The sequence below is a fragment of the Ixodes scapularis genome, unplaced genomic scaffold (assembly GCF_016920785.2).
Source record: "Ixodes scapularis isolate PalLabHiFi unplaced genomic scaffold, ASM1692078v2 PGA_scaffold4__175_contigs__length_147842914, whole genome shotgun sequence".
NCBI lineage: Eukaryota > Metazoa > Arthropoda > Arachnida > Ixodida > Ixodidae > Ixodes > Ixodes scapularis.
Window position 1 is genome coordinate 143117491 of NW_024609879.1, and position 72089 is coordinate 143189579.

Genomic DNA, 72089 nt, shown 5'->3' on the forward strand with positions numbered 1-72089 from the left:
TCTTAATCCCCCGAAATGCCTGTTTAATGTCTTCTGTGCAACTTTAAACGATAGATTTTTGAATACTACATTGCATATATCTGTGTACTTTAGAAATAAAGTCCGCTGGCATATTTTATTTTTGCCCAATTTTTTCTGATTGTTTACATTTTCCCCAATCGTCCGTCTATTCAGATTGACGTGGCAGATGCCGCCGACGTCTGAATTCTTCGAAACGAGTTCACGCTTTTTTTTAAATATTATCGCCGATGGAAAAAAAAGAAACGAGTGTAAAACAGAAAATAAATGTTTAATGTGGCGAACTTGTGCCTAAAACGCAAACAACAAACAAAGGCCCATATTTTCTGACCGCGACGAAAAAGTGACTTCCTGGAGCAGTACATTACTGTGTTACGCCGTTCGTTCACGAATATTCTGAACCAAAATAAAAGACAGCCGAGAATGATCTGAAACTTTTCGGAACATTACGTATTGAATAAAAAAAAACCTGTCAGAGCTTGGTATGAACCTCGTTCTTCTGGGTGGCGGCCGCGTGAGTAGGCGACTTCGCCACGCACACGGCAGTATTTACGTTATGGTAAAAATATATAAAACAAACAAACAAACATGGCAGATGGCTAGGCAATTGTGTTTTCATACGTTTAGCGTTCTAGCCTCACAAATATTTAGCGGTACTTTGAGTTTCCAGACGCCTGACGCCTACGTTCAGGGCGATCTTCATCAGGTAGTTTAACGCGTACCATGTGTACACTTGATAGTTGTTCCAAGAGTGAAGCAATACTAGCGCTAATCGGGCTAATAAATCTGCAGATCTTCCAGAGACTTCCTTGCTATCAAGCTTCTCTCCCTAAGTGCGCACAAGTGGTCGAGCTCCTCTTCGCCTACCTCACTCGTCCTCACCCACCCTTATTGTGACCTCCATTTAAACCAATCAGCGCCCAGCACATAACTCCTCCTCTGCCACCTGTGAACCAATCGGTGTCGAATGTCGTGACCACACTTTTATCTGGGCTTCACGAAACGCCGAACAGCTTGCCAAAGAAAGTTTCACGTTAAAAATAATATCAGCAGCTCAATTCACGCGTTTTAAAGACAACAAAAACTTTAGACTTTGTCGTAATTTCTTGAAAGATAGCTTCCGTTGAACGCATTAAAAATTCCTGTAGGAGTGCTGAGATAACGAAGCCTTCAAAAAGGTACTCATACCTGCACACATGTTCAAGTTGAAGCCATTATTGTAAACATGATCCTCACTTACAAACTGGAGAGGTTGGAAGCCTAAATAAATCCTATAGAAGTTAGGAAATCACAGCCACAAAACTAATGACTAGAGCCTTGAAACACGAATAGGGTACCATATGACGGCGGTCAGAGTAGCCTTTTTAAGAGGTCTGCACTCTACGGTGGTTTTTTTAATAGTATTATTTGCGAAAACAATATTTCAGCAAGAGAGGGTATAACCATTATTTCATATTTTGAAGAGCTTCCAAAGAAGGTTATGCAACCGTTTGTAACCTGAATCTTGTTACAATTCTGTCGGTTAAAGACTACCGTAACGATGATTTTGATGTCATTAGCTTAAAGTCGCCGCTCAGGTGAATGGACAAGGGGACACGCGCATGAATCTGTCTTGAGCGTGTGGCACAATAATTAAAAAATAAATAGTTCAAATAGGATATTTACCCTCCGCAACGCATACCAGTAGCACCGCGGCAAACAGATGAAAGATTCCAGTCACGATCATAATGCTTGCGGACAAAATACACTTAGCGTTCAACTCGTCAAGCTCTATTTATAGGCAACAAAGCTTTTCTAAAAAATAGGAATGTACCCACAGTTCGACGAAAGAACAAACCCCTTTGAATAATCGCGGATGCGACAGGTGCTTACGAAACACTGGCCATGTCTATGTTATAAAATAACATATAATAAAATGAAGCCTATTGGCTAATCAAGAGAAATCGACGCCACGTTGATTCCATTGTGATGCGCAGCTACAATGAATATGCTAGAGGTACTTACAAGAGCGTCTGCGCAAAATCAGCATGTGGAAATAGCGTAGTCAATGTGACGAGGGTATGGTTTGCTGTGGAAAATTGCTAAATTGATACACAATGTTAGAACAGCATGACGCAAACAAGTTAACTGCGCTGACGTCCGAGGCTGAAGAGCAGTACTTTCGCACATTGTTGGTGCGCAAATACTAAAGTCCTGTCTACAGCCTAAATAATTTTAACGTTAGAGGTGTAACTAAATAAATGCAGATTCCACGTTCGTGTTACTAACGAATCAACATAATTCCTGCTTTACGCTGCATAAGCTGATATCTGGTAACTGCCACTCATGTAAACCGCTGGATCTTTTCTAAAAAAAAGAGGATCAGTTTCTTATGTATTCCAAAGGAGAAACAAGATCGGCGGGGCTTTGGCTGACTCCTCGATTTCTTCGCTGTATGAGGCCATTGCGTGAAAGCAGGATTCTTAAAACTCTTTTCGTGCTCGGAAAACTCATGTGGGTAAACTATTTGTTTATACGCCTCGCAAGTGGGCTCATTTTCGTCTTCTGCGCATGAGAAAGGAAGTAGCGGTGACGTCAGAACGCCGAGCCCTGATTGGCTGATCGCGACCCCCTATCTGAGCGTCGTCTGCTCCTTTGCAACGTCGTCTGCTCGCAACGTCGTCTGCGTGTGTCTTACCTTTCCTGCGACTTTCGGAAGTGCAGGTCTTTACGAGCAAACTCGCGCCTTTCAGAGAGGGCAGACGAAATAACTCGAGCAGTACGTTGTTTTTGTCTAACTAGCAGACGCGCATCAAGGAGGGAAGTCAAAGGACTCACTGGCGAGATGTCCCGAGGCGCCGAGGTTTGTTTGCGAAGAACCGAGAGTAAGCGTGTTAGTGCCCGCAAGTTCCCTCCGAAATCCTTTTTCCCTCCTTTCGTGTGCGGCGAGACCCCTCATTCTTTAACGGCGTCGGCGGGTTAGCGCAGTTAACGCCTTCTGCTTTACGTCTGCTAGTCAAGGCGATGGCTGCTTTACCTTTCCTGCGTCTGTCGGAGATTCACCGCTTTTTCACCGGCGAGTCACCGCTGCCTCGGGAAACAAGGAGATAACAAGAGGAAGAAATTGACCTCTTAATCTAAAATTGAGGTCAGCGATCAAAGTATAATACGGGAAGGGTTCACAAGGGTCGCGCGGGCATATTCCATTCAGCACGCCAACCGGTCGTGGGCAGACGGTCGCCGAGTCGCGGAGTGCCTGCTAGGCCTAACTGCCGTACTCGCTTGGTCGTGTTCGGTGGAATCGTGGCCGCCGGAGCTTTTCCCGAGTGTTTGTGGATCCAGCGTTCTTGTTCGTCGTGGTCTGTTTTAAACACTTTTTACTTTTTTCTTGCTGCTTGAAGTCGAGACGCGTGAGAAGCGCGCGTAGAAAAATAAACGTCCGTGGGTCGTCGCGACCGCGACGCTGTCGGCCATGCTGATTTGATCGTAATAAGTGCGTAAGACAGCTTCGGAGCTGTCGTAGGATTTCGTCGTAACCTGCGCAAAACTTACGAAAATTTCGTTTCGTGAATACGAATTTGTTCTTAAGTTTTGTCTTACGCACATTTTTGGCGTAAGATTGTTTCGTGGATCTGGCCTCTGCACTTCCGAAAGTCGCAGGAAAGAGACGCAGACGACGTTGCGAGCAGACGACGTTGCAAAGGAGCAGACGACGCTCAGATAGGGGGGCGCGATCAGCCAATCAGGGCTCGGCGTTCTGACGTCCCCACTACCCCCTGCGCAAGAAGCAGACGAACTTGCCCTCCGCATTGAAATAAGTTGGTTACATGCTAACAACATTAAATGTATTACCAACTGGCTCACGACAATTTTATGCAGGGTGTTTCTAGGACGTCCAAAGGTCGTTAAAAAAAGCCGTGACATTCACACAAAGGTTGAAAGTGCGGGTGAGTTATACGACCAGGGGGCCAAAATGGAGGGGGCGAATCATCATATTAAACTACATAATTAAAGAAAGTTCGGTTTATCTTTTTTGAGGTGATGCTTCCTTTTTCGTGTTTTTGCTTTTGGGTGCTTTTCAGGCTGATTGTCTTCTTTTTGTTCTCAATTGTGCGTATATATTGCACCGTTGAGTTCAATAAAAATTTGGTTGCGAGTCAGCGCTCTGTCTGTGTCCTTCTTTACCCTGTCCGTTGTCTTCTGCGCTGTTTTAACCTTTTAAGTATGTCACACCAACTCGCCCAGGCTTCAACCTTAGCTTTGCTACGACGCGGTTTTTAGTGCCAAAGTAATTTTTTTTTAGGGGGGGGGGTCATCTTTTTTTTTTATGGCTTGCCACGTAATCTCTTAAGTGCTGGACTTGAGCCAAATATACGGTGAATGAACCGAAGAATCAGCGATAAGTCCTAAATCTGGAACTTGTTTGGACATTTTGGTCAAAAGTTACCACAAGAAAACCGAATGGCTAGACGTGAACCCTGATTCTGGAACATGACTGGTGATTTAGGGCAAAAGATGCCAGATGGCAGTCGAAGTAAGCGCAGCGAAGTCTAACTTTGGCACTCGTTTGGCGAAATAGGGTCAAGATACTAGGACTCTGGACAATGACGGTCGTATTTGGCTCTACTTTAGATTCTTTAGGCTTTTTGAAGGCCATACATTCACAGACAAAAACCAAACATTTGATCCAAAGAACTGAGCTACATGAGTTCATGTCGCTCATTGGTAGAGACGCGCGATAAAGAAAGGCGGTCCCGGAGCGCACCGAAATGATAGTTAGAAATCGCTATAAGCTTTTTCCGATCACTTTAGAAAATTTATGAGCACATAATCCACAGTATGCGCTATTGGCGCTTGCTTTTTTAAGGTTAGACAAGGAGGTGGACTGGTATATATCATGTCAGTTCATTTCATTTCATTTATTATTCCCTTAAAGCGCCCGTAGGGCTTTATATAAGGGGGGGGGGGGGCGCTCTGACAACAAATAAAAACAAAGAAAGGAAAAACACAAGGTTAAAGGTTGCTAAATACCGAGGAAAGTGTTCCAATCATGTTCCAATTGGCGTACGTCCTCACGGAAGAAATGGTGAATGCCTTTAAATAACTGAGACTGTATCGCCCCTACATTAAAAACATACACTAGATGATAGATTTTTTTTCGCCACCTACATTAAAAACTTCGTGAATATTCTTGGTGCTGTAATACATTTGATACATTTTTAGTTGGTGCTTCAGTGCACTTGACAATACTGTTAGAAACTTGTTCATGCTTTAATACGACAGAAATACATTTGTATGTTCGCGCGGTTTCAAATTGTCATTGTACTGTTTAAAATATGTACGTTTTAAGGCTGTCTCCATATTTTAGTTTCGACACCTCTTGAGCTGTTACTGTTTTTTTTTATATTTTATATGTACGTTCCAGAAATGATCTGTGTATATGTTCTATTCAAGTGAGCCAGAAGCGAGACCAACTGGTGGTACCTGGACGCTATTCAATAAACAATGATTTGACTTGTTAATTAAGCATTATCACTGTAAACCTGGCTACTGAAATTAACTAAGCACTCAGCACCAGTTTTAAACAGTGGTTTTTGGAACTGCGTCTGTCTTGGTTTTTTTAAAAACTGACCCAAAGCTCAAATTGGTCTAGCAACACAATTGTTCCCGATAAATACACACTTCCGACTTTTTTGGTGCCCGCCGATTACTTAATGGCGCACCAAGCGTGCTCGTCATGCTTCTGACCATATAAATCTAGGTTTTGCAAGTCATCATGATACTAATCGTTTCTTACGCGGGGAGTAGGTGACTGGTTAATACCAAGCAGGATGCTTCCGCTGGTCCAGAGCCTATAAAAAATAAAAAAAAAATATATGCGTTTAAGACACCACACACACACACTCACACACACACACACATATATATATATATATTTATAGAGGGTATTTTTGCAAAGATTTTTAAAGATCCTTCGAAATAAGGTGTTCGCTAATAATAAACCCTTTTAGGAAACGAACTTCCAGCCACGTGGGACGTGCGGGTATACAAGTATCAATCCAATTGGTAAAATATTTATCTTCAATATATTAATTAACTTTTAAAAAATTTAAAATAAGCGTATTGTCCCGATAAGACGCTTGCCGAGGGTAATAAAAAAACCTAAATCAGCTTATATGAGGACGTTTACAAGCCCGTACAAAGCCTGCTTAAAGTCGTTTTGAAATTGGACGGTATACGTTCCTTTTCAATAAACGTACGGTCCGAATTCTGAGCAGATGTTTATAGTAAATATTGGGACCATATGTTTTTTGAAGTGGAAGCTCCGGCTCAGTATACCATGCGCTGAAGTTTACCCTCGTGATGCGAAAATGCGAATGATACTCTAAAATCCGCGTCTCCACATCGCCAGTCTTGTGCTTGAAACGCGATTGGCAAATATCGCGCACTCCAGCGCTTCACACGTGCATTATGGTTTATAATTAAAATAAGAGCCCCGACTTGACACAACAGAAAAAACAATTTCATTAGACTTTTCGCCTCCCATGCGGGAGGCATCTAGAGTAGTTACAAAGCAAATGCAATTTTCAACCTCAAGTGAACGCAATTTATCAAGGATGTCCGTATAAGCTTCGTGGAGAGGGCCACGGTTTTTGCTGCACACGGATGTGTCCCTGCGAACAAACCACGATTCTAGGAGCTTTCGGGACCCCCGTCTGTCCTCCCTCGCCAAAGTCTTCGCGGTCGGAAAGTCAAAAGAATGCCCCATTGTCCACGTGAACAATGGGGCATTCTTTTTGTGTATGACGCAAAATCTTGCGAGCGAAGCCGCTGTACGTGCGCATTTCTGAATAGCTCGGTACACGTCCACGAATAGACTGTCCTTCGCTGTCGCCTCTACAACCTGCTCTGTAGACAAAGAAAGCCGCGACAAGGCTTTGAACATCAAGATGTCACCAGGTGGATTCAGCTCGTGTTCTGTTTGCGGTAATTGAAGCCGACTGAGAGTGTCCGCGTTCTGGTGACGATTCCCCAGTGTTGGAACTAACGCGTTGCTAGTAACGCGTTAGTTTTATGACTGACGTGCTAACTTACTCGTTTAAATCCCAAATGACTAACGAGTTAATGAATGCCGTTATTATCTTACGGTATCGCCTATCAAATTACGTTACCCGTTACTCCTTACTTTTGGTTAAAAAAGGCGGCATGATTGTTTGAAAAGAAAATAATTTTTATTCTTTACACTACGTAAAAGTGGCAAAGAAACCCCAACAGAGCTGTGTATAAGTGGCGTCATTTAAATCTACTTTCAAATACACTCTTAACGTTCCCACGACCAAGTCCAAAAGGCGCGAGATTATCGCTGCGCGGTACCCTAAGCGTACTTGGTGCAGCCTTTATAGAAGCGGCTGAGATCACTGTCGTCAAACCCTGAGCAGCTGCCTCGCTCGAAACATCCGTTCGGAAGGCAACAGTCTGCTGCGGCTTGAGGGATTTTGCATCAGCGTCCCTAGCTACTCCAGCTGGTCACACTCTTCTCTTCCAAACAAATAAATTATCGTTCTGTCAATAGCAAAAATGATACACCCTTTAGTTTGGAAGCGCCGACGTTCCCACGTTTTCAACCAAAGCATATGGCAAGAGCTTATCCCAGCATTGAACAGCCAAAGACGTCACCATTTCTTAGAATACCTGCTGCCGTGGTACAAAGGTGCGGTCTCTCGCTGGAGAACGACTCCCGTTCACAAGGGCGTGCCTAGCAATAAATCCTCTGGGAATCCTTTCTCCTATAGCGCCTCAAAGATTAGACGAAAGACTGCGTCACTACCACGGACGGCCCCTTCTGTGTATCCCCCCCTACGAAAATGTCAGATATGGCCCTGATATATTTTATATACGGCCATATATGATAATATAAGCAGTCAAATATGGCCTTATTCCGCCATATATGTGTCATATACGGTTATACTTCGCCATATAATTGGGCAAATACTGCCAGATGTGGCCATATAAGTGCATAAATACAGCCATATATCGCCATATACGCCTGCAAATATAGCTCCTGATAATGATATATGGGCCCGTTTCGGTGGTGCAAGCGATAACTCATATGTACTCGCTAAGACACTAGTTGACTGATCTATATTGCATGAGTCTCATGTAATTGGTTAAATATTGTTAACATCCTCAAAGCGAAGTTATTGCAGGTATTTGGACCAATTAATTAATTGCGCATTTTGAAGATTGAAAAAAAAATGAAATTTGGTTGTATGTTTGATGTGTGACAATATGACGAAGTGCGATCGGAGCGCGAGTTAATCAAATAATGGATTTTAGTCGCAGCTCTTAGGCACCCGTTTCCGAGTTAAGCGGTGTTGGCGTCGCCATCGGTGTAACCGTCCCGCTAAATTTAGCGAGAAATTAGATTGGTACGTATGTCACGTGACGTCAATTTTCCCGCTAAATCTAGCAGTGAAACTAATCCTGTTCGTGTTTCTTCGCTAAATTAAGCGGGCAAACACGAACGGTTAGCTTACTGAAGGTGCAAGACGCTACTTCGTCTTCCCGAATCCTTTTCCCTTCGAACGGCTGCGAAGCCGTTGCGCCCGGAGTACGTCCTACGCAGCATCTTTCAAAAACCTTTCGCAGAGTATCGCATCCGTTCGTTTGCGAGCGTCGGCGATTCATCGTGTGTTGAATGTCGGAAGATGTGCTCTCCGTGGTGTCTTCTATGTGTAACTCTTTCGTAAGAAAAATTTGAAATTTAAAAACACAAACTTAACAGTGTACACATAATTTTAAATTTATTGGTAAAAAATATATACATATTTATTTATCTATTTATTTGTGGACATCGTGCGCAAAAAACAGTCGCATTTATTTTTTTCATTTAAAATTATAATGTGGGTTATACGGCGTAAAACACAGTATCTTCAAACTTGCATCGTTTTGGGTCACTTTCGAGCTGGACAACTTCCTTGGAAGTTCAAAAGCTGGACTTCATAGAGCTGTATATTCAATCGGTATTGACAGCAGATCAGACGCTACGCGTGTTTTAGGCCAATCGTGTCTCCGGTTAGGGTCACGTGACTACAGTCTAGAAGCCGGTGATAAACCAGGATATCGCACCTGCCTGGCGCCCAAGGCCACACATGGCATTCACTGCACTGTCAATCTTGAGTACAAGTGACAAATCCGCTCGTTGTGGTCGTTGATGCCCCATAAGATAAGCCTTTTGTTCGTACACTCCCGTTTTGGCCTTTCCTTCTCTTCTTTTCTCTCTCTCCTTAAGCTGAAAACGTGGTAGAAGGTACGTGGTAGCGTGGTTTGATGAATGACGCATTAAGGGGTGTCCAAACAGGACACTACAAAACGTACGACTCCGACAAATCGTGAAAATTGAAGCGGACGCGCCCGCTTCGCGACCGCTTCAATTTTCACGATTTGTCGGAGTCGTGCGTTTTGTAGTGTCCTGTTTGGACACCCCTTTAGCCGTTGTCTACCTCGGAATGCGTTTAGCCGGGCCTAGTTTGGCGTGTGAATTCGCCCTGCGAGCCTGCTGCGGATGTCTGCTTCTGCAAGCGATTTCTTCAAAGAAGCCCAAGATTTTTTTGTGATGCGTTTAGTGTTAGGTTCTACAAATGACAGTTTGTGCGACATCGTGTTGAATCTTTTTTCTCGTTTTAGTGTTTAAGTGGGGGTTTTGCCGTGGCCGTGTCGACATCTTTCTCGGATTACACCTTTCAAGTCCCGTCTCGTCAACGTAAGTGCGCTGCAACCTACTTCGCGCAAATTGATCGTTTTCCTAAAGGTATTCTTCCAGATTACCTCTAGAATTAGGCCGTGTCTATCTCCTGGCAGCCGGGAGAATAATTGTGCACAATGTTTTGGCATTGGAGCGATTGCGCTAGAAGCAGAAAGTTTCGATATGCCGCCGACAATGTTTTGACGTGTCGCCAAAAAACAACAGCAACAAAGACTCTTAATTACGCGTGCTAAAATTTGACGAGCGGCTTTACGAGTCGCTTGTAGAAAGATTGTTACGATTTTGCAAAATATTGGTAAACAACGCTAGGTTACCGTCATAATCTAAACCCTGAGATATGATAAATCAAATAACGGACAACTCTCATTGACTCAGGCTTTATATTATGATGTTTCCTAACCGGCTTGGGCCTACATACTTTCGCTCCTTACAAAGGTTACCGTCTCCCGGACGGCACAAACTGATTCCCTGACGGCGGCGTCTCGGCGAGCTTGCGCACGGGGTCCGCCGCCGACCGATCGCCGTCTGGCCGGGCTCGCGGCGCGACAATCGCCGGTACTCGGCCGGGAGCCCCGAAGGTGCGCTCGAAGCGGGGAAACGGCGTTATGTAACGAAAGGCAAAGGGCATCTACACCACGAATGGGCGAAAGCCGATGCAGAGGCGTGCGCGAACGTAAAGAACGGTTGAAAAGTGCAGTTGCTCGCCGCTATATAATGCGTGCCGCAAACTTGGTCATCCGCGGACGTATCCCTCTCCTGCCGCTCGCACTTTCTCTAACTTGACGGACACTTTGTCTCGCGGTTCATGCCGACGAAACAATCGTCGGGATACCGGGTAATTGCTACAGCCGAGCGCGGCGCAGTCTACCAGTGCTCTCGCTGTGGAGGGTCGAAGAGTCAACCACCAGCAGGGTGGATACCGGTGTTCGACGTCATGCTGGGACGTATGCGCAAAGCATGGATACCGTTTTTTTTTTTTTTTTTTCAGATTTGTTTTAAAAGAAGCCGTGGAAGCTGCATTTATGCAATTTTTGCGAGTGAGTTATACGCCCAGGGGGACATTATGTAGTTTGCTAATCTTTGCGATAAGTCGGCTAATTAATTAAAATTCATTAATTAACATTTACTTAGTAAAAATAGACATATGGAATCAATTGCAAACTTGCTGAGCGTCGTCCAAAACCGCTAAACCGGTAATTTTTAGAAAGAATTTGAGCGCGTGTGAAGCGGAGTAGTGCGCTGAATTTACCACTCGTGGACCAGGTACAAGGCTGGGGCTAGATAAGAGACGGAAAAATTGAGCGGGCGCCATACCCAAAACACCCCCCATTCTGAAAATGACTGATTTGGTGATTTTGGACGACGCTCAGCAAGTTCCTAATTGGAACCTTATGTCTATTTTCCCTTATTGAAAAGTTAAGTAGTGAATTTCAAATAATTAGCCGACATATCGCAAAGATTAGCCATCCACATAATGTCCCCCTGGGTGTATAACTTACTCGCACAAACCCCTTAAACGTAGCTTTCATGACTTTTTTTAAAAAGAAATCTGCAAGAATAAACGAAAAAAGCACCCTGTATATGAAGGTTGCCTTATTTGATTGGGGAATATCTGCCCTGATATGGGAGGCAGATATACCCTTATTTGGCAGACCCAGATATGGATATATAAAAGATTAGGCAGGTCTGGCTAGATAAGGCTTATATAAACTGATGTGCTTGATATGGTCATGTATGCCCAATTTTTTATATAACCATATTTTTTATATACAAGTCCACATCTGCCATTTTCGTAAGGGGCAGTTCGTCAGACATAAATACCGTAGTGTTCCACAAGAAAGCATGACCCCAACTCTCTGGCATTCGAAGAACGAATTATCTGTTGCTGGACGCTGCGCCCGCCTTTTCCTTCTCGCAGTTCCTCGTTGTTTGTAAAGGCTACTGTACCAATCTTCTAGGAGGGACACATTCGTAGCAGTGATAACGATAACACGTCACTCTGGGACTTCCGCCCACAGCCCCAGACCAGAAGTGCGCCCGACGCGCCACCAGATACCCGATCCATGGCGAACAATGTAAATGCTGCCATCGAATATTGCTTGTAGTGTGACTGGTGCTTACCCTTGATCTTATTAGACCATTAGGGGGATGCATGCCACAGCACTACACAGGGGCGTACGCATCACAGCCAAATGCGCTGCTGTGGGGAACTATCAGTACCTTGCGAGTCAGGTGCTGCAAACTCACTCGACTTAACAAGAATCTATACTTTTGCTAAACTATCACCTGCTTCTGTACTGACGTCAAAAAGCTTTATGAAACCACTTTTGTATCTGCGGTGGGGTGTATCTATGCGACACTTGTGATCTGTACATTGGGGGTCTGGTGCTATCTTCGTGTCATCGTATACGAGCAACATTTGTGCCACTTTATGCAGTGTGTGCTTATCCGACATTCTGGCAGAGGCGTCGACTCGAACTGGCTCGCTACCGTTGCGAAGTTGTTTTTAGTTGGGTTATCTAATTGTCACTCTACATCTTGTGAAGGCGTGATATGTACAAAATGTACTGCAGATCTACTGACTTTGTAGACCAGTCTATTTCTTCGTGAGAGTAAGATCTGGTCACAAATCGGGATCACAGATACTACGATTACCCAATCCTGAAGGATAATATTGAAATGCACAAAATTCCTTTACATCGATGTTGCTTCACGAGCCATCATAGAAATCACTGAACACAACCAGTGCAATTGTCATGTCGAAGGTAAACTATATTGGCATTGTTAACAGAAACTCAGTGCACGTAGGAAAATCTGTTTGATTTAGCAATTAAGAACCGTTTTTAACGGGAAGCAGCTATTCGGGTTTTGTTAACCGAGAGGTTTGCACGGCTTTAATAATTTGCATCACTACCGTGCATTAAAACTATAGGAAAAGTCAATACAGGCCAACCAGTTTACGCTTGTCTAGACATTCATGCAATAGACTCGATTTCTCGTTGCTTCATTGAATGTATGTGTGCATCCGCCGATAATTCGTGAGCCTCAATTGTGCGGCTCACCAAAGAGAAGACCACCATGCTGTTCACATTCGCAGATGACATTTAGACCCATAAGCTTGTGAGTCAACTGTGAGCATTCCTCAAGTTTAAAATTTATTGCCTAGCCGTGGATATCCGTGTAGTATTTTGATTTGCACGAGATGGCGCTGCTTTACATCTCCTTTTTAAAGTAGCCATCTCGTGCATCCATGTAAAAGAATAAAAAGGACAGCACGCGACGGCATGAGCCGCCCGTGATCTGCGGCCTCATCGGCCAGTGTTCGCCCCGCTCGTGAATCCGTTGGTTGTCCTTTCTCCTCGCTCCGGCGACCGTCCAGTCCGCTCGGGGCATGTAGTTTCCCGGCTACGTCGAACGTGAGTCACCGGCGCTTGCGTCCAATGTAGCCAGGCTTTAGAGCACCGCCGCGTCGGCGCAGAATATAACAATCCGGCATTGACTCGTGACCACAGATTAATCTCGGACACACTGCGAAAGATGTTCAGGGTGCAAACATGTTCATATGCCTCATGTCATGTTTGACACGAGGCATACGAAGTGTGCTCAGCAATTTTTATGTGCGCCCAGTGCGGATTGTATCGCAACACATTCCGCAGCAAGCACGGCAAATCTCCAACCACGTCCCGACCCGTTTTCAATGGTTGTGTAACCGCCGGCACGAGGGCTCCGAAGATCTTGTAACTACGGTACCCGGCTGGCAGCCAGCCTATCGACTTCCGTTGCTGGCACATAACTGGATATGGTTAGGTTCCAGCCACATAACATATTCTGTGTAAGAAAGTGTCTGGTGACCCCGGCTTGCTGTCCCTCTTGAAAAAGGCCGATCACTTTCAGCTGGTGCAACGTGTTCCCCTGTAACAAGGCGCCACATTTCTCAAGGTGAAAATGCAAAGAATTACCAAATATGTAGATTGCTCACAATGTTTGTATTTTCTTCAAATTCTCGTCTAGAAATGGTAGCGCGGAACGAATACCACAAAGCAATCATGACATGGATAAATGCAGTGTGCCATACATTGTCTTATCTCCAACGTTCTCGTTTTTCTGCTGCACCTCTTCACCTTCACAAGACTGTCGACAGCCATTTTTGGCGACGACGCTGCTACTGTCCGCCCATGCAGAGGCAAAACATGTGATCAATGCAACGCATTCGCCAAGGCTAGGCCTACTAGCGATGTTAGAAAATGCCGTAACTTCCACACAGTTTCAGAACAACAATAACGTATCTTTAATTGTGCAACACGAACAGCATAAATGCATAAACATTCTAATAAGAGTCGGTGAGAACTTGTACCACACCACAACCCAGAATTCATAAAACGACAGAGTATATAATGCTGCCTCAATTTCAAATACTAAACAACAGGAAAGTGGAAGACAAATTGTGCCAAATTTGTAGGGAAATACATTATTAGAGGTATGTCGGAATAAGTTGTGACAAAGAAGGAAAGCAACGTTTTGACTTGACGGCCTTCTGCACGCTGACGGAAAGCTGACAAGACAAGACACATAAACGGGGAGATAAGAGGAAACACTCAAAATTACGCAGTGGCGTTAGTAACAGAGCAAGGGAGCAAGTAAACAGGAATGTAAAGACGATGAGAGGAGGCCAAGCCATGATAGCCACGAGTGGGAGATCGTGTGCACAAAGAAGAGGAAGGGGAAAAGTTAAAGCCCAAAAAGACCCGTGAGTAACGTTTTGATTCAGGCCTAAGAGGAATCCTCTTTTCAAGTCCTAAATTTGGCGGTTTTTCTTCTTTAATGCGTGAGGCGGGTGTGTGGAAGCCTGATTTGATCACAAATCCTTGCATGTCAAGCTCGAAATGGTTTATTGAAAATAAATGTCCCGATAGCGTGTTCAAACTTCCTCTTTGAGTTTGCGCACGATTTTCAACACTACGAGTCTGCGGTGTTCCTTGAAATATTTGTGGGGTCAGCAGTCGGCTTCATCCATGTATTGTAGGGGGGGGGGGGGGGTGAGTGCGCAGAAAGTTTAGGTATCATGAAATACCTCGGAAGCGTGTTTGTTCAAGCTCCCTTTATTAACATTTTCGAAAACTTGGGAATTGTGCAAAAGGTAAGCGCCCGGTTTCACCAGTCAAACGCCCATGTCTAGGGTAACCCAGTTTTCAGTAAAGTGGGGTGGGTAATCGCACGGTATTTTTACACATTGGTTGTCGGGGATATTTATTATATGTACGGCATTCCAATGCGCCACACGCTGTGCTTCCAGGGAGTCTAGTGTGAACGACGCTTAAAAGTAAGAGAGGGCTTAGGTTGGCTATTCGACGGTAAGTGAGAGAAGGTGTTTTGCCATTGCATATGATTTTAAAGGATAAGAGGTGGGGATTTGAGCTGATTATTGCTTCGCAGGCCTTAGATGGAGAGTGATGAAACAAGAAAAGAAGAGGGTTGCAATTTGGCTTGGGGGGGAAAAGGGCAACATGTCTGGAGATGCCGGAGACACGACTGGTCGCACTGCGGAGGAGCCATAGTAGATATCCGTGTTGAATAAAAAAACTAATTGCTGTCTTCCCTCCAAATCTCGTGGAGGCGGAGAAATTTTTAGAAAGGAATAAAATCGATATGGTGATCTATGATCGTTGGAGGTGTAAAGAAAGTAATTGTGTCTGTCGGTAGGTTTATAGTGTATGGTTGGTGAAACGTCTGGCCATCACTAATGATATTTAGGTCGAAAAAGTTCACAGAGTATTTCAAGGTACGTGAAGTAAACTGAAGGGAGGCGTGGGAGCAGTGTTGTAGGGAACGGCGTTCCTAGAACGCGTTCTTTTTAGGAGGAACGAAGGAACGCCGCCGTTCCATTTGGCATCGGTGGAACTGGAACGGGAACGCGTTACATTTTTACTGGAACGAAAAAAGGAACGTCGTTCCCTTTTTTTTGTCCTGTGGGGTAATTTTTATTTTAATTCTAAGAGGGAAATTCTACAACTATAAAAACAATATCTTTACGAAGAGCAAGATCTCGTTCACTTTTGGTTACATATCTTAGGGCTTATTTTCTGTGGTCCTCGCTTGGTAAAAGTCGATGGCAGGAGAGCTAGTGGACATTGATTCTTTTTTGAGTGTCCGAGACTGCGGTACAAAACGCAAAACTTCTAGTCGAAGAAAAAGGATCAGAAAGAAGGACGTCTCAATCTCAGATACTTTCTTTGCTTCCACGAATCCTCATACACCCAGAAATCTAAGACAGATTACAGCCATCATTGAACTTCCACAAAGAGACCTACTGTTACAACAAAATAACAGGATTCCAGACATCGAACGCACTTTAGTATTCCGAACATTGGTTACTTAAAGATACACAAAAGTTAACGTTTATTCCTTCTCCTTTCGTCCTCGACCAAAAAACTGTAGAACGAATGCAACCTTCACGAAGAGGTACTTGTAGTATTCAAGACTGACCTTCCAAAAGCCCCATCCTCTTCTTCACTTGCTCGTCTTGCGCATATCAACATCGAGAACAGTTGCTATCAAGTTCGAACAAGCGACTTTATTATATTGAAACGTGTGAGATTGTTGTAAAACGGTCGTGCAGTGTTGGGTAAGAGTACATTTGGCTCATCTGAATCGTCCAACACAAACATAAATATGGTTAAAAGCTGAGATTTTAAAGGTGAATATATCAACAAATGAAGCCATGCTTCCGCTTGTTTTCTTCTCCTGGTGCCGTTCCATTACGGCATTCCAATTTGTATGTCCCCATTTGATGGGATAGATAAAAAAGAAGGAAACCTTGCTTGACCTACTAAATATGGTAATCAGCGAAATAATATTTCGCTGATTACAGCGTCAGTACGGCGTCGGTATGGGACCCCTAATTCTATAGGGGTCCCCTACCGACGCCTTGCATCGGTATGGGACCCCTATAAAAAAAATCAAATTGGTGAACTCGAAAAAGTTCAGAGGAAGGCGGCGCGATTCATTTTATCCAAATACAAGCGACTTGATTCTGTCACAGATATGCTGAACAGCCTCAATCTCCCCTTACTTTCCGTCCGTCGAAAAATTGCTCGACTAAAGTTTTTCTTTATGTTTTCTCATCACCTGTACAACATTAACCCGGATTCTAGGTTAACACATCGCGCATCGAGAGAACTCAGATACGTTAGCACTAATCAGTTTGAAGTGCCCAAATCTAATATTGACGCTTATAGGTTTTTTTTTTCCCTAGAACTGTAAAAAACTGGAATGATCTCCCACAAAATATGTTGTCATTGGACTGTTTAGATGAGTTTGAGAGCGCCCTTTTGAATATGACTGGTTTGGAATGATAAATAGTAGTTAAATATTTTTTTAGAAATTTCGTTAAAGATTTCGAGTGCTGAGAATTCATTTTGTTGAGTGCTATATAATATATTGAATGTTTGTGCTATTTCAGCTCCTTTATTTTAAGTGAATGTCGCTGAATGTGTACTGTATTGTAGTCCTGATAATAGAGAGTTTTAGGGAACCGGAACAAAATACGATCGATAAACAAAAACGATCGATACCTTGGATCGGGCGTGTGGACCGATCGTGTGCCCTGAAACGGCTTTGGAGGAACCGTATTTGCAGACGATAGCAGACGATCGGTACAGGTCGCGCCCCCTGGCAACGGAAACCTGCATCCGCCTCATCGAGAAACGACGAATTTGCGCGTGTTTGTGCAAATCGCAGAAACTCAAGTAAATAAAGATCGCACCCTAAATATATAGAGAACCTAAAATATTGTATACCTACTTATAGTTCGTCTTGTTTTTTTACTGGAATGAATGCGCTTCCGTAATACAAAACCTGGCGCACCACGGCTTGTCGCCCCTAGCACAGCGAAGTTCTAAAATGTTCGTCTGCTAAAGAAACAGACGAGCTTTCCGACAACAATGGCGCTCGATCTTTTTGACCATGACTCGGAGTTGGCTCTATTCAGCGAAAACAGTTTAGAAAAGGTGATTTTGTACGACTGTCTGCGCACTAAGTGTGGCGTGATCCACTTCTGAACTTCCCGCTTTCTATAAGCGAGGCACGCACGCGCGTGCCGTGGTGCCTGTCACTTGTGCAGGGGCACGAGGGAATAAACATTATTTTTGGTGTGCCGTGACACGGACTCAGCCGCATTTCTTTCGCGTGCCACCGAGCACCGATACACTAAGAGAAGGCGCTTGTTGGCGGCAAGGCATAGGACGTTCAACTTGGCGTAGCTTTTGAGTAAACAAAAAAGTTGTGATACCAGGAATTATGTGCGGATACCACGAATGATGTGCCAGCGTTTTTTATTTTCTTTCAGTTTACCAGATTTATATACTTGGGGAATAAAATAATGCCTCGACCGTATATGGTGGCTTGTTTTCTAATAAATCATGCGTTCTCAGCGGGCAAGCTTTGCTATTTTACATCAGCCAAATATGATGTTTACACCAACGACGTCCTGATATGCTGAAACGTTGCCGAAAGCAAACTTGATTTGGCTCAAGAACACGCTCGCGCGCGCTTATCATCAACATTCGAAGTCGTCTGAAAGCGATCCTGTCTCTTTCCCTCGAGGCCCAATGCAGGATCGAGTATTAAGAAAGCTATGGACAAATAAAACTAGAAATATTAAATCTCGAAGAAAATACAAAAATAACCAAAATATACACACTTTCTCAAGTTGATGCGGTCGTTTTTCTTGTACAAAGCTAATTCAATTCAATTTTCAATTTAATTCAATTTTTATTTTCAGAGCAAGTCATACAAAATAAAGAGCTGGACCACAAAAGCAGCATTCTGCTTGTATGTGGGGCCAGGCGACCAGCTAGAATACATGTTGTTACAAAAAAAAAAAAAAAAAACACTTTGCAGCACAAAAAAAAAAATGAAAGAATCCCAAAATTAGCAGCACAAATAAATAAACAAAGGAAAACTTTAGAGCATGAAATATAGGTGTTTATAGCCAAGTCTACTCACGCAACCATGAAATAAAAGTACGAAATATCTCCAACGGTTAGGCAACGATATCTACAGCTCAAATGCTTGACACCAATTCCTTAGTTTCCTTTTTAGTACCCTAGTGGATTCTATATTCATAAGGTACTCTGGGAGTTCGTTAAATAAGGAAGGAATGTTTCTGTTTTTCTTTCCATACAGTGTGTATATTTTTGGAATGACGTATCTTACAGTACGCCTCAAATCTCTATTTTTATTTACGAGGAGGTCAATCCGTTCCTTCGCTCCTCGCAACGAGAAGTTCTTTTTCAACGCTGCGTCATTCCAAAGGGCTGGAGCGAAAAAGGAGTAGCGCCTAGCAGCTCCCGAAGTAGAAAGATGTTCTCTTCTGCTGTAAACCGCTTGCGAGGAGGAGGCGGAGGGACGGAGATAGATGCGGCGCTCATGTTGCTCTCTTACGGTACAGAGAGCAGACGATCACGGTCGTACGCCCGCGTACCGATCGTTGCGCCGTGTACGGTACGACCACGAAGAAAACATAAAGCAAAACCTGTAACTTTACTGCTGTGCACCTATTAAAACTATCACCCAATATTCAAAGGGCTCGTTTTATAGGATATATGTGATTAGCATTTGTATAGAAATTTCTAATTCATGCAGCATTTTTAAACTAAAAAATATCCAGAGCCATGATGCAGAAGGCTGTTGTTCACTCTGTTGCCACTACAGAAAATTCTCAGTCGTAACAGCAGCTGTAAAAAACGGGTGATAAGTGCTCGAAATGCACATCCCATTTTTGTAGAAAAAAAAAAAAAAAAAAAAACTTATAAAATGTAAAAAAAAAAAAAAATGTATGGGCCAGCGGGATTCGAACTCTAAACGGCCGTATTTATAATTATAATGCAATTAAATGCAAAGGTGCAAGCGAGCTGCACAAGAATGACGAAAGTAAACCCTGGAGAAGGGGAACAAGAGGGACAAAGGACAAACATAAAACTCCAAACACAGCTAGGTGACTGGTGAGCGACCGAAAAAATCCGCCTGGTCCGGGTATCGAACCCGGGACCTCTCCATTACAAGTGGAGTTTATGTTTGTCCTTTGTCCCTCTTGTTCCCCTTCTCCAGGGTTTACTTTCGTCGTTCTCCACTGCCGCTCCACTACGAGTTAAAGAAATCGGCGCTCCAATCCACTGAGCTACCGAGCAGACGACTTTTGGCTACACTAAACACTAATTTATTTCAATTAAAAAAGTCCAATTGCGTTTTGGGCTTTTTTTCTTTTTCTTTTTTGCTGACTCAAACTTTATGGACTTGCTGTCACACATGGCGCTCCTGCCAGGCACTGCCACGATTTATTTTATTCATGTTTGCAGCCACGGCACGCTCTCTCCGCCAGCGAAATAGCCGTTTTGCCAACCAAGCGAGACTGTCCATGTCGGCCATTGGTCGTGCCGGTCGTGCCTTACGGTTCGACCAGCGCATTACGGTAAGATCGCAGAAGACAAGCGCATGCGCAGTGCGTACCGGAGGGCCCATCGTACCGTATCGGATGTGCAAAAACGGTTCCCCAAAACTCTCTATTGTATTTTTCAGTGCTCTCCACACCTGTTAAAGTCCCATACTTGGGGTGAACAGTATTCATAAATAATAATAAATAAATAATAAGAAAAAGAAAGACGTCTACAATTCTCTGTTTAGAGCGCAGCTCTTGAGGAGGAGGAGGGGAGGGTACGGAGGGGAGGGTATGCCCTCCTCCCCCCCTACCTTCCCCTCCTCTTCTCCTGCTCCCCTTCCATTTAGCGAGAAATTTTCGCTAAATTACCCGCTAAATTTAGCTGAAATTTTTCCGCTAAGATTAGCTAAAATTTTCCCACTAAATTTAGCAGGGAAATATTTCCGCTAAATTTAGCGGAAAATTTACCAACATTTTCCCGATTCCGTTAGCAGGAAATTTAGTGAATATGTTCTCGCTAACTTTAGCGGGGAAACTGAATTGGTGATGAGGTCAAGTGATGTCAATTTCCTCTCTAAATTTAGGAGAAAAGTGTTTCCGCTAAATTTCACGTGACGTCAGAATCATCCACGTGACGTCACACGTGACGTCACGTGTGATATTGCGAGGGTAAAATTTCCCGCTAAATTTTGCGTAACATCTTTACGGAAAATGTAGCAAGAAATATTTTCCGCTAAATCTAGCGGAAATAATTTCCCGGGATGAGCGGCGTCACGTATGACGTCACGTGACATCACACGTTACATCATAATGGGACACGTCCCATAATGCAAGGCGCGGTTACGCTGACGGCGGCGGCAACAGCGACGCCACTTAACCCGGAAACGGGCGAAAGAGCTGCGCTCTAAAATGTAACGTATAGGTAAGAATACGTTCCATTTTCTTGCCTGTAACAGGAACGAGTTCCTTTTTCTTATTTGCAACTTGTAACGGGAACGCGTTCCAAAACTCAGGAGGAACGAGGAATGAGCTTTCGTTCCTTTTTTCGAGGAACGTGTACAACACTGCGTGGGAGTTACAGAGCAGATTAGTCATGCGGTCAACTACGGAAGCGGGTCCAAATTTAAAGCAAAATGTTGTCCATGTAGAAATCATAAGATTATGGTTCAGGGCGAGGAAAGGTGTTAAAAAAACATGCTATCGACTAAACCGATGAAAAGATTGGGAAACGAGGGTCTAGTCTGGATGCCACGCCAGATTTCAAGACGTGAGACGCACGGTGGGGGGGGGGGGGGGGGGGGGGGCGGCTGTGATTGGGGTGCTGGTCAAGGAGTTGTGAAAGAGGAAGGGGTAGCCATATAGAGAGAAGTGATGGTCTTTCTGGAGAGGATAGCGTCTCTTGCGTTGTTGACGTAGCTGGGTAGGTTTTCCACTATATTCTCAAGGACCAAATCGACAAATTCAAAAACATAATACAGGGTGCGGCCGTAAAAACTTTGACATTTGGCACGCCTAGCAAAAATCGAATTTCAAACGTACATACCTGAAAGTGGGCACACAAACGTCGTTTATTCCAAAGTTTTTTGCCTATTTTTTTCAGACGTCAACTCGGGAGTAGCGAATTATTAGAAAGATGACAAAAATGGCAGACGTGCATTTCCTATGGCCTATACCCGCCCGTTCGCCGTCTGCTATCTAATTCGCGACGCCGCTCCCAGGTGGCGCACTGAACGCCAAAACGCGGAAAACGCCGCACGAAAGGCTGGTGTCGAGCAAGATAATCGTGATAAAAAGTGATTTTACCAAAATATGTGAATGATTATGCCATTTTACTTGAAATTTAGAAACTGGCGGACGCCCTCGTTTAATAAAAATATGTTCTAAAGCAGACGAACGTGCGTCTTCCTTTGTCGTCTGCTTATCTGTTGACGGGTCCGTTCCCGGTGAAAGCTCAACTTGGGAATCAAGAGTGCCGCTGCTGAGGCATCTTGATTGTTCCCATTTATTGTTTTTGTTGCACTATCTTCTGCAGTTATTATCAAAATATTTTCCGCGCCGCCCTGCGATGACGCAATACTCGGCAAGTGAGTGTGCCCAGGCAGTCAAGTGGTACGTGGAGCGGAACTCGGTGACCACAGCACAGCGAAAATTTCGCACTGCATTTCATAAACGCCCGCCTTCACGCCCGACTATTTTGACTTGGGCGAATCGTTTTATGAGTGGAGAAGACTTTAAAAAGAAGAATCCAGTCAGTGAACGTGAGAGCCTGCTGAAAAATGAGGAGCTCATTGAAGCGGTGCTTGCTGTCTTCGAGAGCGACCCGCAATTGTCAACAAGACGAGCAGCCAGGTTGTTTGGAATTTAGGAAAAAAGCGTACGACGGATTCTGCGGAAAAATAATTTGCGCCCGTACAAGGTGCAAGTTGTCCAATTTCAATAATCGTTCATATATTTCGTTTAAATCACTTTTTATCGCGATTATTTCGCCCGACACCAGTCTTTCGTGTGGCGTTTCTCGCGTTTTTGCGTTCAGTGCGCCACCTGGGAGCGGCGTCGCGAACCAGATAGCAGACGGCGAACGGGCGGGTATAGGCCATAGGAATTGCACGTCTGCCATTTTTGTTATCTTTCTAATAATTCGCTGCTTCCGAGTTGACGTCTGAAAAAAATAGGCAAAAAACTTTGGTATAAACGACGTTCGTGTGCTCAATTTCAGGTATGATATGTTTGAAATTCGATTTTTCCTAGGCGTGCCAAATGTGAAAGTTTTTACGGCCGCACCCTGTATATTGGGGATGATACGGCCGAGGCGATAAAACAGACAAGAGTCCTTACTTTATAAATTTTAGGAATGAGGTAGTGTGAAACGATGCGGGGCAGTCGATCGATTGTGGAAATTCCACTAGGGAGAAAAAATGGTTTTACTAAAGTTTCGTGTTTTCATTTTTTTTTTCGTAGGGGTCAAAAAGAAGAGGGTCACAAACATTTGAGACATATAACTATCTGTGAAAAGATTCATGCCAGAACGCTGCGGTTCTGCCCTTGTCGGGTTGTTCGATTATAAGGTCAGTGCGGTTTCAAAAATATTTGAAAGCAACACTCTTTTTGGGTGCTGTGTTACAGTGTTCAGACAAGAGATTATATACTCCTTGCACCTATGCTACATGATGACGTCGAACACCGGTAACCCCCATGCTGGTGATTGAGTCGATGGCCATTCACAGCTAGAGCTATGGTAGGCTGCTCCGCGCTCGGCTATAGCAATTGTTGGTATCCCGATCATCGTTTCGTCTTCAAGCCCCGCGACAGAGTAGCCGTCAAGTTCCAAAAAGTAGGAGTGTCAGGGAATGGATGCGGCCGCGCATTACTGAGTTTGCCGGATGCATTTCATAGCAGCGATCGACGTAGGGTGACCACCCGTCCCGCGACTCGCGGGACTGCCCCGCATTGAGGGCTCGTGTCCCGCGTCCCGCGAGAAATTCCAATATCTTCAAAATGTCCCGCATTTCACACTGTCGCAAAATTCATTCCACAACCCATGGTGCGGCCAAACAACGGGGCATGGGGAAATGCGTAGGTCGCTTGTAATCGTGTGAATCGAAATGGTACGCCATTTTCTATCCTAGCATTGCGGGAAGCGACCACAATGCTAGGATCCGACGCGCATGCGCCGTTCTGCCTCTCCCTTTGGTGGCCAAGTATTGTAAGGAAAATTGCTCATAAAACATTAAATATAAAATATTGTAATTATTGTCAAATGACTATGCCCATGAAAAAGGGTTGTTGTGATTTTTTTCTTCTTGTTTTTAGTGAAGACAGCCACACTCGCAACGACCGAAAAAGAACATAATGTTAAACATTTGTGTAGTACCATGTTGATAAATGTAAGCGTTGACAGGAAACAATAACCCGAAAAAAGATTTACTGTTTCTTCTTTCCACTTCATGCATTGAGTTGAATTGCTGCAATAAAATTAACCGGTGTATAAACCGTACATGATCATAAATCTGTTAACAGAGCCTTGCTTCGTTGTGTGCATGATAATAAATCCCCCCCTCCTCTGCCCCGTGTGTCCCGCATTTCACTAGCAGTAAGGTGGTCACCCTAGATCGACGGAACTTTTCTACCGTTCATTACGTTCGTGCACGCACGCCTTTGCATCGGCTTTGCCCATTCATCACGAAGTCTCCACGCTTCGAGTGCACCTTCGGCGCTTTTTGCCGAGGACGGACGAGTGTAGCGCCGACAGACCGTCTAGACGGCGGAAGATCGGTGGCGCCACCGTGTGCACGCTCGCCGAGACGCCGCTGCCGGAGCATCGGCTTGTGCCATTCGCGGCACGGTAACCTTTGCAAAGAGCAAAAGTATGCACGCGATCCGGTTAGGAAATATCATAATCTAAACTTTAATACAAGGAAAGTCGTCTTGTTCATTATTTCTTTTCTTCTTTTTTTCAGGGTTTCGATTATGAAAGTAACCTTGCATTGTTTACCAGTACTTCCCAAAATCGTAACAATTTTAATACAAGCGTTTCAAAACGCAAATAAAGTTTTTTGTTTTTTTTGCCAACATTATAGTTTTTTGCGTCCAAACTTCATCGGCGGCATATCGAATGATTCCGGTCCTTCCGCAATCGCGCCCACGCCGAAAAATTCCGCACGTAGTCGTCGTCATCATCTTGGGCACGACATGTTTTTTTTTTTTTTATTTTACATGTAAAAAACTAGGTACCTTTGCTCACAATATGGTGCATGTTAGCGCATGTCCGGTAATTTAGCGGCATTCTACGCATTGGTAATGCGCATTCACGCGGTGTGAAATCAACCACCAGCATGTTGCGGGGCCCCGTCTTTCCCTAGCGTGATCTAACGTGCAAGGCATGTATTCAACGAGTTAATTGGAAAGAATGCTGCGGCAAGGTCTAATGAAATCATCAGTTGCTGAATGTTTGGCATGAGGCGGGGCCCAGGTATTTGGCTTTGGGTTGACGGTATCAAAAATAGTGCGGAAAGAAAGGGACGGTTGCAGGGTGGAGTAGGCATCGAGGAGTAAGTGGCGAACGAACTGTTCGCTCCCTGCTAGTAGTAATAATGGGTCTGGTTGAAAATGAAGGGAGAAAGGGCATGACTTTCGATAGGATGAACTGTTCGTTTAGGGGCAGTGAGCGGGTAAATCGTCTGATACGGTGAAAACAGAATGGTGCTGGGGAGTGCTTTGGTCGATCTGGGGCAAAATATTAGTTTTGTTTTTCGGAAATATTTGTATTGTCAGCATACATGACGATATTCGAACTACCCTCTATATTTACGATCTCATTTATGTGTAACAAATATAAAATAGGACAAAGAATTGATCCTTGGGGGACGCCATTTTTTTATGAACTGAAGTCTGTATTTACACCGTTTGTTATTGTATACTGTGTCCTTGAAGTGAGATAGTTTTTTTTTTTTTTTTAACGTCAGTGCAACTCCGTGTACTCTGCAAAACGGAAGTTTTCTTAAAAGTACATCATAACGAACGCAATCGAAAGCCTTTTTGAAAGTTAATAAATATGCCAAGTGTAGAGGTTTTATGTTCCATGCCCTCATGAAGTTGTTCTTTTATTCCAGGAGCTGCAACTTCTTGGGACTGATTCTTCTAAAAACCGAATTATTCGTTTACTATAATCTTATGTGAATTCAAAGGACTGACAAGTATTTTATTTATAACACATTCAGCTAGTTTCGCGAATACTGAAAACACAGAAAGAGGTCTGTAGGTAGCTTTTTTTTAAATTGTCAGCTGGGCCACTTTAATGTAAAAGGGCCACACGTGCATACTTCATTTTGTCCATAAAAACGCCAGTAGAAGGTTACAAACATATGCCAGTAGATTACGGATTGTCTCACAGATGTTTTTTTAGCGGTCTAGGCTTAATATCGTCCGCTCCAGATCCACAGTCATTTTTTAAGCATAGCATTGAGTTACTGATTTCAAACTGGTCAGTCGGATAAAGAGGGAAGTAATTTAAACAATATGTTGTAATCAGTGGTACACAGTGTTTTTCTACGCAGTCGTAGCAACAGCAACAAAGCGTGCATTAAATCGGTTTGCTATATGTGCATCCTATAGCGCCTCATATTGATAAGGACATTTTTGCGTTGAGACATTATTTCAAGTTATATCATTGACTGTTTCCCACATATGCCCGTGATTTCCCATAATTCTCGAATATTTATTAAACTAATATTCCCGCTTTCTTTTTTTAATATCAGCATTTAGTTTAATACGTATCTTTTTAAACATGTCCAGGTCAATTTTGTATCTCGTTTCTAAAAAATAGTTTAAACAGCTCGTACCTGTACCTAATTTTTTATATAATTTGTGAGATATCAAGGTTTTTAAGCCTCCTTTAGCTTTTAGGTGCATTTTGAGGAGACCATTTGTGATACGCAGGAATCAAAGAGAATAAGAAACATTGTAAGTCCTCCCTGCGTCCATTTTAATGAAGACAGTATTCTAATCACGACCCAAGAATATTTTTTACCCGCTGATAAATGTTTCTTCCTTATTTGCATTGTTCTTTGCAAGGCAGAATACATTACATTGGAAAGTGGTCACAGTTCTCACATCAATACACCTGATCTCAAGTTTTAACAGGAAGACTTCTAAAACAAAGATCAAGAATTGTCTCAGAAGTCAAAGTAATTCTAGTGAGTTATTCTATGGTGTTTGTGCAACCATAGGATTCAAATATTTCTTGGAAACGCCAGTAAGGTTCATTGTCCGATATAGCATTTGTATTGAAATCACCTACTGAAACAGTTTTTAGCCGTAGTTCTATGCTCGGTTCAAATAACAATTTTGAAAAACAGAAAATCTCTTACGGTTCCAGATGGAGGGCGGTACAAGAGAGATAACAGAATGGCATAACATTAGACAGTTTTAGTATAGCGTTGCTGGCTCTTACGTACGCAATACGCAATAGTATAGCGTACGCTAAAAATGACCTGCTCGGACCGAATTTAGTTTTTTGTTACGTTTTTGAGTGAACACCGCGCATGATCTTGGTTAAATTTGCTAGAACTCCAGAATTCCGCGTGCTTATAGTGCAACCATGCTCCTGGAAGAAATATTGAAAATGAAACCGTGTCCAATCATTTTATTTCAAATTAACCAAGCCGCAGCTGCCTCGTCAAGCGCGCTTTTCTGCGGGGTACAGAGGCTGCGAGTAAAGGCCGGTTCAGACACTTGCGTTTGAGTGCGTTGGACTGCGTTGCGTCGAGAACCGAAAGCGAGTCACCGGCACATCTGTGCTTCGTATGAAGCGTGCAATCCAATTGAAAGAATCACCTTAGCACGCAATATAAGTAGCACGGATGTCTTGGTTTCTCGCTGCGCAACGCAGTCAAACGCAGTCAAAAGGAACTGTCTGAGCCAGGCTTAAGAGTGCGTAGCCAAATTCGATCACGGAGCCTCCGTCGATCGTCCCGTTGAAACGGCATTTTTTATCAATGCTATCGCGGAATGAAATTCATGACCTACTGATGTCCAGTGCATAGCGAGAACTTCGGCGATTTCTTTTAGAGTCGCTCGTCCGTCGGCGATGAACGGTGGGAATAGGCTTAGCGTTGAGCAGGTCGCAGCGTTGACGCACATTCCGAGCGGTGAACATTTCCACTGTGCACCCCTTCAGCTGCACGACGATCTGATTTGACCTTGGTAGGTCGCAGCATTGACGCACATTCCGAGCGGCGAACATTTCCACTGTGCATTCCTTCAGCTGCACGACGATCTGATTTGACCTTGGTAGGTCCCAGAAAGAGTCGCCGAGCTGAACACCACGCAATTTCACGTAACACGGAACTTCGAAAACACCCCGTCGCCCTTGCTGCACCAGTCGAGGTAACTGCCATCTTAAAACTGGCGCTCTCGTTGGGTCCGAGACCTCTCGAGAGCGTCCCGCAAAGCCCGCTATAGCCCGCCTCGCGAAATCCCCAGCGTTGCGTGCGTACGCAATACGCTAGCCCTTTTATTGCGTTCTGCGTAAGCGCACTCACGACCCGCAACTTCCTTGCGTACGCAATGCTATAGCGTACGGTCAACTAAAACTGTCTATTAATAGCAATGCACCCAACGTTTATGGCCATATGTTGTATTCATGAAGTACTTGTATGGCACTTTCGAACGAATATAGATAGCAACACCACAGCCACTTTTTACTGATCGGCACGGAGAAGCACAATCATAACCAGCCAGCGAAATAGAGTCGTCAGCTGAGATCCACGACTTACTAAAACAAATTATGTAAAAACAATGATTTAATTCAGGTGAAAACAAGTTCACCTCATCAAATTTAGTACGTAAGTTCCTGGCGTTTAAGTGAACGAGTGAAATATTATAATGACTTTCTGAAGATGCAGTATGTCCCGAGAAAAATTAGGTACAAAGGTCATCAACGTTTGAAATTCCGTCGTATGCCTTATTTCAGACTGGTATTTCTCATCGCGGATGACCACAGGTTGTTCAACCCTCTTTTTCCGGAAAATACTTTTCCATTCGGCTGAAAAACAAATGCGTAGCTATATTTTTCCGCCCAGTTCCTTGTGACCGATACTAGAGTGCGCGAGAGCCGGGTCATGTTTTTACAAGTGTACACATATTTTTCTTTCTTGAGTGCCTGCCGTTTTAGGAGCCAGGAATCGTGAAGCTCCTGACATGACCGAACGACAACGCCTCTCGTTTCACCCGTTTTGGCTGAAAGTCTGTGCAAAGCTGCAATGTCACTTGAGGATACTGGAGGAATATCGAGTTTTGTTGTTAGTCTGTTTATTTTATTAATCGAGTCTTCATTTGGTGTTTCAGGAACCATGAATTACAGTGTTTAAGCGACGACTGCGCCACTCCAATTTTTCTACATCTAACTCGAACTGAGCAAGTTCCTTGTGTGAGCCAACATTCTCCAGCAGATCTACTCGTTTTATAAGTTATTTGTTTGAATTCCCGTGCGCAAAGAAACGCTTTTGGAAGTCGTTGAACGTATCCGAAAAACCTTGTAAAGACCTTTCAAGGTCAGCAATTGTCCCAGGCGAGGCCAGTAAAAAATCTAACCGCCATTTGATAATTTGCAGAGATGTCGCACTCGTTATCGGGCCTTGGAGGGCTTACAATTCATCAACTACCAGTTTTTTTGTTTTTGTTTTTTAACAATAAAAGCAGAAACTCAGTTGCCGAGTTGACGGTTTTCCGCCGCTGCTGCCAAAAAGTTGCTCTATAAGCTGAATATGCGAATAATGAATACTTCGACATAGAAAATATTTGTTTATTAATAATGTACTGTTTACATACAAACATATCAGTAACTAAAACAGGCGCCTCTAATCTTCAGAGGCTGAAACTTTAGTAGCGGTTCTGGGTGAGCTCGATGTTTTCTTGACACATCCTCTTCGTGCGCTGCAGCTCTGAAAAAGGTGTACCATTTGCTTAATACTCTATAAAAGGCCGCATCAGCTGCATATATTTACTGTATTGTTGTTAATCTTATTATATGTCCACTTTTGGCCACATTGTATTTGGCATTGAGCATTAGAGCATTACAAGATAATTAGTTATATAAGTATGGTCACAATTGAGAAGGAACAAAAACATAAAAACTAGAAAAGCTAAAGGTCTATTTTAACAAATTAACCCCCCCAACCCATCAAAAAAAAAAACAACACACGCACACACACACGCATCCGCTCTCACGCACGCACATGCACAAGCACGCACGCACATACACAGAAAAACACACAAACACATTACTTGAAATCGGGATCGTCGATGTGGGTTTAACAGCAGGATCGAACGCTTGTGTTTGACATGCACTCCGGCTTATTTTAGACGAGCTCTATGTTCCCAAAGGTTTTAGCCGAGAAGGCACACTGGGTGCGTTGAGTAGCGGGTCCCTCAGTGTTCCGAACGGAGTAACCCGAGCCAGTGTTCTTAGAGCGTCTAATGAACGTTAAAAAACCTCGGATCCCTGGCTGCTGCTACGCAATGTGCGGTTTCTCCCCTGTTGCAGACGGTCTCCGAATAAAATGGAGAAAGACGATGCCGAGAACGATCCCTTTCATTTAACGCCGGTATTCGAAAGCCTCGACAAGGTTGTTTGGCATCCCTTAATTTTTGCATACTTTGACGAAGGGCGTAAATTCAAAACGTCGCTTGTTATCTTCCCCTCATTTTTGCACGTCTTATCTCTAACGCTTCTAGTTTTGTGCTCGTTATAGACAAACCGAGTGACTGTAGACACACGCGCTGCTGTTCAAAGCGATCCAAAGCGGTAGAGTAGTGATGCAAAACTATCGAAAAATTGACTATCGATACTACTGATAGATTTTCCGAAACTATCAATAGTGCCGAAGAATATCGATAGTGGACTATCGAGCGTACTAGTGATAGCGATATCGATAGGTGACTATAGACGATACCATCAATGGTATTATCGATAGTTGCCTATCGGTTGTAATATTGATGGTGCAATGTATAATACTATCGGTAGTTCGCTTTCTGTCGACCATCCATACTATCGAAATTGAGCGTTCAGAATACTATAGAGTGTTACAAAAAACAAAGCAATATCCAAAAAGGGAATGACGACGGATATGTACAGGCAGGCAACGCTTGGTTCTTGTGGGAAATACAGTAAATTAAAAGGAAAGAAAACGGAAAGTTGCATTCTCATTTCATGAATTTAGAGGTAACACAGAACTGGAATTTCTACAGTTTTCCTGCGCACATATTTTGTATATTATTACGATTCAGATATCAGGTGTCAAAGTTTAGTATGCCCGCCTTTGTAAAACTTTTAAGTACTTTTTTTTGTCTTGGAGCTACTAGCGAAAGCACTCGCTGAAGAAATTTAGCATCATGGTTTTTACAAGTTTGTTTCAAGCTTGTGTTTAGTTTTCAACTGTCACATATTACTTTTTGACAATAAACACTCTGCTGCGGATCAAACCGCTGTTTTCTGGTGATAACCATTCACGATGAATTCCCGAAAATCGGAAATTATTTGTTGAGAAAAGCAGCGAGGCTTGCATGATATGCTGCCACTTCCTGCTCAGCTCCATTTTAGCAGATTTTAGTTACGGCGGGTGTGAAAGTTTTAGCTGTTGGTATGAAATGCAACTTTAAAATACTGAAGCTTTTATATAAATGCTGCCACTTCCTGCTCAGCTCCATTTTAGCAGATTTTAGTTACGGCGAGTGTGAAAGTTTTAGCTGTTGGTATGAAATGCAACTTTAAAATACTGAAGCTTTTATATAAATAGGGTTCCATGTTTTGAATGAATCCGAAAGATTCAAAGGAACACCCGACGGGAAACCTTTGGTCAATTCGAATTTTCCGATAAACTCCGAATTTTAAAGTGCCAAAGCACCCCCCCCCCCGTCAAAATTAATAAAATTAAAGACGCTAATTTACAATAAAGCTTGATCGGCGCACAGGGTCAATGGTGCTGGGAAAAGGCCAACACAGTTGTCTATCAAATCTAAGACCATTGTCAAAAATGGTCTGATCACTTATCTCGTCAAGGTTCATTGAGGACAACATGTCACGTAGTTTCGAGATTAGACATAGGTCCCTGTTTTGGTTTCCAGTTTGGGTCATACTATTTGTGCTTTAGAGGAAGGAGAGGTTGTGTTTTTATAATAGTGAAAGCTATGAGCCTTGCCATAGTGATGGCAGAAAATGGAGGAGAAACTTCTTTATTGCATCCTTTACCACTTCATATCGTGCAGTCGCGGGGTAGGTTGATGGAATAGGGTGTGATGAACACAAGCTTCCCAGTGGCTACCTACAGTAGTTTATTGATTCTAAAGTATCGGCGTTTACCGAAGCAACATTTTGCGCAACTTTTCTCATGGGACAAATCAGTATTGCTAGTGGCAATGGCACCAACGCCACATCCAACTGATGAAATATTAATTGATACAAGCGCGTTTTAACATTTATGTTGCATGTACGTTTACCCCCGATATTATTTTTTTATTTTAGCAGGAAACATTGTCAAATTAAACTTTAAATTTTAGAGAACTAAGAGTCAAACAAAAAGAAACTGCGATAAGCTCCGAATTTTCAGCCAAAAATAAACTCCGGAAAACACCCTGCGAATTTTACGAAAAATAAACCGCAAAAACACGAAATCTTACATATAACCAATAAATAACTTTTTTCAATCAATAAAGGTAACAAAGATTTTGTTGTGGAAACTTCAAATTAAATATTACATGATAAAAATGTTATATAAATCCAGCATGGTTAGTTAGTGATGATTTTAGTTTTTTTCGTTCTTCAAATACAACGCGTTTGGGAACATAATAGTAACTGGATCACACATAAAAGATAAAAACGGACTTCTTCTGATCAAAAGAAAGATAAATTGTTGAAAATGAGGCAGTATTTCAGCGCAAAAAGCTTGTAAATTCGAAAGGCAATATCGTTTCGTTTCTCTCTCCCCACCTGTTTAATTCGAAAAAACGAAACACATAGATTTAAGTCCGGAAAACGTCATCTCCCTATACTTGTGCATTCCATCACCATGGTTAGCCTCATATTTCATGGAAGGTCCGGGTTTTATGCGACACGTAGCTTGCTTATCAGGGGCGACAGGAACTTCTATTTTTCTAATGGAGCTCCACCTACAAAAACCAAAGGGTGCACCCTGGAAAGCAATCTAAAACTGCAAAACCTTCTTGGACAACCTGTCAAGTCGATATATTTACTTCATAGTTTTTCAATAAAATACAATCTATACATTTAATAGTTTATTTTCAATAGTTTCTTAGGAGGATTTCTACTATCTTCTGATTGTTTTCCAATACGTTTTACATAGCTCATCGATAATTATACGGAAGTCCTTAATTACAGTTGCGTTTTTCTGCGACCTACACGACATTTCATGGATAAACACATGGCGTTCTTCGCCACCCAATAAAACACTATTGATAGCTTGACGATAGTTGTCTACCGATAGATGTCTTTCGATGGTAGCAAAGTAGTTAATTTTAAATGCATAAGTCTGCATTTCGAGATGTGCTCCATTACTGCTGTATTTATAGGGGGGGGGGGGGGCAATTGGGACCAGTCGAGCTGTTTAGAAAACAGCTTATTTCCCTGGTCCTCCGCAAACTTGTGTTTGTTGAAAAATATGAAAAAAATGTTATTTTTATTTATATTATTATTATATTTCACTATAAACGATTTCACGATAGTCAACTATTGATAATATGCTATCGAGTTTTACTATTGTCGTCCTTCAAAGCTACACTATCGATACCACTATCGCTAATTTTCTCACAATTCATAGTTAAACTTGGCTTGCACTCTCCATAGTATCGACAGTACAATCTATAGGATTGCAACTCAAGAAGGTGCAAGACGATGAAAAACGGTGCACTTCATGACGGCGTCTTGCGGTGCTTTGCAACCTTTGCACCGTCTTCCGGTGGAAACCTATAGACGGTGCAAAAGCTGCTACTGATACATGTACTAGTGATCACACATTAATTTATAGGCTCCAAAAAAGGAACCACAGGCTAAGCATGGAGTTTTAACAAACAAGCCTTTTCTAATGAGCCCTATCTCAACAACCGTATTTTAAGCTAAATACCCTGTATCCTGGGAAAAGTGGTGCCATTCATTGTTGTGGAAATGCTCGTGACACGTGTCGCGCGCCACTTCTGGGAAGAACATGGCGTCTGAAATCTAGCTCTGTGCTGTGCTGTGCCGCCATGATCTTCCCAAGGGCTGCATGTTGCACGTGCCTCGTGCATCGACGCACCTTGCGCAAGTTATAGAACATGAAGGGGCTTTTTTTAAGCAACTCGCTCGCGCCTCTTACTTTCATAAGGCGCGTAACAAAGTTAGTTTTTTTTTTCTTTTTTTTCAAAATAAGTTATATTTATATTAGTTTATATTAGTGCTCCTCAGAATCGGAAAGCCAAATCCTGAGGATGTTACCTATGACACATTCAAGGCTAGTAAATCACGAAACGATAGCTGTCTTTATTAAACTTGTTGAATCCGCACCTCTGCCCGCTTTGATCTGGATGCGCAACGTACCGGTGTGCGGCCGTGTATCACTACTGCGTGGTGCACGTTAAAGACCCCAGGCTAGTGGTTGTACTGCACTGGCTAAATTTCTAATCTACAGCTGGGAGACTCGTCGCCCGTTGAGGCACACCAAGTTCTATGCTGTATAAGCATACATACAACCCACTTTTTTTATTAAGCTTATACAGAGAATTCAGATCTCTCAGATAGAGAACAGTATGTTTCTTGCAATATTCCGAAATGGTGATTGCGTAAACTATATTGAATACCAATAAACCTCCGGCATAAAGTATAATTCAATGCGAAAGATCGATTTCTTTGTTTTTCCCCTTAGAGAAAAAGGGAAAAACAAAGAAGACGAGGTGCACACTTTAATTTCTAGCCTTAAAAATATCTTATCCTTTTGTATACTCTGACGTAGGTCGGTACAGTGGTCTGTTGGACCCCAAGATAAGTGTAGGTGCCACTAACGGTCACATTATTAACGGACACGAAAATTGTCATCGATTGTCTTGCCCTACACAACCAACAAATGTCAGAACTGCATTTTGTGCTAGCTGTGTGCAAAATGTCTAGATGCAATGGAATGAAAATTAATGGTGCAGCAACATCCGAGCTCTGCGTTGAGTTTTTGTTAGTATCAAACTGTCTTGGACGTAGTCTTACAGAATGCGATCGCCCTAAAAATATTTCTTTGCCGGTTATGAATTCCTCTTCTCAGGAAAAAACTTGCTGAAATAATTCAGAACGTAGCAGTTTTTTCGGGTTTTTTTTTTGCTTGTAATGCAAGATTTACCCTGTTTCCACCAAAGTACAAGCGACTTAGCCTCTTTGCTAGGAAGGGCAACAAATAACAGTAATGGTGTGATGAAAAATAAATTTAATGCAAATTTAGAACTAAAAATGAACTTTTAGTGACTGACCTAATTAATTTAACTAAACAAAAGGGTGACTGCGTTGGCGACAAAAGTGTGACTGCCCCGAAACAGTGATTTTACACACGCGGTACGTTCAGGAATCTCCTGAATCAGGACATACGACTGCCGAGAATTGACGAACCCCGTTCCTCTGTGAGGAAGCTGGGTGCGCTTCCAACTGCGCAATTCACGCGTCAAGAGGGCAGCTCACTCAGCTGTATCCCAAGAGTGTTAGCAATAGTATTTCTTGCGTTTGTGTATTAGTATGAGACGCCTTTTGCTCATAAAATAACAAGGCAAGCGTGCATGCCTTCACGCAGATTGTGCTTGAACTAGCTGTTCATAGTGCGGAGGCCGGGTTTCTAGTTAATAGACAGGATTCTATGGGGGCGGGTTAGTCACACAAATCTGTTTATTTAGATGGCGTAGTGTTCATACTAAAGGAAGTTATACTAACCAAAAATCATAATGCAATTTTTCAGCAACTCCGCGCGTATGCTATGAAACATTGTCCTAAGAAATAAGCTAAGACATTACGGCGTTTTGTGTGTATTCCAAAAAACAACGAAATAATAAAATAAGCTCGTTGGAAGTCGAAAAAAAAAACATATCCCGGAATCCTTGGATTGTCTTTGAAATCATCTATGCTACGAGTGCCACAAGGGAGCATTCACAAGTAAACGTAGAATATCGTCAATACATAGACAATATCAATGCAATGAAGTGACTATGCCTGGGTGTTCATAGTGTGATTGTAGAGAATAGTGAGATGATTGCAGATAAAAAAAAATGTATTCAGAAGAAACTACTATGACTAAAGTATCGCAGTTAGAGTGTGGAGTAATAAAATGGTAAGCAAAAATCTTTTAAGACATTTATGGTGACGTAACTTAACACTAATTATATTGAAGTTTTAGCTGCTAATTAATTGTATCCATCTTTGATTCCAGCGAACGGTAAGCAAATAAAGGTTAAATAAAAATATTTTCAACGAACAGTGGGATTGATTTGATGGAGATGTGTTAACACTGGTTCTTTCTCACCTCCGTTTTACTCTTTTTTTACTAGTTTCGCACCACTTGCCGTTCATTTAACACTACTTTCCTGTCGCTGATTACCCCTTTTCATTTGTTTATGACCTTTCTTTTCTTTTTTTTTTTCACCGCCTTTGTCACTCGTGAAAAAACCACATCAATCGCCGGAGCGGCAACTGATCTGGGCCGCGGTGCGGCGCCTGCTCGTTTCTGGTTCCGTGCCGGCTGTGCGACGCTCGTATTGGCCCGAAGCGTGGATGTCAGCACGTGTCACCTCCTCACTCTCTCCTCGCCCCCGTGGTGAGACATTAAATGCCTAAACACGATACCCCCTCCACCCCACTCTCCTCGCCACGTCATGCACAGCACTGACAAACGGACAGACGGAGCGACCCCTGTCGGTTTTCGTGAGAACAAGAGTTTTCATGCTAACCTATTAAGAAGAATGTATACTTTACCTTGCCCACCCCACAGGGAAATTGGTTTGGAGCTTGAGCTATTTTATAGAGTAGAGTCCCATTTTCATTTTTACGTACGCAGCAGATTTCGCATTTTGATAGTGCGGGACCTGCCTAGAGTTCAATAAAGGTACATAAAAAGAAAAGCGCGGAGTTAAGCAAACTTGGTTATAGGTATATGGTCATGTTAATAAACAAATTATACACGTAAGCTCATGAGAAGCCTTTAATAAATCTAACACTACTTTAACATGTTTTTAAACTTACAATTCCAATCCAATTTCCAGCCAGTCCCTTATTTGAATATGAGGCGTTGCAATACAGTCCAAGGGCATTTTGTAACGTGCGAATATTATCAGTGCTTGGAAAGCTTTCAAGATTTACACGTACGCAACCTTCCGGCAATGTTTCGTGTTCTGAAAATAAATTCGATATATTTTTTTTTGTGCACTGAAACTTTCAAAAATATCCTCCTCACGAAAGCAGCCAAAGTTAGGTGGAGCGAACGTTCGTCTGCTTCTTTTACAGGGGTTGTGGTGACGTCAGAACGCCAAGCTCTGATTGGCTCCGATTGAACGATAGGGGGTAGACTTCCACACCTAAAATGACTTTGGATCAAGAAATGGAATTAATTATAATTAATTCCATTTGTTGATCCGAAGTCAGTTTAGTTGTTTGCATGAGAGAGAGGGTTTCCGATGGTCGATGCCTGATTCATTTTTGCATTTGGTCGTGATCGTCTGCTAGTCTAACTAAAATTCAACAAGTAATGTGTTAATATTACAAAACGATTGCCACAACAAAATGTAAAGAGTATAAATATATATTTTTATCTCATTCCATGCAAGTAAAAGTATGATCTCTTTTAGTTCAGTTTTACTACTTTCTCAGACGTTTGACCTGCTGCCTTGCCTGTAGGATTTCGCTCAATCAATGTATCCACAGCTGCTAGTCTTTTTTTTTTGCTTGTTTTATTTTATTGTTTTTTAAATTGCTACAACTGCAGTTTTTATTAGTCCTAAATAGGCGTCTCTTGTTATTGAAAGGAATCGTAGCAAGAGCGTTATTTGAAAAGAGATAAAATTGTAAACGCTAAGGAAAGGGTGTTTGTTTCGGCTCCGCTTGTGTGAAAGCCATACTGATGCTATTAGCTTGGTTTCCTTTTAATGAACATTACGAAATGATTGCATTAGCGCGTTAACTTGCGTTGATCTTTTTTTTCTTCTTCCCGGTGTTTCGATTGAACAGGTGGGACTAACAGTAAAAGCGTGTAAGGCGCAGTAGTGCAAGTGGATGATTTCCAAAAAAGGATCACAGTTCAAAAGTAAGACACGCGCAAAATACAAAAAAAAAAAAGAAAAAAGAAAAAGAAGTTTTTAGCGCGATTTGAACCCGGAACTTTCACGCCGCGACGACAAGTACCGGCGCTTTAATTCCTCTCGACCACAACAGAAGGCGCGAGGCGCGGCGACGGCGGAGGTATGTAAAAATGCTGCTACCGCTTTTATCTCGTGTGGTTTTTTCTTTATTTTGGCTCCTATTTACCCTCCCTGGCCGTAACTTTACCTTCCGCTCCTACAGTATAAAGGGGCGGTCAATTAGATTCCAGTTGAAAGTCCCTCCAATCAGTTTCTGCGAGCGAAATAAGGCTTTTGTGCTTGAAGCGATGCGGATCTTTCCGCCATTAGGCAGGGACGCTAGGTACTTCCTTGTCCCCATGGAGCTGGTCACGTGACGTAAAAATCCCTCCTGGCCGCGGCCGCGTCCGCAGCCGCAAGATGAGCAAACCGGCCCAGGAGACGTGGAAACCTCAAAAAAGGTGGACGCTTAAATATGATTGCAGGGCCCCTTTAAGCTGAGACTAGAAGCTCCGCCTTCAGCGCGAGCTCGCTGGCTTCTGCGGTGGTTTGGTTGCTCGATCCTGCGGGTTCACGCTTGCGTTTGCAAGGGCAGGAAGCAGGCGCTCAAGGCGGAGCTTTTTGACTCAGGTGTTCCTCTCGCGAAGTACGGTATGCGTCCGGTGCGTCTTGTTCCGGCACCCAAGCATCAAGGATAATCCAGGGATCGGTGTTCCACACGCCGCACGTGCTGGCCTCAGAAGTAGTAAATTTTCTAATGCAAATGCCTAAAACAAATTGTATCTGGCACGCGCGTTCGTCAACGCTTTATTTTGGTGTTTTGCTTCGAATCTTTTACACGGGGAAGGCGTGCGCGTGTGGCGCATGGAACACCAATCCCTGCATTCTCCTTGATGCTTGGGTAATATAGCAATAGGTCTATTCCACCACCGTCTATTGTCATCCGCGACACCCTTAAAGGGGCGTCCAAACAGGATGCTACAAAACGCATGACTCCGACAAATCGTGCGGTGCTCCGCTTCCGCCAGTTTTCTTTGCCGGGGGAAACTTCCCTCGTCAAATCTCTCCCTCGCTTCCTTTACGGTGGCCTTGTTCTGCTCATCACGCGGGTGCGGAGAGCCACTCACACGTTCACACGCACAGCACATCGAGGGCGAGATTTTACGGGGAGAAATTTTCCCCCGGCAAAAAGAACGGCCGGAAGCGGAGTGCCGAACGATTTGTCGGAGTCGTGTGGCCTGACGATCTTTGTAGTGTCCTGCTTGGACACCTCTCAAGACTCGGCCTTGAAAACGGCGCGTCGGCGTCCGTTACCGCCTGCAGCTATCAGCTATGCCACTTTTGTCTAAAAACGTCTGCAACGCTCGCTAGAGGCGACCATTTAAGCAGCGTTCTATCATTTCATCATGCACGAGCCATGCTCCAATTCAAGGTTTCGTCGACGTGCGGTGAAAAGCAACCGAGAGTACTAACAAAATCAGCAAAATAGATACACAATCCTTTCAGGTCTTGTTTTTTTTTTGCATGATATCCGCGAGCAAAGTGCGTGGGCGTCATGACGCACAATTTAAGCGCGACCTACGAATATGTGTGTTGGCAAGCCAGGCGCATTGCAAAACTTGAGAGCTACTTACTTGCCTTTCGAAGCTAAATGACTGTACGTCACTAGAACATAATTGGACAAACTGAACGTTAGTTGAACACCCGATTACTTTCAACCAAACGCCTCCCAAATTTTAACCTGCGAAGGTATCTTCTCCGTATGAAGCCATGGTGGTAACCACGACGCTTGCACAATTACAGAGCTATTGGGCCGCTTTTACGGTTACCAATATCTTTATATACTGCCAACACGCGCAAGCGAACAAATCAAGCCAGATCGAGCAAAACAGTTAGCGTGGGACGGTAAGCTTAAACCAGTCCCGCTACAAAAGAAAAGTGCTTCTGGAAGCGCATACTTGCGACAGTTGTTTGTTGCAAACTAAGTCTGTTGAGTAGGCCATATTCCTCTAAGCACCTCCGTGAACACAGAACAACTGACACTCATAAATATTAACGAGCTCAACAAGCTACGCTCGCTGAGCACGCCGGAAACGCCGGCAGCCATGTTTGTTTTCGTTTGAAACGGAAGCGATAGAGCAATCAATAATTGCTCTATCGAGCTTTTTTCTTTCTCGAACATAAAACTGTTGGCGAAGAAAATAATATTGCGGCACGGAGAAACAATTTCACAACGACCATTTCATACGTCAACCATTTCTCCATACCAATGAGGGCCGAAAACTGGTGCTTATACTAAGCACCTTTTTCGTTATGACCGGGGCCTAAAACAAAACTACCACACTCCCCCCCCCCCCCCCCCCCCCCACCCCCTCTTAGATTACTTCTGACAACGTGAATATTGCACCGTTCTTTTCGTAGCAAAAAAAAAGTGCCCAAATTGTGCCCTTAAAAAGCTTTTTCTTAAAATTTCAGTTCCTTTTATGCAGCGGAGGTTCAAGATAGGTACTGGTGGATAGTATCGCAAATATGTTTAGGGTGGTGCTCACGATTTGGCTTTTGAGACAAGTTCGGGGTGCACATATAGCTGTACTCTGGGGAACAGCTAGGTGTGCACCGCGAAAGAGTGTTATTGGAACATGGAGGCGCTTGTACGCCGTCCTCCTAACTTGGACTCTGAAATATGTTTACGGCGATAGCTGGATTGAGCTATCGCTGTAAAAAACTGCAAGGTGCATGACATCTGTCAAGGCATTAGGGTCTTATAAGATGTCGTAGTGATCGCTGTGACAGTACTGTGGATTTATACAGGACCTGTAAATTCGTAGGTCACTGATAATAACCTGAACACGAACATGCAGCTCATAGGGAACTTCCCATTAACGAAGTAGTACTCACGTTGAAAATATAGCCTTTTAAGATACCCACATACTTGCTCATCTCTGCTCCTATAATCCAGACTCATGAATTATTTAAATGGCAACAGTATGAAAAGCCTGGCATGGCAACTTTCGGAGTTCTCACCGTCCTAATTATTTATTGAGCCCTCGAGAATTTCTTTGAGCACCCTCAAATGTAAAATGGTTATTTTTTTTTTTACGAGCGCTGACAAAGACTATGTGAGATATTTAGCAACATCAATGCTTATGCTTTGCGGTTTTGTCAGTCAAGGCAAAACATGTCAACACATTTAACCTAATGTTCCCGAAGTTACCCCTTGTTTGAACATGCAACTCGACGCGCGTTTGTCTGACTTGAGCGTGTAGAATAACGTACAAGGAATAGTCAGTCTGATTACAATATTTACCCATAAGGCACATGATTGGCATCATTGCAAACACAAGAAACCATTTTGTTGGAATCATGGCGTTCATAACTGAAACAGAGCACACGCCTTCTCAAGCTTTTATAAATGAGTAAGAGTTAAAGTAAACAAAATAAAAGAATACGTGTTAAGCACCTGTAACCTGTGTTTCTTATATTTTCTTTCCTTTGAAATTCAATCACAAAGAACATGCGAACGTAAGTTCCTTGAGTGACGTATTTTCGGTTGTTGAACTTTGATCGTTGACGCTTCCGGCTCTGGAAACTTCCACGATCAAAGTTCAACAAACGCCAATACTTCGCATGTTTAACAAAAAGAACTTATATGCACATGCTGTTTATGATTACAATGAACTAAACTATCTCCTATAGTCTCCGACGGCTAAAGAAACGCAGGGGACGTGACTTATTACGTTCGTACTTGTTGCTTCGTAATTCTTCTTTGACGATTTTATCGGCTAATGCTGTAATCTCATTGGCTGCAGAACGATAATAAGATGCGCAGAACACGCCACGCCCTAGGTTAATTAAGCAATCGGTAACCATATGTTCGGAAATAAAAAACGAGGCTCAAAACGTTTACTTCTGATCCTTGCTACAAATCTTACTTACTTAGGACGACCAGCTGTTCTTAGACGGCGCTTTTTTTCCTGGCCATCTAGGTTTTAGGAACACCAATATCTTAAAATCGTTTAGAGACAAAATATCTATGGATTTAGACAAAATACATTAAAAAAAATGTCAAGGTGCTTGCATAAATTTATTTCTGATCAGCAAAACTTTCAGAAATGTGTAAGCCATTGAAGTACTACGAAACTTCTAATCCTTGTTTTCTAGGCATTGATATTGCTCGTTTTTCTCCCGTTTCAAAAACTTGTGTTTCTATGTTTCTTAGCGCTCTATGGCGTAACTTTCAGAACTGAACAGCAAATATTGAGTGTAGGCTGCAATGCTGAATGCTGATTTCGTAAAGCTTTCATACACAATGCTGTATAATTCTTGGCAATTAAAAAAACTGTGCCAACCTTTGTTTCTCTTCTTCAGTGATTCTTTTCGTCATTCTTTTCCAGCTCGCTTGCACCTTTGTATTAATTTTATTATCATTATAACCTTAAAATTCAGGCCGTTTTCCTTGTTGGTTTTAGACTGGTGGCACCTGATAAAACCGTTTTGCTCTACTGACGTCTAACTCCTGGCTAGCTCAGTCGGTAGAGCGCCCCACTGGAAATGAAGAAGTCCCTGGTTCGATATCAGGACCAGGAAGATATCTTCGGTCGCGCACCAGTCACCCAGCTGTGTTTGGAGATTTGTGTTTGTCCTTTGTCCCTCTTGTTCCCCTTCTCCAGTGATTATTTTCGTCATTCTTGTCCAGCTCGCTTGCACCTTTACACTAATTACATTATCATCACAACGCCAACGTTCAACTTTTTCAACCGTATTCAAAATGACGAAACGCTAGACACAGGTAATAGCCTGTTTTAAGTGTAAACGAAAAGTAGACGTGTTAGAACAAACTGCATTATCACTACTGATGTGGGCCCATAGATGTAATGATTTAAACAGGTCGGCTTTAGAGTTAGTCACTGTCGTGTCGTAATTTCCGTAGTAAAGGGCGACATGGCTGTTTGAAACATAGAAACAGAATTTATACTGTTTACAGCAGAAAAGGACAAACCATATTCGCTCTGAAAGGATACAGAAAAAAAAAAAAAAACGCGTCTTGAAGTGAGGACGTGAAATAGCAGTATAAGGCTGTAAATAGAATCACAGAAAGTAACTTCACTGAGAACACTTATCACTTAACTGATTAAGGGGTACACGGTAGTGGGTGAGGTGCCGGCGTGCTGAAGGACGAGATCGAACCGGAGGCGACTTGGGTTGTGGAGACTTCTAGGTGCAATACCACCTCGCAGATAAGAGCCCGTGCATGACGTTGTCGTTTGTAGACCTCCGACTCGCCCTAAGCGGCAAACATGCCGAAGCTCGAAAAGAGTCCCCAAAATACTGCAGAGCCACGTCCGTCTTGGAAATGCCGATAGCTAGCGTCGCTTTCGTTCTGAGGCTCTGGGAAACGCGATGACGGTGATACTGACGCAAGCTTGGCTGCGCTGCGTGCATCTACTAATGACGTTTGGGAAAATAAGGTGCGCGCCTTGTCTTTTATGTGGTATTCCTTGAGGTGGGGTGGAGGAGCGTGGCCGACTTGCTAGAACAGCGTCCCAGCTGAGACCGGGGCCGTGATCCAAAATTTACTCGATGCGACTCCGGAGTAAAGGTTTCGTACCGTGGCGTTTCGAAACTTACTCCCGCTTACTCAATGACGTCAAAACACGTGATCCAGAAGCGGGTTGTTTACTCCAGAGTAATTACTCGGGCTACCTTTCTCGATCGGGGGGTAACGCCGGATTGAACCGAGTAAATATGTAACGTGATCTTTGTCATCTGCTTTCTGCGTCCGCAGCCGTCGGAAGCTCGCTTGCTCCTTTGGCTTTGGTGGCAGACGTTCGAAATGACAAAGAATAAGGGGCAACCGTTTATGTATGGTTATGGCGAGTTGCTATCTTCAACGCACAAATTGACTGTACCACATCCAGACCATACACCTTCCCCGGGAAGATAAACTTGTTGTTATTATCAGGGTGCGAGCGTAAACAGGAGCTTCCCCGCATCTTCGTCCTCGGCATTGAAGGGAATGCCGTATTCTCACCTTAAAGGCTGAAACTGTTCAAATACAGGATGGTTTGCCAAAATTTGTGGATTAAGACAATAATTACAGGAGGACACTTCAGACTGCTTACGTGAAGGAATGCGAGAGCATTCCAACACCCGGCGGATTCCTAGAAGCAGGGCGCCACGCCTTCCTATGGCACATGGTGCTCCTGCGGTGACATCATTCTCCCCCACTGCACAGGCGCGGAGAACTCCGCGGCTCCACGGCTTCCGTGAAGATGCATCTGCGTTGCTGTGCTCCTTTTTTTTTTCTTGAGGCGCATCTGTTTTGACTTTCAGCGCTCCACCGACTTCCGCGGCGAATCATCTGATATGACGCGTCGCAGCCACTTTAACTGCTGTTTCTTTAGATGCCTGTTTTTCGCGCTAAGGGCCAACGCCGGCTGCGCTTCATGGGTACAATTAATGCTGTCGCATTAATAAGTAGTTCATAATTAGGGGTTTTTAATGTAATATTGGGCAGCACAAAATACACATTTTTAAACTGGCAGAAAGCTCTCTCGGTATGTGAATCTAAAGTAATCGAAGAAGTAACGGTTACTTTTCCAACTAATGGTCAATTACTTTTCGACTTCAGGAATCAAGTAATCTACGCTCCATGTCACCTCAAGAACCTCAGTAAAAAAAGTCCGGCTCATGGCGGAGCATTACTTATTTCCCTCTTTATGCGTGTGGGCACGGCGACTCCACCAGGACTATGCGCCTAAACAACCCTTTCGCTCTTTTCATCCAGGTAAGAGACGGACGTTACGAACAGTGCGATAGTAGCAATGATGTTTGTCTGTTCGAGTTGCCGTGCCCACGGCCATTGTACGATGTTATTCGCCTTTGTAGGAGTGTATTTAGTATGCTTCTCATGTTGAGCGGTGACGTCGAGTGTCCTGGACCCGATATGGCTCAGCTTATGAAACAGCTGCTGATAATCGCCAGAGACGTTAAAGATATAAAAGAAGGGAAGGCTGTGGCGGACTCACTAATTGCAGAAACAAACGGGAGTCTGACCACAATTGAACAAAGAGTGGACAGCCTGACCGAGCTGACAGGAACTGTGACTGCCTTCCAGGATAAGATCTTGTCTCTTGAAAGGAATGTCGACTTTCTAATGGCTAAAATTGATGACTTAGAAAACCGGAGCAGACGTAATAATTTGATTGTGTACGGAATTCACGAAACAACGGATGATGATAGCACCTTTCTTGAAAACCTTGTGAAGAAAGATGGGTTTGAAAGTATCCTGAAAGTTCAAACTGCTGGAATAGAAAGAATAGATCGACTGGGCAGGAAAAGTCCAAACAAAACCAGGCCAATCATTCTTAAACTACTCGATGGTAGGGACAAAACTAAAATTTTGAGCAGTTGCCGGCTGTTGAAGGGTTCGGCATATAGCATTTCGGAAGATTTTTCCCCCCGAATGCAACAAATTCGAAAAAAAGCTATGGGAAAGTGCCAAAGACCTACAAAAAAATGGCGATAAAGTTATCTTATCTTTCGACATAATAAAAATAAATGGCAAGGCTTTTCGCTGCTATGACAGTGCGAACGAAAGAGTGCCACTACAAGAGTGCCACTAAACTATACCAGGCACGTAGATACTAATTGACTACGGGCCAGTACCCCCCCAGTTCTAGACCGGTTTCCGTCAACTGCTCCCGAAAATAATCCTTGTACTGTAACTAACAATCCCCGCACTGTAGCTAATAAACCGCTTAGATTAATTAACTTAAACGCTAGAAGCATTGTAAATAAAACGGTTGAATTCGAAGATATAATTCTCAGTTATGACCCCGATATAATAATAGTTACTGAGACTTGGCTCACAGATAGTATATCTGATATGGAGATTGTTCCGCAGTCTTATAAAATTGTTCGTAAGGACCGTTCCTCCCGGGGAGGGGGGGTCGCAATCGTTATAAAAAATAGCATCGATTTTTTCCAGCTAAATACGAAGTTCACAGCTGAGGCTCTATGGGTGAAACTTTTTTTCTGTAACTCATTTCTTTTTGTTGGAGCTGTTTACAGGCCACCAAGTGCTGGCACAGCTGTGATGTATGAACTTCAAGACTTGTTACAAGAGCAATCTAAGAGTTTCATGAATATAATTATGGGGGGTGACTTCAATCTCCCAAACATCGATTGGCCTTCGATGACCACAGTGGCCTCTTGTAAACATTCAGATGCTTTAATTGATATTGCCTTTGCATATAACCTAACACAAATAGTGTCAAGTCCCACTCGCATCACAGATTCTACTAGTTCGATCCTTGATCTTGTTTTTGTTTCTCAGAATTGGTATGTTGCCGATGATCACTGTGTGGTCACAGAGGGTTTATCCGACCACCATATGGTTATTTTTGATTGTCCGGGACTTGTCCCCAAACGTTGTCCTGATAAGAGAGCAAAGTTTAAGGACTATAATAGAGCACAAGACGAAAGTATAATAGATTACCTCGAGCTATCGTTCGACAGATTTGCTGATAGGGATTCAGTTCCGGGATGCGATGTAGACGAGCTATGGTGCACTTTTCAAAATGCGGTGCCCACGTGTATAGAACGATTTGTGCCATCTCGTAGGAAGCGAACTAAAAAGAATAACCCATGGATCACAAGGGAGATTTTACAAATCAAAAGGAAAGCCAATAGGCTAAGCAGAAAACGCGGAAACAAAATAGAATTGACTGCCTTACGTCATAAATTGAGAACATTCATTAAGAATTCCAAGTATGAGTATTTCAACGTTAAAATGTCGAACTTCCTTCGTAACGGTCCTTAGAAGTTTTGGAGGCATATATCGGGTTCAAGACACTCAGTTAACGAGATCATTCAACATGAAAGGGAATTCGTTGATGATAGTTCAACCGCGAAGATATTTAACGACTACTTTGCCTCTGTGTACACCGCAAGTGACAGCTTTGTTCCTGAGTTCTCGATTAAACTCGCTCACGTACCAGACATACAACTATCAGAGGAGGGAATCTTCTCTGCGTTACTAAATTTGAATACAAAAAAGTCTTGTGGTCCAGACAAAATTCCTAATGTGTTTTTAAAAAGGTACATTGAGTGGTGTTCTAAATTTCTTTTTCTAATTTATAGCAGATCGATAGAGAGAGGGGTGGTACCTAATCAGTGGAAAGTGGCAAAAGTTATACCCATTCATAAGAAGGGAGATAAACATGACGCATCGAATTATAGGCCCGTTTCATTGCTCTGCTCGTGGAGCAAGGTTCTAGAGCATTTTTTATTTAGTCATCTCATGTCACATTTTGAATCGAATAATTTTTTATCAGAGAGCCAGCATGGTTTCCGGCGTGGCTACTGTACGGTGACTCAGCTCTTTTATACAGTAAATGAAGTTGCAAAAGTCGTTGACAAGGGGGGGGGGGGCAAATGGATGTAGTATTCCTAGATTTCGCCAAGGCTTTTGATCGCGTGTCACACAGCAAACTTCTTATCAAGCTAAGAGTGATTCTAGGAAACGAAAATCTCTTGCCATGGTTGGATTCATACTTGAGCAACCGTCATCAGTTCGTTGAAGTAGGTGGGGCTTGTTCCCCAATTGTATCAGTTATCTCGGGCGTTCCGCAAGGATCGGTGCTGGGCCCGCTGCTCTTTCTTGATTTTCTAAACGATTTGACGGTTGATGAGCGTATACACTGCCGGTTTTTTGCAGATGACTGTGTGCTTTCTACTGAAATAGCTTCAAGCAATGACCAACTTAATTTAAACAAGTGCCTGTGTTCAATTTCTCAATGGTGTAAGGAATGGCAAATGTTGCCAAACAGCTCGAAAAGTGTACAAATGAGAGTAACGCGCAAGAGGTCACCCTTGGAATTTAACTACTGTATACAAAACTCCCCTTTACAAGTTGTAAATGAATTCAAAGACTTAAGTGTCATTATCTCCTCGAACTCAGTTGGAATAGCCACATATCCTGGACTGCTCAGAAGGCATCAGCAAAGCTATGGTCATTGAAGAGGCGGCTGAAGCACTGTACCCCTGAAACCATGCTAGCAATCTACACGACAGTAATACGACCTGTCTTAGAATACGCGGATGTTGTTTGGGACCCTGCGACTAAACTTAATATTGATCAACTCGAGGGGGTACAGAAGAAAGCCCTGCGCTTCATTTACAACGAGTACAGAAGAATGAGTTCTATCACTAACTTGTACAATAGGTCGAAAATTGAGCTTCTTTCAACCCGGCGCAAAATTAATCGTCTAAAGCTTTTGTATACCATTGTACATGACTCATCTCGCCTTTCATTCGAGAGATTTATACAATTTAACACATCCCGTCATACACGGCACAAGCACTCACACAGTTGTGGTACTTTACAGCAGAACCCAATGTTTAAAAAACTACTTTTTCGTACGAACCATTAACGAATGGAACAGTCTTCCTGCCAACATTACCAATGTCTCGTCCGTTCAGGAATTCGCCTCATCACTACAGCGTTATTTCTTAGATGCGCAGTCCTAGATGTTTTTCCTTTTACTAGCGTGCAATGTGGTTTTCTTCTTGTGTGTTGCCCTGTGTGCCCTCTCCTGCCTTGGCTGCCGAATGGCAGCCGGCAGTATGTCTAAATAAATAAATAAATAAATAAAAAAGACGACTTACTACTGAAAGTTGTTGGCCTGGCTCATTGTTTAAGAAAGACAAACAAATTGTGTTATCAAATGATGCTTAGGGTATAGGAGTTCGAGATTTTTTTTTTTTCTATCAGACATACCTTGACTTTGGTGCCAGCACAAGGAACGCCGACGTTGTCCATGCAGATGTTTCCGGGAGGAGTGCAGCTTATAAAAGGAAATGTTTCAGTCAAGCCGTAGAAGTTCACAAACGAGCTCACGCCAAAGAACTCGCATAGCTCTGTTCCTAAAGATTCTGTGATCATCGTCCCTCCGACTATGATCTTCTTCAGACCCACTGCTGGATGGTTGTTCGTTCTCGCTTCGTTGACAATCTCCCGTAGCCTTTCAGAAGTTGCAAAAAGCACGGATATCTGTGGAATAAGACGGTTGTTTAACTTTAACTTTATCTTGTAGGGATGCCGCCTATTTGTATGTGTGTTTGTTTTCTTGACTATGAATGGCGCCGGACATTTTAGAATGAACTAGCGCAGATACGTCGCTCTGACGTAAACCAGGACCAAACGTTTGGTCCAGCAGGATGTTTCAGTAAAATTTGAACGAAAAATGAAGATAGGAGTAGAGAGAATTTAATGTAATCAAGATGTTCTAATGAAAGTTTACAAGAATATCAGTTTTTGTTTTGAAAGAGATAATTTTATATGCGTTATCGATGTGAACTTTGGTAGGGCTAGAAGTGCGTCACTGGAAGAGCCGTGGCAATCAAGTTTCGCGGGCAAGACCATGTATGTCAGCATTTATTTTTTGTCGGAGGGGGAGTGTGGTTAGAGGGAGAGGGAATAAGAACCAACTCTGGCAGCATTCGCTCGTTTACGTGATTGCATTAATTTTTGCTAACTTCTTTGCTTCCATCTTCAAGGGCAGCACCACTGTGAGTGCCCTTGATTTTCCAGTTTCTAATTCTCCCACTTCCCAGCAGTGTCAAATGTGCTTGACCTAGGTTTTCTTACTTGATGTGTAGAGAGAGTCTCCAAGAAATCTTTGCACGATAGGGAATGCTCCGTAATTATCACCGTTACTCCCAGGCACACGCAGATGGTGTCGGCAACGAACCCAGAGGCGTGAGTGAAGGGATTCCAAGCAAGCATGATGTCATCCTCAGCAAACATGCCTGAAGCCCTGTAACATGGCCCAGTGAGAGTCAACCAAAATTTCAAAAGTGGTATGCAGGTTAAACAATTCCTGTTCATTTAATGCAAACAATTACATTTCCATTACATTGTCAAACAGAAGTGAGAGACAGTGCCGGTTTCTAAGAAAAAGGCTAATTAAAATATGTAAAATAGCGCAATAGCAAAACGAACAAAAATGTTATGCCTAACTATTCTAAGTTGCGACATGCATCAGCCAGCATCACAATCCGATCAGCGGCTAGAAGTACTGGGTCTAAATGCAGGCGATCTTTTGATTAAAAATGTATACACACTTTACTCGCACAGGCTTGGTATTTTGCATGCCTGAATATCTATCCTCCTTTCGTTATTATAGGGCCGATTTGTCTCGGTTTGTTATATGGCTTCATCTTATCTTCAATCAACAGTCTTGTCTTGTATCAAAATGACCCAATTTGAGATTTCAGGTAATCACAAGACGGAAGCACCTTAAGTCGCAGTGTCCCGTTTAGCCGACTTCAGTGTGCATGCAAGTTTTTAAGTGAACTACTAAAAACTCTATTTGAAAATATCAGCGTCTAACCTACCTTTTGTAATAAAATTCGTACTACTAATCCGAATGTGTACTGATATATGAGTGAAGTGATAGGCAAGTGCTGAGTTAGGAAGTTTGAATTGTTAAAGGCTGCGGGCATCCTTATTTACTGTACAGTTTAATGAACGATTCCAGTGAAACATTGTATGTGCCCTTTAAAACCTACTGAAAATAACACTTCAGCCATGATGTGTAAAGGGACCCTATCAACACCTTAAACCCCTTCCGAGCATTGAACCCCTGAGCGGTACAATCCCCTTCAGACCGTCAGAACATTCAACCTTTCAGACCCCCTGAACCCTTCAACACTTTTGACGGCCAAATGACTGTGAAGCACTCACGAAACATACAGGTTAAATGTTATTGGAAGGAGAGATGCAATACGCACGACGTCCTGCTCCTCGAATGGGAATGCTTATACGCATGACGTTTAACGGTTTTGATTGGTGCTGTGGGTTGGGTTGGGACAGACACGGGAAGCCTTAAAAATCTATGGCAGGTCTCTTACACCCTTTAAGAATTCTTAAATGATACGTCAGTCCCCTTAGAAAACTTTGACGATATACCAAGACCCTCAATTATTTTTAATGGGTACGTCAAAGCATCTCAGGAACCCTGGTGGGCCCCATCCACTAATTTTCAATATCAAATGTCATTGAGACAGCACATAGTATTTACTAATTTTTAATTTTATAAAAAAATATTTTGACGACCATGGGGCGTGATGTGTTTAGACAGCTTTAGCTGTGCTCCTTATTTGATGATATGATGATGACGATCGTAACATCATCGCGAAATGTTTCCGGCAAATTTAGCGGGAAACTGAATTGTTTGATAGGTCACATGACGTAAAGTTTTCCACTAAATGTAGCGGGTAACTTGAATTTGTCTGTCCTGTAATGTTAACACACGCAATGTTAACCACTAAATTTGGCGGTAAACAATAATTTTTCTGCAGGTCCCGTTGCGCCTGGTCAGGTGAAATCAATTCTCCCGCAAAATATAGCGGAAAAAACTGAATAGCTGCATAAGTGACGTGACATAAATTTTTCCGCTAAATTTTAATAGGAAATTGAATTGACCTATATGTCCCGTCACGTCAAATGTGTCGCTAAATTTATCGGGGAATCTTATCATGTCTGTCTGTAAGACCCGTGACGTCAGGTCAAATGACATCAATTTTCACGCCAAACTTAGAGGGAAAACTGAATTGGTGCATAGGTCACGTAACGTGTATTTTTTTCGCTAAATTTAGCGGGAAAACTGAATTAGTGCATAAGTCACATGACGTAAATATTTCCGCTAAATTTATTGTGGAAACTGTATTCGGTTACGCTCACGCCGCCCCAACACCGGTGGCAAGAGCCCGTAACAACTCTCGCAGTAAAAACTTATGTTTAAAAAACAACGTACATTAAAGCACGGTAGGAGGAGACGTAAGCTTTGTGGGAGACTTGCACAGCTTTCGGGAGGCCCGTGGTTCCGGACGTGTACAGCATCACGACGACCTCCTCCGTGGTGTCAGCAGGCACGTGGGGCCTCAGACCAGCCTCCGAGTAGTCTTGGAACTCGAGGACGTCGATAAAACGGGGAACTCTTCCAACACAAAACAGCTTCTGCGAAGGGGTATCGGTGGCCTATCGGGCTAGCGCACACCAGCCAGGAGCACGTGGAGTGCAAGCTCGCGCTGCAGGACCCAGGGTCCAGGGCTCAGACCCCACCCCTGCCCGTTTCGATCTGGATAGCAATCGTACCGGCGTGTGGTCCGTGCGGTCGTGTATCACTACCACGTGATGCACGTTAAAGACTCCAGGCTAGCGGTTGTACTGCGTTGGCTAAATTGCTCATCTACAGCTGGGAGACCCGTCGCCCGCTGAGGCAGACCAAGTTCTAGGCTGTATAAACACAAGCAGAACCCCCCAGCTCCTGCAAAGTTAAAAAGAGACAACTCGGTTGCCGGTTGGGTCCGTGAGTGCCGGCTGTGCGATTATGAGCCAATGTTATACAGATCCCTTCAGACACATCAGTAGGTGTCAAATTAATGAATATTTTTTTATGGCGAAGTATGTTTTATAATTTCTGCTGCACTCCGGTTCCTAAAATTGTCTGTACGTCTATAATGAATCTTGAAACATTTTGTCATGACTCACATAAGTCAGTGTTTTTACACCACACAGAAAATAAAATTAAACCTTCAAATTGATAAAAAAACAAAAAAAAACTAAACGATGTCTGTCACGACCCGCGAAAGACTCAGGAACTTTTCAAGTGCAAGAGTTTTTGAGTCGCATGGAAATAATAAGGACGAATATAATGCTGCGTGCATGAACGAGAGTAAACGCGTGTCCGCGCATGTAGTAGTTTGTTTTTTATTCTTTACACCAGTGTAAGAGAAAAGGAGGCTAGAATGAACTTGCCTAGTCAGTCTCTACCGTGCTAACTCCCGATCAAAACTTTATTTTTAGTTGGTTATTCATTGTTTTGTTGCCTTCATCCGTGACAACATTTACAGGTTTCTTTTATTCAACGGGAGTTTAAAAAAATAGTCTATAGGTACGCGTGTAGCGCTTATTTGGATATTCAATTGAAATGACGTCATGACGCGCAGTGCGCACGTGAGTAGTCAAAGGAAGCTCGAAAGCAATGACTATCTTTTTTACTTATTTTCGGTTGTTTGAAGTTGTAAACAAGAATCTCTCAATTCCTGTTCAGCTAGATTAATTAAACTAAGCGCATTTACGTCATGCGTAACCCACCGCGCTGCACACTTCTGCCAATTATTAAGGTAAAGACGCTATAGAATTAAAAATCCATTATACATAACAGGTCAGAAAGAAGCGAGCTAAAAACAACATTACAGCTTCGCGCATTTTCTAAATAAAAAAATATATAAATTGATCGAATCTTGATACGTTACTTTAACATTCTCTCTCTGCATTGTCTTATTGAGCGCCTAAGGCTATTGGGAGGGGGTAATGACTTGCGCATAGAGAGCACCGATCCTCTCCATGCGCTGCCGAAAACAGCCTTGATCATTTTATTCCCAGTGCGTCTCCTTGAATAATAATAAAAAAAGATCCTCATTCGTATTTGATCTATTGCTGACCTTGGTGAATATCGTTTTGTCAGTTTTTTGCGCAGTCAAGATCCTAAGTGCTTTCTAAACGCGTATTACAGCCCAGATGAAAACATAAACATGGTAGTGTGTTGCCTTCGTTTACGCTTACGACTGCAGGGTACGCGATCGAACCTGAGCTCGGAGCAAATTTGGCGGGTCAAATGATCTGAGAACACATGTATTTATTTATTTCAGTACCCTCAGGGCCACTAGGACATTACAGATGCGAGGGGCAAGATACAGTAAAAACATCAGTACGAACAAAATCAAATACGAATGATATAAACGTGAGCGCTCAAGGTTACTATTAACTAAAATGATTGGTTATTGAAGTTTTGAACAAATCAGGTGATGATATGGACACTTAAGATGCAGGAAGGTGGTTCCACTCGGAAGACCGTTCTCGGTTTTCTTTTCTTTCTTTTTCCTTTGTTATTCTTTTTAAATACACAATTGTTGCTGGGACCCATAGCCGGGGAGGCTAGTCGCGGGTCCAAAATTCGTAATAAGCTTTACAATGCGGCAGGCAAACAAAACAAATGTACGCACACATCAAGGTATAAAAAAACAATATACATATAATTGAAAACAAAATAGACCGGAGATGATATTGAACTTATTCATTGGCTTGCAAATTAATTAAATATTTCTTTAAGGATGGCAATATATTGGGTTTACATTTGATGTCGTTAGGGATATCATTCCATACTAGGGCACCGTTGAATTCAATAAGCCTTTCTCCATATACATTTCTACAAGGTGGCAAATAAAATAGATTATTTGTTGCAGCCCTCGTACTCCGTAATGGTAATTTAAATAGATGTAATGGAAGTGGGTTGTTAGTTTTTATTATTTTAAAGACTGTTTCAGCTATTTCTAAGTTGTATAGGAGGTCTAGTGGCAGCACACCAACTGATTGAAATAGAGGAGCACTTGGTTCAGTATATCTAAAATAAGTAATGAGTCTCAGAGCCCTTTTCAGTAATCGACTGAGTGGCTCTAAATACGTGGTATATGTTCCGCCCCAAGCCTCTATACAGTAGTTCAAGTGAATATGTGCAAATGCAAAGTATAGAATGCGCAGTATAGTCGAATTAAAAAACTCCCGAGCCTTTAGTAGTGTGTAGCAACCGTGTGCAAGTTTTGTGCTTATGTTTTTAATTTGATTCTTCCAATGCATATCGGTTTCAAACAAGACACCTAAATATTTGTAACAGGAAACATGTAGCAACTGCACGTTATCTAAGTATATAGCTCAGGGGTGGCCAGGCTTACCCAGCCTAAGAGCCGCAAACAAAGCCACCAAACTTCCAAGAGCCGCATGGGGGGCGGGGGGCGGCGAATGGCGGCGTGGGAAACCGTATAGATTGTAAATTTGATATTGTAATTCTGATGTTCAAGCCAGTTGGACAAAATCTTGTATGGCATGTAGGATGGTACCTAATTCTAGCGTATTGACATAGGGAGGGCTGCTATATGAATCGCTGGTGTGAACTTGGGGGATTTTAGATTGTGGTGGGTAGATTACGATGCCGCAGTTCCCGTGGCTCCTGTAACGAAACTCGGACTACGTTCAATGTATCCGAGTAAAAGGCATTCCAACTGTACGTATGGTAGCAGCAGCACAAGACTAGAAAACCGCAACCTGTCTTTCGATTTGAAATGGGTTCTATTTCTCTTTTTCGGGAAGTGCTTGTGTGGCCGGGAGGAATACGAGGGAGGGGGCGGGGGTAGGGGAGGGAGCCGCGACCCGCACTTTGGCAAGCGAAGAGCCGCATGCGGCTCACGAGCCGCAGCTTGGCCACCCCTGATATAGCTAGTTCTTCAGAATTTGTTTGCTTTCTCCTAGCGTGAAACAGAGTGTACTTATATTTTTATTTTAAGTGTAAGTTGGGAACCACGTTAAGACCCTTGTTAATTCTTCATTTATTTTACCTTGTAACTTAATTGAAGAATGTAAATATTTTACCTTGTAAATAAATGGTTTGACGGAGTTGAAGTAGGAGTTTGTATAACATTAATGAAATCCTACTTTGCTTTGATTGTCAAGGCGATCACAGGAATGCGGGAGAGAAAGAAATTTTTATTTTAGAGGAGGACTAGAGTAATACATTTTGTGGAAAAGACAGAGACGAGAAACGTTGGGACACGAAGACACAAGAGGCAGAGAAAAGTTAGTTTGCATAGCCAAGGCACTTGCAGTACGGACATAATTACAAAAGATAAAACGTGCGCTGCGATTTTGGATGACATTAATGTTACATTCGAGTGTCGAGTGAACCGGACCCCAGATTGCTGCAGCGTGTTATAATTTTCAACGTACCAGTGTTTTAAATAATGGTACCTTTATTGACACGGTGGTTAATCTAAAATTTCGCTTTAATTAACCAAGCAAAGAGTTAGCGTTAGCTGAGATGTGATTAATGTGAACATTCCATGACATTTTACAAGTAATATGAAGACAAATATATTTGTAGGAGTTTGGGAGTTGCAAGGGAGAGGTACCGAGGCAGTATGTCAGTGGTGAGGAGTTACGTCGAGTTGTACGGATAACTCTACATATGGTTATGTTAAGAGTCATAGACCATGTGTTACACCACTCAAAAGCTTCATCTAAATATGCTTGAAGTAGGAGAGCATCAGATTCATTAGTAATTTCGCGATAGATTACACAGTAAAAATCAAACATCCTAGTAGAAGATGAAAGATTCCGAGCAAGTCGTTTATATAAATTAGAAGCAAAAAGTCCTAAAACGGACCCTTGTGGGACACCGGATGTTGCTGCACCGAGGTGAGAAATAGATTGATTAGTTGAGACAAACTGAGTCCGATTTGTAAGAGAATGATTAATCCAGAAAAAGAACACACACACAGAGGGGTCAAGGTTAAGTTTATTAAGTTTGAAAAGTAAAAGCCTATGAGAAACCTTCTCGAACCATTTGAAATTAGGAAACACGCAATCGACCTGCGATCCTCGATCGAGAATAGAAAATAGATCAGTAGTGAAAGACAGAAGTTGGGTCTCACAGGTAAGAAATTGACGAAAACCATGCTGAAAGGGGGTAAAAAATTAGTTAGCGTCTAGGAAATCAACAAAGTGCGAATAAACGATATGCTCTATAACTTTAAAGGGTGTACTAAATAGTGAGATCGGACGGGAGTTAATAGGAATTTGCTTGTTACCCGATTTATGGAGCCAACCATCTCATCTCTTTTCCAATTTTTAGGAAGTGCACTGAAGTTAAGTGACTATTCAAAAAGTTTAGAAAGAAAGTTAGCGCTATACATTTTATCTTTCAGAAGCATAGACTTTATATTTTCTATCCCAGAGGAAGAAGAGTTTTTTTATATTGTATTAGCCTCACTATACCATCAAATCTAAACACCAACGGGTTCATGTTCAGAAATCTGTGGTAATGGTAAATAGGAAGAGACAAATCAAACTCCCAAGGGAAGGTGCTTACGAAAAAAATCGTCTAACGCATTGGCACACTGATTATTCGGTAGGACATCACTATTGAAATTTGTAAATAATATTAACGATTTTTGTTCCGTTTACGATATTACTGAAATGTTTCGTGCTTCGTAACAACATTGAATGTAATTTATGACTGAAGGAAGTTGTTTTGACTTCCACGACAGTTGTCTTATTGATGTTGGGTGCACCGCGATAAGATTCACAATGTTCGTCACGATTAGAATTTCTTGCCGATCGAAATAGATGTTCATTTTAATCGGATAATCTTTTAAGGACGATATTAAACCAGGGAAACGCGGAGTTCGAAGTGACAAATCTAAGCTGAGTGAAGGAGGAAATGAGTGAGTTCACTTTACTTTTAAACATATTCCAATTTTCATCACCGCAGCGCAGATAGAAGCTAAGCAAACATTCATTACTATATAGAGCCAATTCTTTGTTAAAAGTTTCTTATTTGACTTGGCTTCCCTCTGAAAAAAACCGCAAACGCATACCCTTCGTCACCCTGACCGTTGGATAATAGATACATCGCATACTGACTACGGCCTTCAGATGATCAGAAGAACCCTGCCTACATTGCTCAACATTTTCTCGCATTCCAATGTTGATATAGTCTCTTTAACCCCACGTGAGATCCGTGAATATTTTCTTTGAAATAATGTCGTGTTCACTTTTTGTATTTTGCAAGTCCATTTTCTTCATTGTTTTGTGTGGCTGATATCTAGTTGGCATTTTCGGCCCAGTGTTCGCTTGTCTTCCTTTTTTTTTTTTTTTATTCGTGTTTTGCATTAGTGGACGTTTTTGCTTTGTACAATTTTTGACACCGCTGTGTTCCTGTTATTATTATTATGTGAAAATTAGCCTTGCTGTAATAAAAAAAATGCTTGACACTATTATGGGATCGCATACAATTGTAAGTAGGTAGAAATATAACGCAGATTGATAACTGATGCCTGCTAAAGAAGTAACAGGAAAGTTAAGCTTCAAAGTAGTAGTAAGAATAAGGTCTAATACATTGGAAGTTAAATCAGTAATTCGGGTAGGTTCATTCACAAGCTGAGATAAGCTCAAATCAGAACAAGAGTTAAGGAAGTCTCCATAGGGCGAAGAGTTGCAAGCAGCAGAGGAAAAAGCTCCGGACCAATCCATGTGCGGAAGGTTAAAATCATCCAAGAGAAACAGATGTGTCACTGAAAATCTAGAAAAAAATGGCGTCCAAAACATCAAGTAAATACCCTAAAACACTTGCAGGGCTGTCGGCGGTCAATAACATACGCACAGGAAGACACTTTTATATGCACACTGTTGTCGCAGATAGACGAATTTGAGATAGGTAGTAACATTTGCATGAAAAGATTCAAGATATCCGTTCACTGCTGTTAAAACCCCGCACCCTTTTCTTGGTGTTCTGTTATAACGATAAAAGTAAAAGCACTTATCGCACTTTCAGATTTCGCTGTCGCAAACTGTACCAGAAAGCCAAGTTTTTGTCCGTACCACATTACCACTTGATTAGCGACACCAAATCATAACGGTTTCGAGAAACGCTTCAGATATTAGTAAATAAAACTGGAATTTTACTAGGAAAATGCTCGAGGTCATCATGGCGATTATTCTGTTTCAACCATGACGACGATGTAACTTCATTGTCGCGAATTTCGTTACTCGGACTGTATTCGGGTCGCTGGTCGCAAGCGCAGTTACTGCTGGGACAGTAGAAATAGCACCCATTGTTTGCATATAACTTCATACAGCGCAGTTTAAAAGGTTCGTTACTCGCCTTACCAAGCTCAAACAGTATTCTTCTGACATTGCGTGTTCCGATGAAGAAGTCTTCGGAAATGAAAATGTTAGTACCTCAAAGTTGGTGTTTAGAAACGAACACTTTTTCTTTAGTTTTAAAAGAGAAAACCTATACAATCAGTGGACGGCACTTGTCGGCGCTAAAAACATAACCAAGCCTATGGGCAAGGACAGCACTTTCAGAGGAAATGTCAAGGTGAAGCTTGTTTTTCATAATTTTGCATACTTTAACTTCTGACATCGGCAACGTATAAGACTTCGAATCGGGGATTTCATATAAGATTAAGTAATCTCTGCGGGAACGGTTTACTGATTCAGGTAAGCTAGTGCGTAGACTGGCGTTTTCTTTGGGAAGAGAGCCGACGGCTTGATTTATGACCTTTAATTCCTGCTGAACGGTGTCGACGCTGGATGCATTTTGTTCTACGGTAGTGAGCCTGTCCTGAATGCGGATAACCTTGATTTCACTTCCCTGCTGATTATTTTTGATGGCACCCACAATGTTGAGAAGTAGGGATTGCCCTCTCTCGAGTGTAACTGAACGGGAACTAAGGTCCTCAAGTAATCAACAGAGTATCGGCCATTTGCTTTTCTTTCACATTCTAAGGGGAACCGGGATTTAGCTCAATATCACCGGACACAATTAACCTGAAGCGTGATACAGGAAGAAAAGCACTATCTTTAAAAGACGCGAAAAGCACATGTGGGTTTGGGGTACCAAGGGACAGGGATTGTCAGACATTTTACAGTACAAAGATGGAAATTAAGCGACCTCTAAAAAGAAGGGAAAAGAATAGAACGACTGCATTTCTGGTAGGTTCCCATGCCCACTGAATGGTAAAGGAGGCTGCCAGTTGCTTTGAACTTGCGCCGGGAGTGATGGCGATGTTGAGGCAGATGACCTGGTGTATGGCTGATGCACATCCCACGAGGCTGCAAAGCAGCAACTTGCTGGGTTTGGCGATGCCAAAATCAGACAGTAGCACAAGGCTCGCAGAAGCGCGAACGTTAACGCCGGCACGGCCCGAGAGTTACGCAGACAGGCCCGCGCAAAGAGGCGCTACGAACTATATGAAGAAGCGAAAAGGATTAAACGACTGCATTGCTGGTGCGCTCACATGCTCACGAATGAATGGAGGACACGGATACTTTTACAAATGTCAAGGTGCCAAACCTCTACTCCGGAACGAGACAAAGGAACACCTTCGCGAGTAGGCGCTGCCACGGCCAAGGCATGCTGGCATTAGAAAAAAACTTAGAGAGGGCAGCACTTCACAATGTGAAGTAATACGGACTTTGTCTTTTGTGCGCAACGGCTGCCAAGCCGTTGTCAACACAGCTCTATTTTTGGCTCTGGCTGCTAAACAGGAGCGGCGCGCCCCCTTTTGATGTCGCACGCTCCCCAATGATTTTTGAATATTAAAAATAATTACAAACCTTGTTATATTTAATGCCACTCGGTTACTACTGAAATTCGTAGTGCGAGGGTGGAAGCTCGACTGCAGGGGTTCTAAAACGAGTGAAAAATTATTTTCGTCGCCGGAATTCACTGAAGTTGACAACATCACGTTAATGCCAATAACTTTACCGTGTCCATCAGGATCACTGCAATAATATATATGAAATATTTCGACCGACTTACCTTAATGGTTGACGGCATGGTAATTTTGAGAAGATTTGGAGCTGTATCTTTGTCTGTTAGGATGTAATCACATTCGCTGTCTCGAATTGTGTATATTACTTCCCCTGAAAAAAAGAATTGCCATACATTAAAAAAAAATTGGCTTGCATTAGCACTTTGCTTGCAATTATGACCGCGATTCATATTGTTCTGGTGACTAATAGACACCCACTTGCAACGTAGGAGGTCTTCGCCATAACAAGTGTCCCTCCAGCGAATACAACCGCAAGTCCTGCGGCTATGTTATCGATGGTGTTTCGGAGTTGGGTGCGTACCCTCGAGCCAGGCTTCAAGCCATGTTGTTGAAACCCAACAGCGTACCTTCGTATCTTCTTCAAGAGATCATTGGCGGTAATGGTCTGCTGAGAATCAACCTGAAAAGAAGAATCCGGCTTATATTGGCCTTCGTGAAATGCAAATTCCGCGGCATACGTTTGGCCTTAAACCATTCATGTCTGCGTCGGTCCATTTAGTGTATCAAGTCATAATGAAAACTTGGAAACAGCGCGAAAAAGACAAGAGACAAGAACGAGAAGTGAACGAACACAACGCTGACTGGCAACTGAAGTTTATTCCTGCGAGGAACAGAAATAAACAAACCATAGAAGATGCAAGAAAGATAAAACATAATCCAACCCCCTTGAGGAACGCCCGAGCACTTAAACAAATCTGCCGAATTTCCTAATGAAAGACACTTCGTCATCCGACAAAGCCACGGACGGGGCACTAACACACGTGTCCATTCCGTAGGTGGAAATAAGAAACATCTCATCAATTTCTCTAGTCACTTTGTTGCGGTGACGAGCCAGAATCTTAATCTAAGTGAAAACCGGAGAACACGAACACCTATCGCGGTGAACTGCAAGGTATCCCGACGATGAAGACCGAAGGGCAAGGGGATGCTCCCTGGCCCTAACATTGACACACATCCCCGTCTGACCTATGTCCACCTTGCCACACGACAAATGAATCAGATACACGACACCCGTCGCGCACGTAACATACCGGGTTCGGTGGCTAACCACACACCGAGGCCCAGATGACCCACCACGATTAACTGCGGCGCAAAGACGGGAAAACTTTGAAGGTGCTGGGAACACAACACGCACGTCAAACTTCAGCCGCCTGCTTAATCCTACGTGAAAATTTGAGTACGTACGGAAGAACAACCGGCCTGGAGGGCATCCTCCTTCTTTCCCTCAAACTCAAAAGACCTCTACGGCAGAACAATTGGCCTGGAGTGCCATCCTCCAGGCCAATTGTTCTCAGAAACTCAAAAGACCTCTAAATACTTTGAGAAGTGATTCTACAACACACACGACCACAACCAACGGGAAGCCAGCAGAATGCAACCTGCTGGCCTGAGACAAAAAACTTTTGGCGCAGCTATGGTGACAAGATTTCACAAAAGAGGAGCGTAGACAAGACACAGCAATAGCCCTTTTTAGAAGTTTGGAATTGGCAGAATCATACCTAAAGTTTGGAATGGGCCATTGCTTTGTCTTGTCTACGCTCCTCTTTGGTGAAATCTTGTCACCATAGCTGCGAGAAACGTCTTTGTCTCAGGCCAGCATGTTGCGTTGTGCTGGCTTCCCGTCGGCTGTGGTCGTGGGTGTTGCAGAATCACTTCTCAAAGTATTTAGAGGTCTTTTGAGTTTGAGGGAAAGGAGGAGGATAGCACTCCAGGCCAATTGTTCTGCCGTACGTACACAGATTTTCACATAGGATAAGCAGGTGGCTGAAAAGTTTGACGAACCAGTTGTGTTCTCAGCACCTTCAAAGTTGTCCCGTCTTTGCGCCGCAGTCTATCGTGTTGAGTCATCTGGGCCTCGGTGTGTGGTTAGCCACCGAACCGAGTATGTTAAGGGCGCGACGGGTGTCATGTATCTGATCCCTTTGTCGTGTGGCAGGCTGTACATTGGTCAGACGGGGAGGTGTGTCAATATTAGGGCCAGGGAAGATTCCCTTTCCCTTCGGTGTTCACCATCGGGACACCTTGCGGTTCACTGCGATAGGTGTTCGTGTTCTCCGGTTTTCACGGAGATTAAGATTCTGGCTCGTCACCGCAACAAAGTGACTAGAGAAATTGATGAGGCTTTTTTTTTTCTTTCTACCTATGGAGCGTCCGTGGCTTTGGCGGATGACAAAGTGTCGTTCATGAAGAAATTCGGCAGATTTTTTTAGGTGTTCGGGCGTGCCTCAAGGGGGGTGGATAATGTTTTCTATATCTTGCATATTCTATGTTTTTCCTTTCTGTTCCTCAAGGAATGAACTTCAGTTGCCAGTCAGCGTTGTGTTCGTTCACTTCTCGTTCTTGTCCCTTGTCTTTTTCGCGCTCTTTCTAAGTATGCATTATGAACCAACTATACCCACACTTCACGCCTTGTTGTATCAAGTCATATTTGTACATTACATGAAGCGCGCCCAACTACCATTCGAGCTTAACGTCCTTTGCCTGACTCGCTTTACCTCCGAGTGAATTCCTAATTTATGTTGCGCTTTCTGTTTCGTTGGGGTAGATTTCTCTCTTTTACAGAACTGTGGTTTCCAGACATTGAGGTAGGAAGCTTCTAGAGCGACATTGCGCCACCAGAGGTGTAGCCGGGGAGACTTCTCGTCTGAAGGGACAAGTCCTCAACAATTCCCAAGAACTAACAAGACCAAAAGACACCATTAGACGAAAATGACACTCTTGGGTGTGTTTTATCTGTCCGCCACCTTTACGTCCTGCTTCAAATGATATTTTCTAATTTGACTGGCTTGAGCCGGTACATCGCCTCCTCGTCTTCCTACATCCATGTTTCTAGAAGCTTTTGACCGTTGAGATAACGGCACAAACTGTAAGCGTAATCTGAGGGGACCTTATCCGTCTGTCGTCGGATGCAATGTGTGCATGACTGTAGCATGATTATTAGCGAATTTTATTGCATTCAATACTATTATTTTTTATTTGAATACCCTTCGTGCTCGGAGGGCATTACAGAAAGGTGTGTGTAAAAACAGCAAGATTAACAAGAACACACACAAAATAAGAACAAAATGCCAACAATTCACGACTGTTGGAAAGCAAAAAAAAAAATTGTTTAGCCAAATATGCTTTAAAAGGAAAAATTAATCGATACAGCTTTAAATAAATTATGTTTACTGAAGATGCGGGAATTCGGATTTAATCAGAGTACGCTTGGGAGAAGAGCGTGTTGTTCGAGTGATCGATGTAGAAAGAATGAACAATTAAAACTGAGACAACACAACCGCATATGAAATATGTGGTTGTGTTGTCCCGGTTTTAATTGTTTATTTTTTCTACATCGATCAATCAGAGTACGTTCTACGAATGAAGGAGTTTCGAATGGTAGCTTCGGCAACCTTTTGCTCCTCCCTCCTCGACATTTCATATGTGAAATAAACATCAATTTAATTCAATGTACACTGACGTTTTGCAGTGAGGTAGGCCTACTTTAAACTGAGAATCAACGCTCCGCGAACAAAACGATGGGCTGAGAAAATCTGAGTCATTATGTGAAGCGATTGAATGATAAATTTTGCAAGAAAGACATAAACGTGATATTTTTCGGCGTAGTAAAATAAGAGGTGGTGATACCGCAGTTTCCATAGACGAGAAACGATACTTCGTTTCACCTTAAATCCAGACGCTGCCGACGCCACGACCTGAAGGGACCAATCAGACCGCCTGAAAAGCGCGCCATCATTGTGTTCGCCAAGCTTGTGCATGTGTAGCTCATCGCTGATCCAATCATAAACAGCCAAAACCTCGTGACTTGCGCTTTTGACGCTGCTTCATTGATCCTATTACTATGGTTCCTGGAACGCGTCTCCGACTGGTGTGTTTACCGCGGCCAAAAACGTGGTCCCTCGATTTCCGCCTGATGACATCATAGAAGTGTCATGCTGTCGCCGGTCGCGACCCTGGCGGCGTCCCAACAGTTGTGGTACGAATGGCAGACGCCTGTTTTGCTGCAGGTCGCTCTCCACTGTGACAGTTCACGGAGGCTAGAGCAGCCGGAAGTTGGGACGCCTGAGACGCCATGACGACAGCGACACTCGCGTTTGCTCGTGCTTTTCGCCAGCATTTCTACGGCCAACCGCCAGGATCGCGACAGGCAACAGCATGACACTCCGGCTTTTGTGACGTCATGTGTTGCCACATTGGGACCACTTTTGATGTATGGGCGGGATAGGACGCTAAACACACCAGTCGAAGACGCGAATCAGGCACCATACCTATTACCTCGTAGCATCGGCTGCGTCTTGACTTAAGCTGAAACAAAGTATAGCCGCGCGATGATAGAAATCAGTTGGGGAGGTAACATGTAAAAGCTTTCGTCAGGGTGAAGACAAATGAAGGCATCCAATTTACTCCAGTAACATTCAACAAAGCCCGCCTTATTGAATACTTTTTCATTTCCGCCCTTTGCCTAAACGTTAAGCGCACATTAGTTTTGGTTCTAATTTATCTTTGGCAATGGTCATGTTTGCTATTCACAATTGTAGCCACACCCAGTTGACAACGACCCTTCAATGTATTCGGAAACAAAACAAATATTTACAAGTTTTTTTTTTTTTTAGTAAGCTAAATGTTCCGGTCTTTGCAGTGATTCGACAAATTTTCGAGTTATTCCGGATTTGATACACTTACAATGTGTTCCAACTTGTGCGTACAGGAGAAAAGCATCCGATACATACAGCAATTATCTTGGTTGACCATTTCATCAAGCATTCCTGGAGCATTTGGGAAGCATGACAGTCTCCAACGTCGAAGTCAGGAAATGGAGAGTGGATCACTCGTTCTTGAATGCAGGCTGCCATCCTAAGTTTCTTCTTTTGTGGGCGTAAAATACAGTATCCCGTACCCAGCGTCAAGGCGGTTCCCTCTAATCAAGACGGAATCGTATTTTAAGTTCGGTGATGACTCTTCCACTTTACTGCGACCTGTCTCTGGGCACAAATTTCGAACACCGATGGAACGGAAATATTGTGTTTAAAAAAAATTAGAAAAGCACTTCAGTTGCGACAATCATATACCGGCGAGAACGCTGGATATACTGTAACGAAAATGGCGACACGCGATATACAGCGCAGCGACAAGAACACAGCTGCGATGGCTGTGGTTGTTTTTTAACTCATAAACCCTGACTGATTTAAGCCCACCTGCGGCTTTTGTGATCGCTCCGAAAAGGCATGTTTTCTCAGAGCTCTTACCTAATGTGTACTACATGCGCTCCGTTCGATCGTCAATAATGATTCATATTGTGATGCTTCCCGCTGGAGCGATGTACGGGTACTTAGGTGCGCATGTACATGGGCACAAATCCAAAACATACGAGAGCTCCATGGAGCGCTAAGCTTTATGCAGAGTTGTATACGTTGAGTGTTTAGCCATTCATTGGGAAGTATAGAAGACAAATGAAGAGGCGCCATTTGCCGAAAAAGGGGTTGGCGTGTTCCAGGGCGTCTTCACAAAATCGAATACGGTCAACCAGAAGCCGGAAATAACACCCTGGCGGTGGTCGCGTAAAACAAGCTTAATGAGTGCGTCGGAGTAACTCTCGGTGACTGAAAATATGGTGGACGTGATGTTTCAATCACGGTCATCCAAAATCATGGTGGAAGAGTGCGACTAGCGGAACGATAACGATAATCCATACGCAAGGCGCCGAGGGCCGGGAATCTGCCGTCCGTGCGGTTACACCCTGTACTAACCAAACAGAGTTCAAGCGACACATCCATTTCTTAAATCTTTCTGCATGATCATTATTGAAACATCACGTGCAGCATATTTTCAACCATGTAAGGTTACTACATTTCACTCTTACGCGCTTATTAAGTCGATTAAATATGCTTCTCGCTATTACCACCACAAGATTCTTTTCGGCTTCTGATTGGCCAAGAGAGCATGCCAAGCCCTCTTTCTGCATCTGATGCATGTCCTGGCTCTGCCCGCGCCTCCTATTGTCCAAACTCTCTGTATACACGGCTGTGGGTTTATCGATTGCCCGAGTTTCATTTATCCACTAAGGGACTGGGACAAAATTATCGATATTACTTATGCTGGAACCTTTCCCTATGGTGTTTTCCCAAGGACAATGTATTATACTTAAAGGAGGGGATGAAGACGAGAGTTGTACGTTTAATTGTAGCTTGGTTTTTGAAATTTTTAGCATGTCCAACTCACGAACAACGGAAAAGTAGGCGACTGAAAAGAGAATATGTATGATGTTACATTGCAATCGCAGCACAATAAAGGCCTCCATTTTCGTAACTTCTCCCTTCAACGCATGTTTTTTCCCGACGACGCGACGAAAGCTACCTTATGTACACATGCCATGTTGCTACCCTAGACATTTTTATTCCGAGTGAACACAAAACTTATTAAAAAAAATTTAAAGTTATGCTTGAGTTCCTCTAGAGTGATGAACAGGGGCTGTTTGCTCGAAGCCGGATAACTTTAACCGTGGTAAATATTTAACCGCCCTTCCCTACGAGATACCTACACGTACCTTGCCAAGTTTGACGAGGGCTGGATGGGCGATAGCTTCGTGTTTTATTATAGGGTGGTAGCTGCTGTCACCTACTGGTTGTAGAGAATATAGGTGGATTTTGTATGAAAGTTCCCAAAAAGGGGGGTCCCAAGAACGCACCCTAGGGGGTTTTCGCGACGCAGCGCGGCAGAAGAAACTATTTTTGTTGCTCGTGGTATAGATATTGGGTAAGGTAAAACTAAATTAATTTTTTTTAGGCAAATGTCGAAATGTTTGACTGTGTGAAGTGAAAACTAGCCTCGTTGAAATTTGCTTGCAAGTTCGAAAAAGAACGACTAAGCTCAGTTCTAGAAATGATGAGGAAGAAGCGAGTAATGAAAGGCGTGTGTTACACTGACTCCATCGTTCACCAACATGTAGAACACCATCATAAATTGAGAACCGTGTAATTCGGCTCGAGTGAAAATAAATCTATTCCTAATTTACCCAAGCATTGAGGAGAGTGCTGAAATTGTGATTCTGCGCTCCGCGCGCGCTGGCCTTTCCTCTATAAAATATTGGAAGTAAATATTCATAAAATGGCTTTGACGAACACCCGTACAAGGCAATAATTGTTTCGTGCGTTTGCTATAGAACAGTTACTACTGCAGACGCCAGCACGTGAGGCGCGTGGAACACCAATCCCAGAATTCTCCTTGATGCTTGGGTAATATAGCAATATGTCTATTGGGACGCTGTCTGCTTTTTCGTGCTATCAACACCCGGTTAATAGAGTCAAGGCAATCCGCTTAGTAATCCAAAGACGTTGCCATTCCACAATTAACACATTCATTTAGGCTTAACAATAGATGGAATCGAAATACGACATAAGAAATGCCGGGAAGTCATTGCTCAAGCTTTGAGATTTAAGTGAGGTGAGGCAGAGCGAAAGCCTGCTGCACCATTCATTGCTGACTAACGCGCCCGATATTGCAGCTACTACTAAATATTAGTTCCACATCAATAGACGCTCGCGCTGGGGCACCGCCATGTTTCCACGCCGTCCTTACTTTGCCGGTCATGTGACCTAAAATTCACTCTCGTTGGGAAATGTGGCTAACTTTATACCGTGGTTAAAGTTAACGGGGTTCGGGCAAACGTGATCAGAGGCAGCCGACACCGATAAGCCTCTGCAACGTGCAGTAAGCACGCAAAGCTGCCTTTAGCCAATATTTCTTTCGCAGGCATTCAATCTCTCGGTGCTAGAGAAATGAGCAAGAGTGATCGCAAGCCTACAAGAGATAGTATTTCGTGCATGATGTACGTGCTTGAGGTTTCTCGACATCGGCTGTCTCTGTCTGTCCCTCTTGTGGGATTCCAGCATTATATTTATTTCCCCAAGGAAAAACGTTGGTCTCGAAAAGCCGTTATAATTGCACCCTTTTTAAAGACGAAAAAAAATTAATAAATGATGACTCTCAGGTATCGAAATAATTGAGTTCAGTAACACGTATAAATGTTTCAGCCTATCCGTATGGACGAGGAAAATATCTAAAATATTAGTCTTTGTTCCGGAAAATGTACACATGCCCGCGAATAGCACGGTACTACACGCCTTGAAGGTTAGCGGGCATGGGAAATTGACGATGGCGCTTAATACAAGCCCACCAGTACACCACCTACAGCTGACTTTGTCAATGAAAGGTCAATTTAGAGGACACATGAGATTAATTTTCCGCTGTGACAAATTCGGATTTGGCTAATCGCATATTGTTTAGTGCTCCAAAACAAAACTAGTGCACGAGCGTAGAAAGCCTAAAGCCTGATATTCGGTACTGAAATTTGAAATTATAGCGGTCTTTTTTTATCTTCTTTTCTTGCAAAGCTCTCTGCTTTTCGCAGGGATGAATGCGCGGTGCCCAAGCTCGCCACCCATATCCAGCTTACGCATTCGACACCTTCACTATGTTACTCGGACGTATAAGGTTCTCAACAATCAATCCGTTGACGAATATTTTAATTCGTGCTCATTGCCAATGAGTGCGCCTACAGCACTTACCATTAGCTGATAATGACAAGTTCTATGGTTTGCTTAAAAAGCACGATGGAAGCTTGCAGTCTGACTCGCGCGCAAGCAGTAACCACGCGTCAGTCGCGAAATATATTCTTTTTAACACCGCTACAGTCTTGCTCTTTAATACCAAACCCCCTGGCACCAAATCAAGCCAGCGGTGACGTCTCATGATGTCACATGTCTCATTCATCAACGTGGAGACTACGTTAACAAGTTCACGCCACCTGATGAAAGCTTTCGTCATAGCTCAATCTTCTCGAGGAGTGACGCAGCATAGTTGGTCTATGGACTTGTGTCAATGCTGTGGTGTGGTAGAGCTTGAAGTGGTAGGATGGTTGGTTTGCTGGTGGTGACAACAGTGGTAATGGTGGGGTAGTCACTTCTGGGTACACTGTACTTCTGGGGGATTGGCCAGTGTAGCCTTGTCGTCGTCGTCATCGTCAACATCGCAGTGTGGAGAAAATGACAATCGTGTTGGCACGAGATGCTGCCTGTCTCTTCGAAGTATTCGGTTGTATTGCGACAGAGCGACATATGACCTTGGTGCAACTTTACGGAATACCTTCACTTTAATAATCCAGCCAGTCCGAAATGCAACTCTGACGGTATCACCTGGCCGATTATCCTGAAGGCAATGCCCACCTTATGTTGCTTGTTTTCTTACTTACGTTCCTAGCGCGTGTGCGAAGCCTGGCACGCGGAATCGCAGCCTTCGCTCCTTAAGAAGAGCACCCGGATTTTGGCCGTCTTCCAGTGGAGTGATCCAATGACTAGGAACACCAAGCCAGAAGTTTACTCCAATTTCGGTTGTTTTCTTGAGAATGCGCTTGGCAATTTGAACGCCCTTTTTGCAAGTCCGTTAGGACGTGGGAAACGAAGAGTCGATCTGTTATGCTTGACGTCATAGAGAAAATAAAAGTTTTAAACTCTTTTGATGAAAATTGGGGTCTGCTATCTGAGCAAACTTCGAGAAGGAGATCACGTGTTTCAAAAGTGACTCTTAATTTCTCAATTAGAGTTCGTGCAGTTGTGTACCCATGGGGCTCGATCTCGAGAAAGTTTTACTGTGAGTCATATATAATCAAATATGAATCAGTTGCGTGCGTAAATGGGTCTACACTAAAACGGGTCTACGAGTGGCAAGTAGTATTGCGCATTAGTAGGGGCTCACTCGCTTGAGAGTAAGCATGTCGCTAGCAGGTGCTCCATTTACCGATCATGAATTATGTTTGCCAATATAGGCCCGGCCAAAAAACAAGGCTACAGGCTTTAGCTTCACATTTAGAAAAGCCTTTTTGACCATCATGTATGCGCGTTAATATTGCTGACCGCATTGATGAGAGAATAACTACTCAGGCTTCTTTAAACATGCCTTTGATAACAGACAAATTTGATGTCATATCTAAAAAAATCGCCGTTTTCAAGCGTTTTGTTCTTAGCAACTGCACTAACCATTTTCCGCAGTACCTCACGTTTTGTAGTGACATCTTGAAGCGCCTTGGCAGTTTTTAGAGACACTGTATTAAAATCATCTGGTGGGCTAGTTGCCTATCCATCTTGTTAAATTTCTCATATTTTTATTCATATGTCTTTCTCGTTTAAATGTCAGCACTCGTTCTCTGTCTTTCTCTCACTTAGTGTAAAACGCCCGTTTTCAAGTAGCTCTCTATCCTGTCTCTACTTTCTTCCTCTCTCGTCTTTGCGCTAACTTTTCCAACTTGTTAGAGACACCCCATCAAAAGGTTCATTGGTGACGTGAATCTCGACTTCGTCCGCACCATCCTCGATGCCTGTTTCTGTTGGGGCTCCGGACAGCGTGTCGGCCAAGACCAGTTTCCTTTCGTGTAACAAACTGGAGGGTGAAGTCATATTTTTGCAGGAGAAAAAAGAAAGGTTGAAGTCTGGGTGGCCCGTTCCCCAATCCATTGCTGGCAATTCGAATACGCGCATTGTGAACAATTTCGGGCGTGACCTGAAGCCATAGACAAAGGCGCAAAATTTCTCCCCAGCAAAATGTTAAAACGAGGGTCTCCTTTTTAATTCCTGAATTTCGGGACTCAGCTTCCGTTAGTACTCGGGAAGGCAAGCAGTTGGTCGCTACTCTTTGCAGTGAAGCTGAAGCAACACCGAGCTTAGCCCAAACCTGGATGCATCCGAAGTCACCTTGGTCGGCTTCGACGGGTCACAAATGGCGAACTAAGGATGTTGCGATAATTGTTTTTTAGGTATTCAAATTGTTTTTGGGCAATTGAAAGTGATTCAAATAAAACATCTTGTCTTATCAACTCACGAGGTACATTTGCGTTTTCCGCTAGGTGAGTCAAGTACTTGAATAAGTACTTGATTATGCCTAGGAGATTCTGAACTGGCCTCTTGTCTTCAGGCGCAGGCATGTTTAACAAATTGCTGATGAATACACGGCTGGACTTGATGCCGCTTGAGCTGATAACGTCACCCAAAGAGTGGCGTCTTTTGAAGAAAGTGTGAACCTCTTGGCATTAAACGTTAACTCGGCTTCCTGTCTTGCTTGCAAGGTTGCCGCCCTTAACCTAATATCATGTTTCTGTTCGGTGCAACCCTATATCAAAATATTATGTGTACACCAGAAAGCCTAAGAGTCCCTCGAAACTCTTGCTCAGTGTTTTTTCAGATATCACAAGGACCGAGAAAATGTCAAAAGCAAGGCGAAAGTATCGGCAGCGGCCAAATAGCGTAGCAAACGTGCATATTTTGGCTGTTTGTTCTTCTAGAAGGACATGATGGAAACCTGATTTGACAATTATAGCCGTAAAAACATCGCTTCGGCTAGTTCCGCCTCTATATCTTTGATACGTGGCAGTTGATAGTGCTCGCGCGCGATGTTTTAATTTACCCTTCTTATGTCCATGCCTACCCACATGCATCCATGTTTCTTTTCAACCACTACGAGCGGGCTCACCCAGTTATAAGACTTTGATGATGCAGGCGAGCTGGCGTAAATTTACCATGTTCTTGAACCCCTTGT

At 43.1% G+C, this 72089-nt stretch overlaps 1 protein-coding gene and 1 pseudogene across 1 annotated transcript; one reads left to right on the top strand and one right to left on the bottom strand.

Moving 5' to 3' along the window:
* Positions 1–36654: 36654 nt before the first annotated feature.
* Positions 36655–41416, bottom strand: LOC120847571. The gene is made up of 3 exons (XM_040219399.1): positions 41350–41416; positions 36952–37100; positions 36655–36798 (listed from the first exon to the last, which is right to left on the bottom strand). The coding sequence occupies exons 1-3, from the start codon at positions 41414–41416 to the stop codon at positions 36655–36657; spliced, it is 360 nt and encodes a 119-aa protein (XP_040075333.1).
* A 140-nt stretch (positions 41417–41556) lies between these two features.
* Positions 41557–45667, top strand: LOC120847572 (annotated as a pseudogene).
* The last annotated feature ends 26422 nt before the right edge of the window (positions 45668–72089 follow it).

Coding starts and splice junctions, on each gene's coding strand:
- LOC120847571 (XM_040219399.1), bottom strand. CDS start 41,416: ATGAACGCCATGATTCCAACAAAATGGTTTCTTGTGTTTGCAATGATG. Junction 37,101..41,349: donor GCCAATCATGTGCCTTATGG/GTAAATATTGTA, acceptor ATTTATTTTCAG/AACACGAAACATTGCCGGAA. Junction 36,799..36,951: donor CTGGAAATTGGATTGGAATT/GTAAGTTTAAAA, acceptor ATTGAACTCTAG/GCAGGTCCCGCACTATCAAA.